This window comes from Stenella coeruleoalba (assembly GCF_951394435.1).
Source record: "Stenella coeruleoalba genome assembly, chromosome: 15".
NCBI classification, from domain to species: Eukaryota; Metazoa; Chordata; class Mammalia; order Artiodactyla; family Delphinidae; genus Stenella; species Stenella coeruleoalba.
In genome coordinates, this window is record NC_137161.1 from 43,999,451 (window position 1) to 44,062,077 (window position 62,627).

Here is a 62,627-nt window from a genome sequence, read left to right on the forward strand (position 1 = left end):
CTAATAATAATTTTTGTCTCCCTAATTCACTGTGTTCTCTTGGAAGTTTTAAATGCATGTGGGCAGCCATTGACCAGGCGATAGTTGGTCTCTTGCGGACTAAAAGACGAAAGAGAACAGGGGACGTGACCGGCTCCAAGAATACGAGCTTGACATCCTCTCCTGTGAGCACCACACTGAGACCCAAGGAGGCAATGGTAACTGAGTCACACTAAGGCCAGTGGGGTTTTTTTTGTTTTGTTTTTTTTTGTGGTACGCTGGCCTCTCCCTGTTGTGGCCTCTCCCGTTGCGGAGCACAGGCTCCGGACGTGCAGGCTCAGCAGCCATGGCTCACGGGTCCAGCCGCTCCTCGGCATGTGGGATCTTCCCGGACCGGGGCACGAAACTGCGTCCCCTGCATCGGCAGGCGGACTCTCAACCACTGCGCCACCAGGGAAGCCCAGGCCAGTGGTTTTGATCAAACCTCTGGAGTGGCCAAGAGGATGACCGGTGGCGGGGGGGGGGGGGGGGGGGGACTGTGGAAATAAATATCTAGGCCCAAGACAGGGCTGTTCCTGCTGAAGATGCCACATCAGCAAACTGAACTTCAGGGTTCTTGTAAGTGCTTCACTTGACCAGAAACGCAGAATATCCAGTCAGCCAATCCGCAAATTCCAAGCCAACTCTGGCTCCACGTTTATTTCCTTGTTCCTTGATCTTTCTAAACAAGATCAGATATGCAGCCCTCGCCAATCATGCCCTGTCTCCACGTTGCTGCTTCCGACGCTCTATAAACTCGCTCTTGACCAAAATCCCTTGAGAAGAATGTGCCACTGTATTCCCCCAACCCATGGATTATTTTCCCCTGAATAAAGGGCATCAAACTTGTTCCTAAATTGTTTTAATTTTGTCATTTGACAATCTTGTCAAGAAATAGGAAAGACAACCCAAAGAATGGAAGAAAACATTTGGAAATCATCTATCTGATATGGAACGTGTATCCAGAATTCATAAGGAACTCTTACAACTCAATAAGAAGACAACTAACCCATTGTTAAATAAACAAATAAACCCCAATTTTAAAAATTAAAAAATAACACAATGAAATTTTTACTAAAACAAATAACTCAATTTAAAGATCCCAGAGGATCTGAACAGACATGTCTCCAAAGAAGACATGCAAATGGCCAATAAGCACATGAAAAATGCTCATCGTTAGCCACTAGGGAAACGCAAATCAAAATCAAACTGAGAGACCACTTCATACCCACTACATGGTTATAAGAAGAAAGACAAACAATAACAAATTAGAATCCTCACATATTGCTGGTGGGGATTAAAATGGTGCAACTGCAAAAGGTTAAATGTAGAGTTACCACATCACCCAGCAATTCTACTTCTCTGTTGATACTGATATAAATGAAAACGTGACCATAAAAAACTTATACATGAATTCTTATAGCAGCATTATTCACAGTTTTAAAAAATAGAAATAAAACCCCCAAATGTCTGTCAATTGATGAACGAGTAAACAAAATGTAATATATCTACACAACAGAACATGTTGGGCAATAAAAAGAAGGATGTACTGATCCATGCTACCACATGGATGAACCCTGAAAACATTATGCTATTTGAAAAAACTCAGCAAAAAAAAGACCACATATTGTATCATTCTGTTTATGTTAAACGGCCAAAAGAGGCAAATTTATGGAGACAGAATGTAGACTAGTGGTTGCCCAGGGTTGGGGGTGGCAGAGGGGTGGGAAGTGACTGTTACAGGTAGGGCGCGGCGTTGGGGGAATAATGAAAATGTTCTAAAATTAGATTGTGGAGATAGTCGCACAATTCTGTGACTATACTAAGAACCACTAAACTGTACACATTAAATGGCTGAATTGTGTGGTTTGTGAATTATGCTTGAATAAAGTTGTTTTTAGAAAATTCATCCCAAAGCTACAATTGACCCAAACCGAATGTTTTCTGCCCGTTCTCTTTCCCATCCCAAATAATTTCCGGCCACACTTCCAAGCCTCCACAAAATTAAATGAGTACAGTCAAACAACTGTACTCTAATGACCGGTCAACATAGACATTTCCAGCCCACCTGACCCCCATTATCTCATTCCCAGGAAAAATCATATTCAAGATTAACTCCTCTTGCAAGATGAAGTCCTAAGAAATTAGAGTCCAAAGGGTTTAAAACCCCAACTAGAATGCCCTTGTTCTTGTGTGAGTTAGAGACCCAAATTCTTAAGTTAAAGTTCACCAAGGATCCTCCCCAAATTTTTATTTGGTTCAGGCTCAGCCGGGATCTCAGCCATGGAGGCTCCTGGTCTTGGTGCCTGGGTGAAGTCCAATTTCCTGAGCAACTAGAGCCCATTTCTCACTCTGATTGGGTGTAGGGGTTTTAAAGCAGCAATTCCCAACATGTAGTCCTTGCACCAGTAGCAGTAGCAACGCCAGCCGGGAATCTGTTAGGAATAAACATTCCTGGGCTCCAGCCCAGCCCTGCTGAGTCAGAGTCTGGGGTGGAGCCCAATAATCCATGTTAAGAAACTGTGGCAGGGCTTCCCTGGTGGCGCAGTGGTTGAGAGTCCGCCTGCCGATGCAGGGGACGCGGGTTCGTGCCCTGGTCTGGGAAGATCCCACATGCCACGGAACGGCTGGGCCCGTGAGCCATGGCCGCTGAGCCTGCGCATCCGGAGCCTGTGCTCCGCAACGGGAGAGGCCACAACAGTGAGAGGCCCGCATACCGCAAAAAAAAAAAAAAAAAGAAACTGTGGCAGGCAGCCCCCTGGCTGGTCCCCCTGATCTCCGTCTCCTGGGATTCATGCCCTTGTGTAATCCCTTTCCCCTGAGTATGGGCTGGACTCAGTGACTAGTTTTTAATGAAAGGACCACAGCAGAAGTGATGAGGCATCACTGACCAATCTTTCCATAACATCTGTAGACTGTGGCTTCCGCCTCGGGCACTCGATGGCTCACTGTGACCACGGGACACTCAGGCAGCCCCTGGAGAGACTCACAGACGAGGAACCAAGACATGCCAGCAGCCACATGGAGGGGCTTGGAATCAGCCCCCCACCAGCCAAAGCAGTCAAGCCTCCATCTGAGACACATCTATGCTGACGGCCTGATGTAACCTCATGGTACCTTGGGCTGGAGGCAACCAGTTTGGCTGCACCTGGATTCCTGGGGCACAGAAACTGTGAGACAATCAATGCTCACTGTTTGAAGTTGCTAATTTGTTGCACAGCAACGGGTAACTAACTCACCAGCCCTGAGGGGATTCTGAAGCAGGCTAAAGTTGAGAACCACTGCTTCCCTGAAGGAATTGTCAGAGACCAACTGAATCAGATTTCTCACTCCTCCCCTTGCCCTTCAGCAAGGATCAGGAAAGTTGTTTTATTTTTCTTTGTTTTTTTTTTTTTTTGTGGTATGTGGGCCTCTCACTGTTGTGGCCTCTCCCGTGTGCTCCGGACGCGCAGGCTCAGCGGCCATGGCTCATGGGCCCAGCCGCTCCGCGGCATGTGGGATCTTCCCGGACCAGGGCACGAACCCGTGTCCCCTGCATCGGCAAGCGGACTCTCAACCACTGCGCCACCAGGGAAGCCCAGGAAAGTTTTTGATGGTCTTCTGCCCTTTCATTAAGGAGTCCTCTGGTTGCTTGTGGTTTTTTGTTTGGTTGGTTGCGCTTTTTAGTGCCAGAATAAGTCAACACGGCTGTGAATTTAGTTTTTCCCAAGCAATCTTGCAATCTCATGAGGTGCAAACTATGAGGAGGGATGTCGGGGAAAAAGGGCGGGGCACAGAGAAAAGAGGGCGGGGCACAGAGGCGGGGCACAGAGAAAAGAGGGCGGGGCACAGAGACGGGGTCGGTGGGAAGCCTGAGGGCAAGGCAACCACTTTAGGATTGGACTGCTAGGGATCTGAGCTCTCTCCCGTGCTTATCTTAGACCGTTCAGACTGAAAGTCTAAAGGCAAGTACCACAGATCACTCCCCAAGTGAGCCCTGGCTATTGCTGGCTCCGTCCCCCTGCCCCGTCCCCATACTCACATCACTCTGTGGGGTCTCACAGCTTCTTTGCATTCCCAGGGATGCAAAAAGCTGAGAACCATTCTTTTCTTTTTTCAAATTAACGTCAACACACGAGCAACCCCTTCACGCTCCCTGCCACTGTCCAGGCCCCAGGAGCAGGTCACTGTGTCCCAGTTTTCCCAGGGCCTCCCTGTGGCTGGTCTGGTCACAGGTTTACATCACTGCCCTGAACCGGCCAATATCAGGCTACCTGTCTGATCTCTGATGTGACAGGGGCAGCGGACACACGCAGGCATTGCCCCACCTCTGGTATCTGATGCTCGCTGCTCGCGTTTCACTACTGCTAGAGGTCACCTTTTGACTTGAACCACTGTGCATGGATGCTGGACAGGTAGAGCCAAGTCTAATTCTTTAGCCTGTGTTCACGTGGGTGGTGGGAGGCTTAAGAAAGAGGTTCACTTAGTTGAGAACAGCTGACCGGCCTGAAAATGTAAAGGTGGAAAATGGATGGGATCAGTTTTCTGTTCCCCCAAAGGGAATGTTATCTCTGCACTGACTTTCCTGTGTGATGTTTCCAAAGTGCCAGTGCTGGGCATCTGTGGTTGATCCCCGAACAACACGAATTAAAGAAGTGGAAATTTGGCCGAGTTGACGGAACTGCCGCAGGAGACCCCAAACCGACTCTGAATGGACTCGTTTCAAGGAAAAGCAGCTGGCGTCTCCACCAGGGTAGCCGTGAAGGCAAAAAAGACACACTTGTCAGATTGGCAGCGTCTAAAGAGACTGTTTTGAAAAGAGCAGCGGTAAACACTGCCCAGAGCTGTCAAAATGAAAAGTCTGCAGGTTTCCACACAGCGTGAGAAAGTGGCCCGGGGGGGACAGCCCCAAAGGCCCAGGCAGAGGGGTTCCGGCCACGAGGGAGAAAGGGAGGCGCTTGGCTGGCGGACGATCACACGGATCTTCTCCCTGATTTCATCCCAGGATAGAACAAGAGCCCAGGGCTGCTGACTTGGGCGTGGAGCGGGGACGGTGGGGTTCCGGGAGCCCCAGTTCAGCGGGGCTGAGAGGTCACACAGCACAGCTGCCCACGCCCCTCATGGGAACCTGACCCCAAGCCACGTGCAGGAAGAGGGGAGGGGCTGGGAAAGCTGAGTACCTGCTGCGGGGTCAGAACACAGGGACTGTATCCCCCGAGCTCCCCAACACGTGGAATTGGAAGCTGGGAGGGCGAGTTTGGCTGTCAAAGCCTTTCAAAGAGGCAACCATCCTACTCGATTCTCCAGGATGAGTTTTCTTGAGCTCTGATCCCAGCGTGAATCAGACCAAGGCCAAGTAGCAACACCCCTAACCTGCGTCCACCCCATCCCAGGGACCTGACAGGCAGTGACGGAGCCTGCAAAGCCCTCCTAGATAATAGTATTGGATGCACATTTCCCGAGTTGTTTTGCAGATGTAACCCCCTGTCCCGCAACAAATGGAAGATGTTCACTGCTTGATGACCAAGAGCACATAGCCCTAGGCCTCCTGGAGCCTAAGGACTGATCATGTTAACCCCTGTGACACCGCCCTGCTACCTCACCATCAGCCAATCAGAGAACTGCGCACAAGCTGATCACAGACCTGCAAGCCCCCTCCCTCACCCGGCTTTTAAAAGTGCTTTGCTGAAACCCTTCCGGGGAGCTCGAGGCTTTTTTAGGGTGTGAGCCACCTGGTCTCCTTGCCTGGCCCTGCAGTAAACCTTTCTCTGCTCCAAATTCTGACATTTCGGTTTGTTTGGCCTCACTGTGCGTAGGGCACACGAACGTGCATTGACAACCTTATACCCCGTCGCACAGCCCAGAACCCCAGTGCTCACAGCTGGTGACGAGGGTGGTCAGGACCATGCCTGGCTCCCAAGGGACTCTTGTCCCATGACCAGGGAGAAGCATGGGCGGCACAGAATAGCTTGTCAGCGCCTGGCTCTGCCAGGGTCTCTGCGGTGTCATCCACACATTACCTTGTTCATCTCATAACCAGCCTCCAGGCGGGTGCCCGGTGATTCGAAATCTGTGGTCATGGAAACAGAAGCTGACTTGAATCAGAAATGTGTCCCCGGGCGGCAAGTAGGAAGAAGTGTAAATGAGGCCCCAGCTCAGAGGTGTCAGCCCCAGGGCCTCCACCAACCCCCCCCCCCCCACCGGCCCCGGTCCTGTGCGTGGCCTCCACCTCCCCCTGCCGGCTGGACCAGTGGAGGAGGCCTCACATCCTTTGTGGTAACATTTGTATTTTTCTTTCTTTTTGTCATTTTCAGATGCTGTTGTAGCTGTTCCTTTTCAGTTTAAATTTGCTGGAAGTCTAAATGGCATTCCTTAAGTGAACAAAACTCAGTCACGTGATACCTGCGCTAAGCAGGGCAGGGTGGGGCTGGGCCCCTGCAGAGGGGCTGTCCTGGCCCTGCTCCAGCTCATCCTGATACCGTCAAGGGCTCTTGGCCTTCCCCAATCAAAAGAAAGTGATCAGAGGCCAGAGAAGACATTCAGGCTGGCTTTGTTGGGGCCCCCGCTGCAGCAGGGGGGAGTGAAGACAAACAGGTTCCCTTGCTTGCCTGCTCCCTGAGCGGGGCGAGCTTGTTCCTTATATGGCGTGAGGGTACGGGTGTGTCCAGGGGTCGGGCTGGAGGAGGTGTGGCCCGGGTGGTATGCCCACCCCTTAGGTGGTGGTGTGTGCTGGGGGCATGCGCAGTACCCTGCTTGTGCTCCAGGCTCTTCAAAAGTGGCAGTTGGGTTTTTTGGTCTCTGTATCTTTTGTCCAGAATTTGTCCCAAGTTCACAAGCATGCAGTTATTTTTAGTCCCATACAGTTTCTTTGTATTTTGTTGCTGGAGGACAGGTGTGTCCAGGTGCAAGCGCTGCAGCACTGCAGCGAAGGGTCCCGGGACCCAGCCTGTCTCATTCTCTCCTGAGAGACCCTACACCCTTATTCTTAAGGGTAAGGGGCTAACGGCTTCTTCTTCTGAAACTTCTTCGTGCTGGGCAGGGGCCGCAGACCCTAGCCTACCCAGAGGTGTAGAAGTCCCTTGCTGACTCTTCCAAGGACCTGTAGGGACCTGAGCCACTTTCCACTGCAATGGGCTGAACTCCTCGAGCCATCATGAGCCTTACTTCAAACTGCTGCAGCCTAGAAGACACAACTCAAACGAAAGGTTAAATAAGGGCCATAAAGGAGAAGAACGACAGCCGCCATTAAAGGGCCTAGAAAGGGAAGGAACCCGGTTAACTCCGGGAGGGCTTCCTTAACTGTTGACCAGACAGGGGAGATGTCACCCCTGCCAAGAAGCCATTCTGCTTGGGTGTATGTTTTTGTTAATCTCAGGGTTAATGTTTAACATGTTTCTCTATTTTTAGAACGGAAGGTCTGGACCTGTTGGTCCCAGGTCTCCTTCTTGGACTGTAAAGTCTGAGTCACAGGTTTACAACAGTAGGGAAGACAACTGAGCACTAGACGAAATACAGCATAAATAGTACGACTGAAAGGAAAAGGTTATAAGAAAAGGAAAATCTCCTGCCAGAAGGTTTTTAAACCTTGTGGGATCCAAGAGAACAAACTAGAGAACCCGTTTTTAACTTCCCCACCCATATTGAAGAGCGAGGATTGGTGGTTAATTGTCTGCTGAAGCCAGGTGGCTTTTTGTCGAATTTTCTCAATGTTCTTTGCTACATGGTATGGGCCTCAGGGCTGCTTTCTTTGCCTCCCGATCTGCCCTGTGGTTCCCTTGGGTAATCTGAGAATTTTCCTTTTGATGCCCATGGAGGTGAATGACTGCTACTAGTTTTGGTTTCTTTGAGCCGCTTCTGTGAGATGTAAAATCTTAGCCCCATCTTCTACAGGGGAATTTTTTGCGTTTAAAAGTCCTCTTTCTTTCCAGATAGCTGCGTGGGCATGTAAAACAAGGAAGGCATATTCTGAGTCTGTATATATATTTATAATTTCTTTCCCCTAAGTTTAAGCCTCGAGTTAGGGCTATTAGCTCAGCCTTATGGGCTGAAGTGGTAGGTGGCAAAGGTTTTGCTTCTGTAACACTATAAGCACTCACAAGGGCACACCCTGCCCTCCTGACTCCATTGTTAATGCAACTATTGCCATCAGTAAACCATTCTTCCTCAAGGTTTTCTATGTCCTGGTCTGTTAGATCAAGCCTACAGGCATAAACCTGGTCAAAGATTTCAAGGCAAGAATGTGTTAGCTCTGGGCTTTCCGCAGGCATAGTATAGCTGGGTCGAGGGTGTCACAAGTTTTGAGGGTTACCTCTGGGGAGTCAAGGAGTGAAGCCTGGTTCTTAGTTAGGTGGCCTCCAGTTAGCCAGTGGTGGCCTTTAATTTCCAGAATCCCTTGTACTTGATGAGGGGTCTGGACTTCCAGAGGCGGTCCAAAGGTAAGCTTACTAGCTTCTTCCACGAATAAAGCAATGGCAGCTACCGCCCAGAGGCAGCCAGGCCAACCTCAGCTCACAGAATCTAGTTGTTTGGAAAAATAACCTATAGAAGCCAAGGAACTTCTAGCTTTTGCACAAGGACCCCCCCAGAGCTGTCCCCTGTTTTTCAGCTACGTACAAGATAAATGTTTTTTTTTTTTTTTTTTTTTTAAATTAGGGACACCCAGAACAGGAGCTCTGGTGAGGGCCTGTTTGATATTATTAGAAGCTTTTCCTCGTTCCCCAGTCCAAAGTAATGGTTCTGTATCTGGGCCTTTAGTGGCTTCATATAGAGGCTTAGCCATCAGTCTGAATCCTGGAATCCAAATTCTGCAAAATCCTGCCATGCCCAAGTCAGAAGATTCTTTTTGTCTTTGGGGCGCTTAGGCATAATATAGCTTCTTTTCTAAGCTTCTTTTCTATCTGGAGCTAACTGCCTACTTCCAGGGTTTATAATATATCCCAGATATTTAACTTGTTGTTTTGAGATTTGTGCTTTTTTCTGGGAGATTTTGTAGCCCCGGGGCCACAAGGAAATGAATAACTTCAATGATATTCTGCTCTGAGGCCTCCATGGTGGGACTACCTGTTCCTATGTCACCTACATACTACAGAATGGCCCCTTCTTTTAGGTGTTATTTCCCTTGGTTCTTTTCCTAGGGCCTAGGAGAACAGGTATGGGCTGTCCTGAAGCCCCTGAGGCAATACTGTCCAGGTATATTGTTGCATTTGGCCTGAGTGGAGGTTAGTCCACTCAAAGGCAAACAGAGACTGTGATGAGGGATGAACTGGGATGCAAAAGAAGGCATCCTTGAGGTCAAACACTGTAAACCATGCGGCAACTCCAGGAATCGGGACTAGTATATTAAAAGGATCGGCCACAAGGGAGTGTATAGGGACCACTGCCTCATTTACTGCTCTAAGGTCTTGCACCCTTCAATATTCCCCACTTGGCTTTACAATTGGCAGAATAGGGGTATTGCATGGAGGCTGACAGCTCATCAGGAGGCCATGTGTTAAGAATCTATCTACGAGGGGTTGCAAACCTTTTTGCTTCCAGCTTTATGGGATATTGTCTCTTGTTAGGATAAGTGTCTTCTGGCTTAAGTCTCATTTTTACAGGTTGGGCATTTATAGCCTTCCCAGGGATTCCTTTGTCCTAAACTACAGGGTTTACTGCATGTGGGATATGGCTGGGACTAGGCCCTTGTTCTTCCAGCTGGTTTGTCTCAGTCAGAGTCAAGAAAAGGGGCTGCTCGGGGCCTCCTAACCAGAGTATGGCTCTAAGGGAGCCCAGAAGGTCTGTTCCAATGGTGGGGTAGGACACTCAGGCACAACTAAAAAGCCAAGTGAGATCAAATGCTGTTCAAATTGGCAAGTGAGAGGCCCAGTGAAGTAACAGGTGCAAGGCTTTCCGTTGGCACCAGTCACAGTAGAGCTTTTGAAGAGGCCCAGAATGAGAGATCAGGACAGAGTAAGTGGCGCCCGCATCAATTAAAAAATTGATTTCCTTACCTGCCATGTCAAGGACCACCTGGGGCTCCTCGATAAAGATGGACATCTCACTGCGGGGGAGCCGCCAGAATCCCTGGACCACCTCAGGCGTCTATCATGGCCGTCTCGGGAGTGGGAGCCCCCCTTCCCCTTTGGGACTGGGGACAGTCCCACTTCTGATGACCTATTCTTTTGCAGACTAGGGATGGACCAGGAGGTTCTTTCTGGCACTTTTGGGCCCAGTGGCTGGTTGACTTACATTTGAAGCATTCCCCCTTGCTGGTTTTACCTCCAGGCAGATGGTCAAACTTCCTTGGCCCCCTTGGGTTGTCCTGCGGTTGTAAGACATGGCTGAAAGCTATGGCCATCAGTTTAGCTTGAGCCCTGGCCTGCCTGTTTTCACATCAGTTTCTCTCTTCCTCCTCTGCTTGATCTCGTTTATCAAATACCTCAAAGGCCACCTCTAGGAGTTGGGGCATGGGGTTTGTGGGCCTAATTGTAACTTTTGGAGTTTCTGCCTAATATCAGGGGTGGACTGGCTGATAAAATGTTTTCCCAGCAGAGATTGACCCTTAGGAGTAGATGGATCAATGTTAGCAAATTTTCTAAAATGCTTCACAAGCCGTCCCTGAAAGAGGGCTGAATTTTCTTTTTCTTCTTGGGTCACTCCTTTAACCTTTTCATAATTAACTGGCTTTTTGATACACTTTCTCATCCCTTCTAATACACATTGGATCATGCGGTTCCTAGCTTCTGTTTCCTCCTGGGAATTATAATTCCAATGGGGCTCCTGATTTGGGACTGCGTCTCCACCCATAACAAAGTGTTCCTGTTGGTCCCTGGCAAGCTGGTCGCTGTGCCTTTGGGCTGCTGACCAAATTCTCTGTTTTTCCTCAGGGGTACAGCAAGTAGATAGAACAGTTTGGACACCCTTCCAAGTTAAAGGCCAGAGTTAGGGCTGAAACCCTTCAGCAAACTTACTGTCATCTTCAGAAAATCGGCACAGTCTCTGTTTGCATTGGGCTAAGTCAGTTGAAGAGAAGGACACGTGTACTCTGTCCCTTTGCCATTTCCCTAAGAGGGCACATTTTCCTGATCCTGGGTGACAGGAAGTTTCACTACGAGTTACCCTGGAGGGACCAGTCTCTCCCTCCTGGGGTAGTGGAGGGTATAAAGGGACATAGGGAGGCGGAGCACGGGATTGGTCAGAAGGATCTGAAGAAGTAGGTGGCTCTGGAGAAGCAGGGGAAACTTGGTTTCCTCCCTGAGAATTGGGAAAGGTTAGAAGGGGATCATCTAAAATGGTAAGAGTGCTTTCTGATTCCCCAGGCTTTTGATTACACGAGCTGCTTAGAGCGGGATTTTGGTAAAGGACCATGAACATACCCTTGAACATAAGGAACCTCAGTTCATTTTCTCATCTTGTGACAGTAAAGATCCAATTGCAAGATGGTATTGTAACTTAGAGACCCATTTTCAGCCCATTTTTTTCCATTCCCTCCAACTTGTGTAAAGGCCAGGCAGTGTTCCAGTAGAATTTAAGTTTTTCCCTTTCCAGCCTATTTTTTTTTAATTTCCAATTTTTAAGAATACATTCCAGAGGTGTCTCTTCTGGCTTAGAAGAGGATCCTCCCATGTTGAGTAAACTGCAACCGAGAGCGCTCCTGGAGATAAAGTCCAGCGTCCCAGAGACATATACTAGGAGGCTTCTGTCGGAAGGGTATCAGAGTGTCCTCTGAATTCCCTTCTTACCTAATAGGATGTTGAGTATCCTCTACTCTCCCATCAATTCCTAACCAGACGTCTCTCCGGTCGACCCAGTCCCTCGTGCGAGGGGTCCCCAATAGGGGCCATTTGAACCAATGCCAGTGCGTTTCCAGGTCTCCTTGAGGGGGATCTGTTGTCTATAAAGCTTGTGTCCTATAACAATTTTCCCTATGTTGGGGTGTATTCCTCGAGATTGAGCATCTATAAAGCCTAGGCTGTGGGCTGCTTGGACCAGCCCAGTAGGTAGTCTGTAACAGTGTATGGAGGTCCTAGAGGTGCAAAAAGGAACTCCTAGAGGAACTGGAGTTGGGTACAATGGAAAATGCCACAGGGTGTCAGGACCTGAGGGCCTAGAGGTGGGAGTATTCCCACAGGGGATTTTTTTGGACATAGAGTAAGGTGCGAGACTAGACAGCAGAAGAACCCAAAACCCTTTCCCCTATCTGTTTAGCAGCTGTGATAAAATTGGGGAGAGCCTGATGATTCCATCTGACATAGGCAACAGCGAGTTTGGACAATGTTTCCCATGTAATTTAACATACAAAACGGACCCAATTAGTTTAGGATCTCTCTATATATATTTTAAAATATTTACTTATTTATTTATTTTGGCTGCACTGGGTCTTAGTCGTGGCATGCAGGGTCTTTGTTGCGGCATGCGGACTTCTTAGTTGCAGCATGCTGACTCTTAGTTGCAGCATGTGGACTTCTTAGTCATGGCATGCAAACCCTTAGTTGTGGCATGCATGCAGGATCTAGTTCCCCAACCAGGGGTCGAACCTGGGTCCCCTGCATTGGGAGCGCAGAGTCTTACCCACTGGACCAGCAGGGAAGTCCCAGGATCTCTCTTTAGGATCTGTCTCAAAGGGCTCCAGGGGCCCTTTGAAGCACCCCAAAGTTAGTTGGAGGTCAAAGGAACTTTAGTTAGAATTTGATATTTGGGAAGTCTGTCAAAAATCTCAAAAAGTTTTAAAACACCTGGTCAGATAGAATCAGAAATCTCTGTGAAACAATTATTCCTTGAGCTAAGGTGAAAAAGAAGATTTCAAAAATAAATACAGATCACTTAGAGGCACAGAGACTCACAAAACCTGGTATCAAAAGCAGCATTCCAGGAAAACTTTGTTCTCTTATGAGAGAGAGACCAAATCCAGTCTTGCGTCAGCCTACTCTTAATAAAATCCATTTACTAATTAAATTTAATCCAACCTTAGAAAACCCTGACCACATACAAAATTCTTCTCTCAATGTTCCTCTTCTGCAAACGTTCTCCAAGTTTCTGTAGCCATACTTCATCGCTTATTCTTTCCATCTAGAAATAACCAGCTTTAGGACAAAAATCACGCTGTTTCCTTTAACAAAATAATTTCCATTCCTCATACTTTCTTTTCTGAAAACACACATCCTACTTTCCTTAAGCAACTATGAACTGTCTTTTTCATTAGCATGCTATAGATCGGTAGAGAACATCTCAAGGTGGCACAAAACAGCTTTAGTTTCTCTCTCAAAAGAAGACAAAAGTAGGCAAATTTATACCTGTTTAGCAAGTAATGTTCCAATATTTTACCTTATTTGAAATGGCCCAAATACTCAATGAATTCTTATCATTTAACTTAATTTAGTTTCAGTTTACCAAGATTTGGAGAGACTGTTTTAGATGGAAGCTTCCAAGACATAATTATTCCTATAGAGTTTACCAAAAAGCTCTCATCCCAGTTACATTTACTTAAAAATTTAATCACATCAGCTTATTTCCCTGTTGACAGATTTTATAACAGGAACAATACGTACTTATGGACTTCCAGTAACCCTAGATACAATGAAAGTATTGTACTTAATGCTGATGACTCTAAAGATGGGTCTGTATTAATTAAATCCACAAACTTAAGCTAGACAAGTTAATTTCTAGAGAACCAGAGATCTCACAGTTTTTCCGCTTGAATTTAAAATGGCCCTTTTTTCCCCTCAGTCTGGGGGACTACAGATGAATCTGGTAATTCCTGAGAGCCCAGGCAGAATAGTTACATTGCAAGAACAGAGAGAGATGCAAGCCCTTCCAGCTCAGGTAGAAAGAATAGTTACATTGCAAAGGAACAGGAGAGAGATGCAAGCCTCTTGAGTCCAGGTAGAACAGTTACGTTGCAAGAGCAGAGGAGGGAAAATGCAAGCTCCTTTCTTTTCTTTTTGTTCTCTAAAATCCCGCTAAGTAACCCAAGGCTGGAGTCTCAGGCAATGTGGGCTGCGTTTGTATTTCAAGGCTTAAATGCTCCACTGTGCCCACAATTTTGGCAGAGAGTTGCAGGAGCAGCTGGACAGACAAAACTGAGACAGGCTTGGACCTGGGACCCTTCGCTGCAGTGCTGCAGTGCTTGCACCTGGACACACCTGTCCTCCAGCAACAAAATACAAAGAAACGGCATGGGGCTAAAAGTAACTATGTGCATGCGCAGTTGGGGCAAATTCTGGACAACGATACAAAGAGACCAAAAAACCCAACTGCCCCATTTGAAGAGAACAAACAGGGTACTGTGCATGCCCCCTGCACACACCACCACCTAAGGGGTGGGCAGATCACCTAAGCCATGCCTCCAGCCCCACCCCTGGACACAACCGTACCCTCACCCCATGTAAGGAACAAGCTCGCCCCCCTTCTGGGAGCGAGCGAGCAGGAGGACCTGTTGTTTGTTCTCCCTCCTCCTTGCTGCAGCAGGGGCCCTAATAAAGCCTTGCCTGAACTTCTTGTCTGGCCTCTGATCAGTTTCTACTGATTGAGGACATGAACCCTGGTCAGTAACGTAGTTTGTGGCGCCCAATGTGGGGCACTTGTCCCCTTCTGGGAGAGGATCTGGGCACCTCCAGGACCAGCGAACATTGCTTCCCCGTGGGTGACACGTGGCCGCCTGAACCTCTTGTTTCAGCATCACTGCCTTTGGCAAGTCTGACTTCCTGGCCCCTGGGGGCCTCAGTAGCCTCATTCAGGCAATGCTTTCCCTCCCCTCCCCCTTTTCCTTTTCCCTCTTCTGAAATCTCTCTACTTGTCTCTCTATGTCCCATCCTTCCAAGAGAGTGGACGTCAGGCAGCTATAGTATCACTCGTCTCAGGTTGTGAGACCTGCTCCCTCCGGCTGGCAGCAGCTCACCTTGATGGGTGACAGGCAGAGGTGGGAGAGGCTCGCCTCACACTGTGCAGACTTTGGTCCAGTGGGCTCTCCCTGACGGCAGATTTATGAGAGTGATAGAGGTTCAAACCTCATATGGCAGAGTGGCTGGAAGTCCTATCATCCCAACGTTCTCACCTTTACTTTCCTGCCGCCAAGAGAAGTCCCACTGGGAACAGGCTGATTTCTATATACTGGTGTATGCGGGGTTGAGAGTCCCACCTGTGGCTTGCTGTCCCACGGACGGGGTACAACTGGCTGGTTTCCGGGTTTGATCACCCCAGTGGGCATTGAACAGGTCCTCCCTCCTTCACTGGCCCTTCCGGAAGCGTGCAGGTTGGTGTCTGAATACAGACCCACAGAGGGGCGGGTTGAAATGGCAATCTCTCTCTTTCTGTCTCTTTCTCTTTTTTCAGTCTTTTCTGTCCCTCCTCCCTTTACCTCTCCCTTGGTCCTAATACCTGCATTCTCATCTCCTTCATCCTAAAAACTTCTTGTTTGTGTCTTTAAGTTTTGTGATTGGCATCTTTGTTTGTGATGTAGTTCTGTCTGTCCAGCTGCTCCTGCAAGTCTCTGCCAACATTGTGGGCAGTGGAACATTTAAGCCTTGAAATACGAACAGCCCACATTGCCTGAGACTCCAGCCTTGGGTTACTTAGTGGGATTTTAAAGAACAAAAAGAAAAGATAGGAGCTTGCACTTTCCCTCCTCTGTTCTTGCAACGTAACTGTTCTACCTGGGCTCAGGGGTCTTACACCTCTCTCCTGTTCCTTTGCAATGTAACTATTCTTTCTACCTGAGCTGGAAGGGCTTGCATCTCTCTCTGCTTTTGCAGTGTAGCTGTTCTACCTGGGCTCTCAGGAACTACCTGATTCATCTGTAGTCCCCCAGACTGAGGGGAAAAAAAAAGGGGGCCATTTTAAATTCAAGCAGGAAAACTATGAGATCTCTGGTTCCGTAGAAATTAACTTGTTTAGCTTAAGCTCGTGGATTTAATTAATACAGACCCATCTTTAGAGTCATCAGCATTAAGTACAATACTTTCATTGTATCTAGGGTTACTGGAAGTCAGTAAGTGCATATCTTTCCTGTTACAAAATCTGTCAGCAGGGAAAATAACCTGATATGATTGAAATTTTAAGTAATGTAACTGGGATAAGAGCTTTTTGGTAAAGTCTAGGAATAATTATGTTTTGGAAATGTCAATCTAAAACAAAACCGTCTCTCCAAATTTTGGTAAATTTAAAACTAAATTAAATTAAATGATAGGAATTAATCGAATATCCAGGTCATTTCAAATGAGATAAAATATCGGAACATTGATTGCTAAACAGGTCTAAATTTGCCTACTCTTGTCTTCTTGTGAGAGAGAAGTTAAGCTGTGAGTTGCCACCTTGAGATGTTCTCTACCAATTTATGGAATGCTAATGAAAAAGACAGTTCATAGTTGCTTAAGGAAAGTAGGATGTGTGTTTTCAGAAAAGAAGGTATGAGGAATGGAAACACATTCTGTTAAAGGAAAAAGGGTGATTTTGTCCTAGAGCTGCCTATTTCTGAATGGGAAAAGAATAAGGGACGAAGTATGGCTACAGAAAGTTGCTGAAGGTTTGCAGAAGAGGAACATTGCGAAAGAATTTTGTATGTGGTCAGGGTTTTCTAAGGTTGGATTAAATTTAATTAGGTAAATGGATTTTATTTACAGTAGGCTGATGCAAGATTTAGTTTCTCTCTCTCTCTTATGAGAATATAGTTTTCCTAGGAATAGGTTCAAGGTTAGCCTCCACCTCTGCCCCACAAGGCATTTACCCCCTTCGGGAAGTAGCTGACGGAAATGGAGGGATTACTAGAGTGCATGTCCCCTTCTCGAAGGGAGACTTAGCAATCTGTAAGGAGAAGTTTGGCAGGTTCTCAGAGAACCCTGACAAGTTTAGGGATGAATTTATCAGGCTGGGATTGACATTCTTTCTCACCTGGCAGGACATCATGGTCATTCTGGCCCACTGTTGCACCCCAGATGAAAAGGAGCATATACTGAGAAAGGCCAGGGGACACACAGATGACCTACTGGCCACCCATCCACATCACTAAATGTATCAGGTGGGTGGGGATGCAATCCAGGAACATGGCCCACACTGGGCCTATGAAGATCGTAGGCCAGGCTAGGATGAGACATTATATTACTTGTCTCTCAGAAGGCATGAAAAGGTGTGTGGTGAAGCCTGTACATGATGATAAGGTCTGAGAAGTTACACAGGAAAAAGGTGAAAACCCGGCAATCTTCTTGAGCTGGTGACAGGCATTCAGGAGATACACCAATACAGACCCGAGGCCACAGAAGGGAGGACGCTATTGGCCGTGCATGTTGTCACCCAGGCTACTCCTGATATCAGGAGAAAATTACAGAAGCTTGAGGCTGGGCCCCAAACCCCGTTGTCAGCCTTGGTAGAGGAGACCTTCAAGGTCGGTAACAACTGAGACTTAACGGAGGATAAGGATAATCTTTATCCAATAAGGATAAGAGGCTGATGAAGAAAAGGGAGCTTTTGGCTGCTCTGATTCGTCCACCACCTCGAGGGGCCCGAGCCAGTGTGCCTTCTGTCGGAAAAGGGGGGCACTGGAAGGGGAAATGTCCTGAGCGTCCTCCTGTGGGAGGCCCAAGGGGCAACCCCGACCTGCCCCAGGTCCTTGTGAATCTCCCAGATGAGAGATTCCCGCACACCAGCTGAAGGGGCCTGAGTGCCCGCCCAGCTCCAGATCCCACCGGATCCATCCTCGTTACGCCAGCGACACTCCAGGTCACCCTCCACGTGGCAGTTAGGAGAACCGAACTTCTTGTAGACACTGGAGCCGCCTGCTCTGTGCTGACTTGGGCAGCTGGCCCCCTCTGCCACCGTGACTGTACTGTGACGGGCGTTGATGGACGGCCAAAGGTAAGGCGATTTATATCTCCGCTCGCCTGTGGAATCGGCTCCATTACTATTACTCACTCCTTTTTGTATATGTCAGAATACCCTGTCGCTCTCCTCAAGAGAGATTTGCTCAATAAGTTGGGAGCTGGTGTATTCTTAGGACAGGGTGAAGTCCAAGGAGGTAAAGAATTCAAACAGAGAATGCATGTGTTAGTAGCCCCAGATGACCCACCTGCTGGGCATCAAAATATTCCCCAAGAAATCAGAGAACAGGTAGATCCTGCAGCTTGGGATACCTCGGTGCCAGGAAGGGCAAAATGTGTTCCCCCCGTAAAAATAAGCTTAAGGCCTGGGGGAAAATACCCCTGGAAGAGGTAATATCCTTTAAAGCCCAAGGCCCTGAGGGGAATCTAACTGCTGCTCAGCAAATTACTAAAACATGAATTCCTAAAACATGAACTGCTGCTCAGCAAATTCCTAAAACATGAACTCATTCCTAAAACTGCAATCCCCTTGCAGCATCTGATCCTCCTAGTACAGAAGCCTAACGGGGAGCAGAGCGGGGAGCGTCGGTTTGTGCAAGACTTATGAGCAGTGAATGAGGCCATCATTCCTGTTCATTCACTGGTGCCAAACCCATAGACCCTCCTCACCCAGGTGCCAGGGAGCGCTCAGTATTTCTCTGTGTTGGACCTCAAGGACGCATTTTCCTGTATTCCCCTACATCCAGACTCTCATTACCTTTTTGCCTTTGAGGGGAGGGACCCTGACCCCCTGAAGGCTGCCCAATATACATGGACGTTGCTTCCGCAGGGTTTTCGGAACAGCCCCTATCTTTTTGGAAGTGCGTTAGCAAGGGAACTGAGGGAACTGAGCCTTGAGAAGGGAACTCTGTTACAATATGTTGATGATTTATTAAGGAGTGAAACCAAACAAGATTCATATCAAAATACTGTTAGGGTCCTAAATTTTCTGGCAAAAAGGGGATCTATAGTCTCTCCAATCAAGGCTCATTTATGGAACAAGCTTGACCCTCGCCCCCTTGGGGAGTGGCAAGCAAGGCAACCTGTTGTTTGCTCTCCCCCCACCCCCCACTGCTGCAGCAGGGGCCCCAGCAAAGCCTTGCCTGAGTTTCTTGTCTGCCCTCTGATCAATTTCTATTGATTAAGGAGACCAAGAGCCCTGGTCGATAACAAAACTACATAAAACAGAGATACCAGTGACAAAAACCTAAAGACACAAGAAGTTTTCAGGATAAAGGGGATGGGAGTGAAGGTATAAGGACCAAGGGAGAGGTAAAGGGAGGAGGGACAAAAAAGACTGAAAAAGAGAAAGAGACAGCAAGAAAATAAAGGTGAGAATACTGGGATGATAGGACTTCCAGCCACTCCACGATATGAAGTTTGAACATGTACCACGCTCATAAATCTCCCATCAGGAAGAGCCCGCTTGACCAAGGTCTGCACGGTGTGAGGCGAGCCTCTCCCACCTCTACCTGTCACCCGTCAAGGTGAGCCGCTGCTGGCCAGAGGGAGCAGGTCTCACAATCTGAGAGGAGCGATGCTGTAGCTGCCTGACGTCCAATCTCTCAGAAGGATAGGACAGAGAGAGAAGCAGAGAGATTTCAGGAGAGGGAAAGGGACAAAGGGGAGGCGGAAGGCCTTGCCTGAAAATGAGGGTACTGAGGCCCCCAGGAGCCAGGAAGGCAGACTTACCAAACATGGTGACGCTGAAACAAGAGGTTCAGGTGGCCACGTGTCACCCATGGGGAAGCTGAATTCACTGGTCCTGGAGGTGTCCAGATCCTCGCCCCAGAAGGGGACAAGTGCCCCATGTTGGGCACCGTAAATCTAATACCAGTCAGTGTTCTTGGCCTTCCCCGATCAATAGAAATTGATCAGAGTCCAGACAAGAAATTCAGGCAAGGCTTTATTGGGGCCCCTGCTGCAGCAAGGAGGAGGGAGAACAAACAACAGGTTCTCCTGCGTGCTCGCTCGGGGAGGTGGGGCGAGCTTGTTCCTTACATGGGGTGAGGGTAGGGGTGTGTCCAGGGGTTGGGCTGGAGGTGTGGCTTAGGTGGTCTGCCCACCCCTTAGGTGGTGGGGTGGGCAGGGGGCATGCGCAGTACCCTGCTTGTGCTCCAGGCTCTCCAAAAGTGGCAGTTGGATTTTTTGGTCTCTTTTGTCCAGAATTTGCCCTAACTGCATGCATGCAGTTATTTTTAGTCCCATGCCATTTCTTTGTATTTTGTTGCTGGAGGAGAGGTGTGTCCAGGTGCAAGCATCGCAGAACTGCAGCAAAGGGTCCCAGGTCCCAGCCTGTCTCAATTTCTCTGGCAGACGGTGGTCACGCAGCTCGGTCCTGGGGTTCTCTCTGCCCAGTTCTTCCTCTGACCACGTGGACCCTAGGCACATCCTTGTTTCCCAGCTCCTGGGGAGCCTGGGGAATCTTGGGCTATTTGGGTGGGGTCCCGAGGGGAGTGTTAAGCAGGAGGTGGTCTGGAAGCCAAGCATGTGATCCTGGGCAAGGAGGCGCAGACAGGAGGGGCCGGTCAGTCTGGGCAGTGAGTTCAGGGCACCAGATCCCCCGGAAGGACGGCTTTGAGCTGTGAGTTTGGGGGCGTTTGTCCGGAAGGATCATCGTGTGTCCCGTGTAGAGATGACCGACTGCTCACCCCTGCTCCCCAGAGAAGGGCTGGTGGTTGGTCCTGGCCATGGCCCAGACTCTCTGATCCTTGAAAGGGATGCTTCTGGCACACAGAGCTGGGCTTCACGGAATCAGGCCCATTTCAGTGAGTACTTCTGGAGAACTCCCTGTGAGACGCCCAGGGGGTGCTTGGTACCAGCAGCACGAACGTGGACATGACAGAAGCCCTGCCTCCCCTGGGAGACAGGCCAACCGGTGCCCATGATCCAGTCCAAGGAGACAGAGTTCTTCCGATGGGAGTCAGGACAGCTTTGGAAAAGAAGTGACACTTGGCCTGGGCCCTGAGGGATGAGTAGGAGTCTTGAGAGCAAAGGTAGCCCAATCCCAGGTAGAGGCAGGGCCAGGCAGAGGGCCCCCAGCAGGGATTGCACACCTTCTGGGTTTCCTGGGCCCCAGCTCTGTCTGTGCCCACGTCTCAGGGCCTCCCAGCCTAAGGCCCACATTCACCCTTCTTCCCTGGGCTCTTGTCTGGATGTGTCCGTAGCTCTCAGTCTGGGAAGGGAGACCACCAGACCACCAAGGACTCGGGGGCTCTGTACACATTTGTAAGGGCCAGTCGTGTCCACGTGCTGTGTCCCGGGCTGGCTGTGGCCATGCCGTCCTCTCCTGGGCTGCACTGAGAGGAGAGATGCTGTGCACAGGGGTCCACACCGTCCCTCGTATGAGAGTGTGTGTGGACACCCGCTTTGAATGCACAGGTCTGCTTGCCCTCAGGACATGCACAGGACAGACCCGTGTTTTTCAGGCTCCTCTGGTGACAAAGTGTGAGCGGCCACTGTGGGCATTGCTGGCCTCTGTCGAGATACTTGCTATCCATCCAGGTGTGTGTCAGGACTCACTCACGTCTCCACAGCCTGTTCCCCCCGAAAATCCACTGAGACGTTCCTACAATTGCTGAAAACCTCATCTCACTCCTACACCTGGATATTCACTCTCCGGCAAAAAAAGCCACGTCACTTCTGTTTCCTTTGCAGCTTTAGTGAACTTACAGTCATCTGAGAAAATGGACAACCTGTTGTGGATTTTTTTGGTTACATCACTTTATGGAAAATATGACTGACAGACAAAAGCTGCACACATCCAATGTGTACACTTAAGAGTTTGGAGGTTGGGATCCACGTGAGAAAGCTCCCGCTGTCCAGGCTATACACGGATCACCTTCACGTTTTTGTTTAATGTTTTTCTTTTCCGGTGTTGAGAGCACTTATTCAACATCTGACCTGTCAGCCCAGGTGCAAGTCCACGGCAGTGTCAGCTCCAGGCCCTATGTCGTAGAGTACACATCCAGAAATTGTCCATCTTGTAAGTAAGATTTATATCCTCTGACCAACATCCCCTCCAGTTGCCTCCTTCCAGCCCTGGGAGCCAGCATTCCACTTTCTGCTTTGAGTACTTTGGAGTCCTCATGAAAGTGGAATCAAGCAGTGTTTTGTCCTCTGTCTGGCTTCCGTCACTAAAATTTCCTCCTGGTCCATCCACATGAATGCAACATCCTTCTGCTTCGAGGTTGAATGGTGGTCCAGAGACACAACCTCTCTCGGGTTTTCCTGCACGTCTGGTTGCTTCTCACACCTGATCATATTGCCTTGCTTCTTTGTTGCAAACACCAAATGGCAAAACGACATCTTCCAGCCAGGACTGAGTCCTGTGCTTGGACACCAGGGAATGGTGACCATGGAACCTGCTTGGAAAAAAAAAAAAAAATCACAGGGAATTCTCAGGCAGTCCAGTGGTTAGGGCTCTGAGCTTTCACTGCCGAGGGCCAGGCCAAGATCTCAGGGAGGAGTGGGGGGAGGATGAGATGTGAGCTGGTCTCGGGCACCTGGGCACCCCGAGGAGGGGAGGCCTGGGCAGGGTTCAGAGCCCCTGCTCCCGGGAAGACAGCAGCTCTAAGCAAGTCGGGCGGGGGTGGGGTGGGGGGACAGAAAGTCAGGGTCAAAGCCCCTTCTCTCCCCCCATAGGCACCATCTACTCACTGATGCCGGGCTTCTAGAAACCCACCTTTTTCTCTGTCCCCAGGCGTGGTATCCTTACTCCTTCTCTGATCCAGTGTGGCCACCAGAAACCATTCTCAAGCCCCCAGCCCACACAAGTGAGTGACTTCCCATTGTGACTCTGCTGTGGCCACTCCCGGGGACCCTGAACTGTGCTACTCAACGTGTGGACCAGAGGCAGGGACAGCACCGTCCCCTGGGAACCGACTAAGAGGCACATTCTCCGGGCCTGAACAGACCTGCTGGGTCAGGATCCTGGAGGAGGGCAAGGCCCAGGGTAGGGGGCATCCACAGGCCTCTGGGGGATGCTGGGCCCCTCGGAAGTGCTCCAGTAGCTGCGGACAGAGGATAAAGGCCTGTTTTGGGGGCACAGAGGCAAAGTCTTGTCTGGAAAGAGTGTGCTGTGTCATCGTCCCAGAGCTAGTTTGTGCCCCAGCTGGAGGCTGTGACGGTCTCTTCCTCGGACGCAAACCCAGCACACAGGAGTCGTGTGCCCTCTGAGCTGTGGCCCCGAGGCGCCGAGACACTGGCGTCTCCTGCGGGCTCAGCTCAGCCTCCTGAGCGCCTTGGCTTCCTCCCCTCTCTCTGCTTCCCCCTCACTCACTCTGCCTCCTCCGGTGACAGCCCCCGACAAGGGGGCACCCAGGCCCAGGGTGTGTCAGTGGCCACCCTCTGGTCACACCTCTGGAGGGAGGGCGTGTCCATCAGCTAGCCAGGCCCCAGGCTGAGAACCCAGGGCGGAGTGATTGTGTCATGGGAGACGCAGGGATTTGGCGGGAAGCTCCTGCTTCTAGGACCTGCAAGTCTTCTCCCCCAGCACCCGTCCAGGGGCTGGGGCGTCTGTGTTCCAGAACTCGAGGGGGCTGGGGGCCACGGGGGACAAGGACACACCTGCACTTGTCCAGACCTCGGCCCTCTGCTGCTTTCTTAGCGTGAATACACTTCCCCTCTGGGCAGGCCGCCTTCTGTCACCCACAAGCTGGCTCTGGGCCACTCATCCTCTTTGGCTCTGTCCCTCCTCTTCTCGCTGACCCGCACCTACTGCTGCGTCCAGAGACCCCCTTCCAATTCACCCCTTTGCAATTGTGTCCTTGATTCAGCGTCCGAAACTGGGACACACAACTCAGCCTCCCCTCCCACTGAGGTGCCGAGGTGGGTGTATGGCTGGGCTTCAGCTGCAGGGGTCCCTCCTCCACGGCTGGTCCTTCTCCACCCACCCTGCCTGGGTCTCGCTTCTCTTTCCTCAACAGGAGGCAATTTTATCAGTTTTGGATGGAGGAGGCAGGGTCACAAGAGGGAAGGGACAGGGTGTGATGCCAGAGGGGAGGACCAGGGCCAGGAGTATGTCCCGGAGCAGATGAACTGGCCCAATGCCCAGGGAGGCTGGGTGGGAGCCGGCGCAGGGAAGGGCGAAGCCTGGGTGTCCAGGCACCCACAGCCATGCTGTGTGAGCAGTGGACGTGCAGGTGGGCTCAGCCCTGGGCCCTGCTCCTGCTTCTCTTAGGTCCCCAGCTCGTGGTGACTCATGGCTGGCAGCCCCAAGGGGAAGGGAATGGTGAAGACCAGGCAACCTTGGAGCTTTACTTCCCTGCCACCGTGGAGTACGCCGTACATGTGTTCAACCAGAGGAGCCAGGACAGCAATGCCTACAAGGTGGTGCGAATCCTGAGGTCGTGGAAGGAGCCGGTAGGTACCACATCCTCCCCCCTCCTGCACGGGCCCACACCTGCTGCTAATGAGGGTCAGGAGGGGGTTGTCATCAAGGGATCTCTATCACCATTTGAAACCCATAATATAGAGGGATAAACTCTATTTGGTTAGTTTCAGCTTTTATAAAAAAAATAACTTGGGAATTTTTTAAACTGTCAGTCTACTCACAGGTAAGGTGTGTTTTCAGTTTTCATCATTTCTGACCTTGTTTAATGAAGAATGACCAAATATGGAGTAAGAGGGGATGAAACCATTTAGTAAAAATAAAGAGCCAGACAGAAGATACTGGATTAGAGAGATTTAGACAAGATTTCATGGAAATAACATTAAAATAGGTTAGTTTAGGAAAAACAGAGAGAGAGAGATACACAGAGATGCCCACAGAGGGAGGGGGAGAGCGGCTCGGGAGTCACAGGCCCCGCTGGTCCTGAGGAGCCTCTGGGAGCTCACAGCCTCTCCTCTGACTCCACGTGTTCTGGGCTCCCTCTGGGTCCCCACCTACGTGGACCGAGTGTGATTTACACTCTTCCCAGATGGCATTCTTAACCCTAAAATGTTCCCCTAGCAATGCAGTCTCTACAGAATGCAACCAGGGGTGTGATTTTCACGTGGGCTGCAGACACGAACACCGAGAACACTCCGGAGGAGGGGCACTTCTGGTCCTGTGTGTGGCTGTGTGCGCGTGTGTGGTTGTGTGCGCGTGTGTGGTTGTGTGTGTGTGCTTTGTCTGAATGCTTGTGTGTGGTGGGGCGCTGGGGCGTCACTCCCTCTGCACCTCTGGGTTGAGTGATAGAAGGAAGGCAGAGGGCCCTCCACGCTGCTGGGCTTAACTCCGTGGACACTGGAGCTGGTCCTGGCTGGTCCTGCTGCCCTGCACCCTCCAGCTGGGCCTCTGTCTATGGTCTTTGGCCTGGAGTCCAAGACTGACTCTGGGTGTTGGAAATAAAGGCCGGATGGAGCCAGAAGACACTGTAAGGCTGAAGGACCAGGGAGCGGAGAAGAGGACAGAAACCTTCAGAGTGCACTTCGTGAGAGGGGTGGTGTTTCATAGAGCCATCGTCCCAATCCTGTGAGTGCGCCTGTGTGCTTGTATTCTCGTGTGTGTGTGTGTGTGTGTGTGAATGTGTGTGTGGGGGGGTGGTGGTGCAGGGAATGGGTCCACTTCAAGGTCTGTACAAACGCAGGCAAATGGCATCGTGTTCTCCAGGGAGCTGCAGCTCGGCCCAACCAGGTGTGGGAAATTTGACGAAGACATTGACAACTGTCTGTTTCAAGCAAGTCCAGACGTGAACAATGTAAGATAGGCGACAGCAGCCCTCAGGTTACAAGGCTGTGGACGCTGCCTCGGGGCAGGGGGTGTGGGGAGTGATGACAATGTCGTTCCAAGGGACACGGAGGGGCATTTGCAGGACGGAGCCCAGCCAGGCAGGCCAGCCCCGGTCACTTGTACGCCCCTGGCCTGTCTAGCCGCTGCACCCCAGGTCACACTGGGGTCAGGTTGCTCCTGACCACTTGGGACCGGGTCACCTGGGCCAGAGACGGGAATGTGCCCTCCCTGGTGTTCACCCACCTCCCTTCCCTGCCTTCAGGAGAAGTGCGGAAGGGGGCGGCAACAACATCACCTGGGCTGAGTAGCCCCCCTCTCGGGTCCCCCTGCCACTGACCCAGAGCCCGAGGGGTGGAAGCTGAGGAGCCCCACTGCCCTCCCTCCCAGGCCCTGCCCTGGTGATAAGGCGGGTAAACCCCACCCCAGGACAAACCCGAGTTGGATCAGAGGCCCTGCTGGGACGCTGGGGTCATGGGTCACACTGGGACATCCTGGGGGACGGGTCCCTGGAGACCACAGAGCTGGAGAGGGGAGAATGACCCAGGTGCCTCTGGGGTTAGGAGAGAGTCCCAGGTCGGGAACATCCAGGACTGAGGGCCAGAGCCTGCGCCCCCAGCTGCCCACCCCAGGAAGGCAAGTTTGGGGGGGATTCTGGCTTTACAGCTGGAGCTACACGCTTCCCAAGGCCCCTCCCGCCACTCTCTGTCCCTGTGCTTTGTCCCGTAGACCATCACCTGCTTCTTTACAATCGACACTGAACCCTGGAGAACGAAGTTTCAACTCCTGAACAACACCTGCTCGGAGGGCTCTGCTGAATGAGACCACACCCTGCCGTGGCCCTTCAGTGGCTGAGCAGCTCTGGTTCTGTCCTCTGTATGAGCAGGTGTCTGGGTGTCACATCCGGGCAATGTGGACATTCCTCCCTGTCATTTCCTCCTGTAGAATTGGTCATTAAACGTCAGCACTGCAAGCAGCTTTGTGCCACCTGGTTCCAGAGGTTGGGTGCTGGGCAGCTGAGGCTGTCCTGCCAGCAGGGCAGCCGGCTGAGCCCAGGGGCTGGGTCTCTCCTCCGTGGACACCTGAGCCAGCCGCAGGTGCCACAAGGTAGGAGCACAGGTGCGTCTGAGCAGTGTCTCCAGGCTCAGCATCCCTGCCCCAGGGCGGCCATTCAGAGGTGGCTGTGCAGAAGCCCATGGCTGCCCTGGGACTCTTGGTAGCAGCCACGTGGACCTTCTCCCTCCTTGCCTCCTCTCCTTGTGCTGCCCGCGATCACCTCCTGAATCAAAACCTGTTCTCAAGTGTGTGTCGCAGGGTCTCCTGGAGAGGGGACCCTTTGTGTGGTGTGAGGACTTCTTCAGGATGCGTCCTCCACACACACCTGGCTGGCTTCCCAGGCCCTGACTCCGGCAGAGCCAAGGGGAGCCCAGACACGGGCATCCGCGCTGTTGGTGGGCGTTGCTCAGCATAGGCAGAGCTGTGCTCTTGTCCCCCTGCCACCTGGACCTGGACCAGGCAAGTTGCTCTCCAAGACACTCCCCCACCCCTCCTCCTTCTCCCTCTGAGGCCTTTCCTGACTCCCGGCTGTTTCCGCCAAAGGAAGCTTAAAGGATCCTTTACGCACTGTGCTTCCCATCATGTTTCCAAGGAATCGACGCCACAATTCTCCTTAAGCAACTCCTGGGAAAGGGTCTCCTCTGAGGTCACCCCAATGTGGGGAAGCTGCCCGGCCCTTCATGAGTTCACCCCTTTCCTGGGGCTGTGGAGGGACCCTGGGAGGGGCGTCAAACCCGGCTTCTGCCAGGGATGGTGTGCTGCCTGTCAGCCCACACGCGTGGGGCTTTGCCAGTGCATCTGCCCCTGGAGGGGAGCTGCAGGGCCTGGGTTTGTCCCGACACCACTATCCCTCACTAGTCCAGAAGGTAGGACACCTGCACTGCTTAGCTTGGTGAGCGCAGGTGTGGACTGAGGGACCTGTCCTGGTGGGAGGAGCCTCCTCCCTGACCCTGAGCACCTCTGCCTGGAATGGTGTGTGCTGGACCCCTTCCTCCCACTGGAATCTGTGCACTGAAGAATCAGGGAAGTGGGTTTCTGGCCCTGTTGTCCATCCCTGGGCAACACCTCGCCGGAGGCAGAGGCAGGATTGCTGGGCTCCAAGCGCAGCCCACAGCTAAGGCAGGCACCCCCCTCTCCTGAAACGAGAGACTAGTGGGGACTCTGCCCTCCCAGCTGCTGACCTGTCGGCCACAGGCTCTGGGTCACCAAGGCTTGCAGCTGGGCATCGAGAGGGCCATGAAAGGAAATGCAGCATCAGTGACCAAATGCCTTGCCTCCAAGTGTTCTGCTCTGTGCCCACTTTCCCATCTGCCAGGGGCACATTCGGACACTTTCCTCAGCTTTCCCATGTGTCAGGGTCCAGGCACAGCCCTGGGGCTCAATAAATAAGGACTCAACACAAAGGAATAAGCAGGTGGAGACTTTGCGAGGACTTTGCAGTTGCCCGGGCCTCTCCGGTGGACAGGAAGGGGCGGGGCTGTCTGGTTATGGACACAGGGTCACACCCAGAAGCTGGCCGTCCCTTCCCTATGTACTCCTTAGCCCGCTCCCCCCGTCTGCACCTCCCCCAGCCCTGGTCCCCAGACTCCCAGGGAGCTAGAACGGCCGTGGGATTTGGACCCTAGTTTCCTCGTGGCGGTGGTCAGCCCGGGAAGCAACATGACCTGCTGGAAGGTGCAGTTGTGACTCTTTCTCTTTTTTCCCCCCCCAAATTCTTGATGATCTATGCTGGGGGGAGAGGGGTGAATGAAAAGGGCGAGGGAGATTAAGAGGTACAAAAGTCTAGTTATAAATGAGGTACAGGATGGAAGGTCCAGCATGGGGGCAGTCAATAACATTGTAATAACTCTGTATCAATAGGGGGACAGATAGTAACTAGACTTATCTTCGGGATCACTTTGTACAATAGAGGACTATTGTTGTGCAGTTGGAACTCACAGTGTTGTAGGTCAATTACACTGTAATTTATAAAAAAGAACTGAGGTATTTCTCCCCCAAGTCCTGCATTGGCGGAGGGCTCCTCTCAGGAGCGTCAGGCACCCTGCTGTCCAGCCCACCCCTCACAGATGCTCACCGCAGGCAAGTTCTGCCAGAGGAGGAGTCCCAGGGAGGGTTCACCTGTCAGCCAGGTGGGCTCCGACCTGCTCCTGTGTGGTTGTTGACACTTACCTGGCTGGCTGGCCCTCACCTGCACACCAGTGCTGTAGTTTCCACACCTACGTTTTGGAACGTACTTCCTTCTTGTCATGTTGACCCGCTTCACCATCTCAGCCCAGCCCTACACATACACACACACACAGACACACACACAGCGAGAGCCTGCCTCTTCCACGGCCTCTGCCAAACCGTATCTCCTGGTCATCACACCTTTAAGCCTCCCCTCCCACACTGAACCAGAGCTGATGTAGGTGACCAACAACACAAAGAGTTGATGGTGTGTCACATCTGAAGCTGGGTCACCGAGGGCGCTGTGGCTTCCCTCCCCGTCTCTTGGACACTCTGTCCAGAGGAACCGATCTCCCTTACCCAGCGCAGAGAGGCCAAGTGGAGAGGCCCACACCGAGGATAGCAGAGACCACCTGCCGACAGCCAACGCCAGCCAGCAGCCGGGAGGGCAAGCCGCCTGGAGAGTGGGTTCTCCGGGGCCAAACTCACCTTCAGACGAGGGCAGTGCCGTCAGAGCCTGAGTGTGACCTCAGGATAGCTGACATCAGCCAAGCTACCCCAGACCCTTGGTGCACAGACACCACGGAGACATAAACACGTTGCTTAAGCACCAAGGGCGGGGTGATCAGTCAGGCGGCATTGGATTATACCTCTCACCCTGTGCGAGCGCACACACGCATGCACACACACACACACGTGCACAAATGCAGCCTCCTCTCCATGGACCGTCACTCTTGCATTTTTCTGCCTCAATTCAAAACCCAAAGTAAAACACTAATCTCCAAATGATACCGCTAGCTCCCGGGTTGGATCGGGGTGGGGGGGGTAAAACTGTTTCTAAAGCCATTTTGCTGTGTTTTCCAGAGCCCTGGGCAGGGAGATTTCTGTGGAAATCCATGGATGGACATTCTCAACGCATCTTCAGAGCCTTGCAGAAACTACCTACCAGCCTGAAGCGGTGGAGGGGTGGGTCTTCCTATTAGTTCCACACAAAGAGCTGTCAGCGAAAAGTAACTTGTGCCGAGTTTGGTGAAATACGGAAACAGGTTCGTGTTCTCTTCCATTCATTGGGAGCAGACTGCTCCTGCTGGTAAATGAGTTGACCGAGCAGAAGACACTACACAGCCCGGAACCACATCCTCAGCCTCCACGCCTGAAGAATGCACAAAAAAGCAAGAAGGCTACAAAATGAAGTCGATAGGTCAGATGTGTTATTTAAATGTTTTGGGAGTGTCTTTGCTTCTTTAAATGCTCATGAGAGCGGCAGAATGTGCTAGAAGACCATTAGACAGGCTGGCATTCTTTCTTCAGCATATTGAGTTCAAAGTTCCAGGGTTTGGATGCCACAATAAAGGTGCAATGAAACATCTAAAAGAGACAAAAACAATAACCAGCTTGTAAGAACAATTGCAAAAAGCAAAAGTCAAAAAGCCCCAGAAGTTCCTATTTCCAGGTGCCAGGATTTGGCTTCAAGAGGGACAAAAGGCCGCCTGAGCCAGCCACGCCTCTACAGATCCCCAAGCTGTTCGCCCAATGGCAGAGCAGCCAGCCTCATGACTGGGATGGACCCCCATCGGTTCACCTCCCTGAGAGCTGAAGCCATCACGGTTGTGGCTTCGTTTGCTCCATGTGGGCAAGAGTTGGAGCCCAGGACCAATTATCCTCAAGAAACCCTAGTGTCCAGCTCTGGCCCTTCTCCAGACACGCCAACTTCCTGCGGCCCATGGAGACCCCACGCGGCGTGGAGGGCCCAGTGGGTCCTTCCCAGGGTATACAGCACCACAAGAATAGCCAGGGTCCTGCATGCCTTGGAAAGCGGTGTCAGAGTCTGGCCAGATTCCACCAGGGAAAGCTTGCAGCTGGGGAGCTGGGAGGAGACACAGGGCCTGCAGAGGGAGCGGGGCTCCAGGCTCCTGGGGTGGATGAGGTCACTGTGTCCCTCCTCTCACCTAAAATCTTTATTCAGTTAGAAGAAAAATATAAAGTACAAATAGCTCTTTATGGCAACACCCAGTAGAAGTGAAGTTGCATAAGATACACAGACTGAGGGGTCAAGTTGAGGGGGAAATAGGACCAAGTGACCAGTAACCCAGACAGACCATGGAGGAACTGAGGCCAGGTCAGCGGGGTGTCCAGGCTGGAGGGGCATCAGGATGGGTGGAGCTGGTTCCTGGCAATGGCAGGGAGGGCAGGGAGGGCAGGCAGTACGCTTACCAGAGGGTTAACTAATTGCTTAACTTGTGATCGCCAGGGTAACAGGAAACAATCGCAAAATAAAGGGATTGAAAACCCAATTATTAAAATCAACCATAGAGGATACTTTAGCACTGTATTAACATATTAAAAACCTTTAAGAGGTGAAAAAATATTGGACAAGGAATTCAACTTCTTGGAACTCTGCCCACAAGGCAACAACAATCAGATATACACACAAACAGAAATAAAGAAGAATATTCATTATGGCACTGTTCATAATAGCTAAAAATTAGAAAAACTTAAATAATAAATTCTCAGGGGGTGACTAAATAATATGTGGAAACACCATTAAACGAAGTCAAATAGTTTCATTACATAATGCCCTCAAATAATTTTACGGTTTTGGAAATCCTTAGATTTTATTATTAAATAAAAATCTAAATTGTGGAACAGTGTACAGTGTGATCCCCACTACACAAAAATACAAATGTAAAATATAGAAGAAACTAGGATGTATAAAACTAAGTTGACAGCAGTAAGCTTTCCATAAAGGTATTTTTAGTTGATTGTTTTTTTCTTCTGTAGTTGATTTTAAGCTACTTAATACTTTGGAAAATTTCTAAACTTTCTACCTTAAGTGAATAGGGCCTTTTACTATTTAAAACAGTATCAGGTTTTAAAATTTATTTTCCACGGAGCTCAGGTAGTTACCCTTTCCTCCTTTCTAAGTCTCAATAAATAAAGAAAACAGATAAGCTCGAATCTATAGGAGGTCAGAAATGGGGAATCTCTAGGAGTTCCATGATCCATGCAAGGGCAGAGACTGGGAGGAATCCTTGGAGGGTAACAGGTGATGTTGAGCAAGACGATCCAAGGCTGTTGAACTCTATCTTAGCACCTACCTTCTGCATTTTGGGATCCCGTTGTACTAAGCAGTTTTCATTTCCCCCTGAAGCTTTCTTGCACATTGTCCGGGCAATTTTGACTTCAAGAAGGTAATCCAAACTATCTGTGACCTGTCCATGAGTAATTTAAAGTTAGAGATCATAAAAGAATATGTGGTATCAATTGTCATTTCTGATAAACAAACATGTCATTGACTGCTTAGGGCAAAAGATGTCTTCTCACCTCCTTCCCTCCTACAGTTTTTTTTTTTTTTTGGCCAGAGTTTTGGGGTAACGTGGAGGTGGTTCTTACCTTGCTCTCTCTCTCTCTCTCTCTCTCTCTCTCTCTCTCTCTCTGTGTGTGTGTTTCTCAGTCACTCTCATTATGGTATTTAATTTTAAAGTAATGACAACTGTCACCAAAATAAAGTAAGTAAACTATTCCCTAAAGACCATTTTTCCTGGGAAAACTAATGGTTTGCTCATTGGAGCTCTAGAAATAAACAGCATTTTCATCGAAATCCACTGAGAGTGTATCGATTCCCTTTAAAGTTTTGGTATTTTTAGTCATCCTTGCCTTATTCCACGTCATATACCCTCCCAAATCCCTGACTTTCTGGGCATCTCCCCTCCCCTCCCCTCCCCATGCAGAGCTCCAGTCAGCGCTGTACTCAAGAAGGGTCTCACAGGGAAATGCAGATGAACAATGGCAAATGTCCACTCTCACGATTAAAGAACGAACAGGAAAACAAAGTTTACAAGACGTCAGGGAATCAACATGTGAATGAGAATGACCAAGTTAGTTAAACACCATAACTGAGCACAGAAAAATAAGAGATAATTTGGAAAATGCAGTAAACATTTTGGAAGTTCTAGAAAAGTCACCTGGGCATTAAACAAAATGGATGTAGGCAGAATTCTAAGTACAGTTTCATGAATATAAAGTATACTTAAAATTTTTCAGTTATGCATCTAAGTGTCTGAAAGGACACTTGTGGGGTGCCCCCAGGATTGACGAGTCCATGGGGGATGCAAGAAATCAGTGGTCACTTTCACTTTTTACTTCAACTACTTCCAAATGTACCCCTAGCACATTTTTCATGACTGGATATTAAGTTTCTCTGCCTCAGCGCTGTTGGCATTTGGAGCTGGGTCCTTCTTGGCCATGGGGAGCCATGCTGTGCCCAGAGGGTGGTGACCCACATCCCTGGCCTCCACCCCCCCAACCTCAGTAGCAGCCCCTTCAGTTGTGATGACCAGAAACATCTCTGGGTTTTGCCCAAAATGCCTTGTGGAGCAAAATCCATGCTCAGTTGAGAAGGAGTGCTTTAGCTTTGAGTTATATTTCCAAGTAAAAATTATCAAGAAAACAGATTTTCCCAAATCACACTCAACAACCACTGACCGACCACCAGCCCCATCTTGATCCCCAATTGCCCAGGAAGGGAGGCAGATGGGGATCCAGCTTCAGAGGCAGCCCCTCCCTCCTTTCATGGCCAGGCCTCTCTGACTCTCCTAGCCTCCTGTGACACCATACCCTCCTGGCTGGCTGCAATGTCCCATCACCTTCATCCCATCCAGCATCACTCAGAGGCAGTAGCATGTGTGGATTAAGAGCAGGCAGCCTGGGTTTAAATCTTGGCTCTTCTACTTAGTAGCTGTGTGACCCTGGGCAAGTTACTAAACCTCTCTGTGCCTGTTTCCTCCTATGTGAACTTGAAAACCTGAGTGCGCATGCAGAAAGCCGCTGGATCTAGCACAAAGTAAACATGGCTCCAGGCTGCCATTGGCAGTCTTTCCTACCAGTCTTCACCGTGTGTGAAATCGGCAGCAGAACCCCAGCCAGCTATGAACTGGAACAGGCGGCCACATGCTTTTTCTTCAAGGGCCAGAGAGGAAATATTCCAGGCTTTGCAGCACAAATACAGCCCAGAGGACCCTCAAAAAGTGTGTGTGGCTGTGTCTTAACAAAATTGTGTTTATGGACACTGAAGTTTCAATGTAAAGTAATTTTCATATGTCACAAAATAGTCTCCTTCTTTTGTTTCTTGTAATCATTTGTAGCTCACGGGATGTACAAATATGAGAAGTGGGCCAGATTTGACTTCAGGCTGTTAGTGGCCACTGCTGATAAAGATCTTTGCACTTTTAACTTAAATCATCCAATGGAATAGAGCAGTTTTCTTTCTATAGCACATGGGCATATGTTATTTTTATCCGAATTTTCACCCAGCATTTTTCTGTTTGCTTTCATTAGGAGTTACTTTTGTTTGGGGGGTGGTGCATTCTTCCTTACCCCCTTTCTTCAATATGTTTTCCAGCAGCTTGTAGCTGGAATGCCAAGGAGTTTTAAACACTTCTGTTCTAGCCTCTTTTGGAACCTGTTTCTACCTGATTCTTTTGCAACCTTACCTGCATTTGAGCTGACAGTCAACTAAGAAATAAAATGTACATTCCTGACCACTCCCTCCCATCAGGAAACTTGCACAAGCCTCTTAGATAGCCTCATCCACCAGAGGGAAGACAGCAGAAGCAAGAACTACAGTCCTGCAGCCTGTGGAACAAAAACCACATTCACAGAAAGATAGACAAGATGAAAAGGCAGAGAGCTATGTACCAGATGAAGGAACAAGATAAAATCCCAGAAAAACAACTAAATGAAGTGGAGATAGGCAACTTTCCAGAAAAAGAATTCAGAATAATGATAGTGAAGATGATCCAGGACCTCAGAAAAATAATGGAGGCAAAGATTGAGAAGATGCAAGAAATGCTTAACAAAGACCTAGAAGAATTGAAGAACAAACAGATGGAGATGAACAATACAATAACTGAAATGAAAAATACACTAGAAGGAATCAATAGCAGAATAACAGAGGCAGAAGAATGAATAAGTGACCTGGAAGACAGAATGGTGGAATTCACTGCTGCAGAACAGAATAAAGAAAAAAGAATGAAAAGAAATGAAGACAGCCTAAGAGACCTCTGGGACAACATTAAACACAACAACATTCACATTATAGGGGTCCCAGAAGGAGAAGAGAGAGAGAAATGACCTGAGAAAATATTTGAAGAGATTATAGTTGAAAACTTCCCTAACATGGGAAGGGAAAGAGCTACCCAAGTCCAGGAAGTGCAGAGAGTCCTGTACAGGATAAACCCAAGGAGAAACACACTGAGATACATAGTAATCAAACTGGCAAAAATTAAAGAAAAATTATTGAAAGCAGCAAGGGAAAAATGACAAATAACATACAAGGGAATTCCCATAAGCTTAACGCTGATTTCTCAGCAGAAATTCTACAAGCCAGAAGAGGGTGGTATGATATACTTAAAGTGATGAAAGGGAAGAACCTACAACCAAGATTACTCTACCTGGCAAGGATCTCATTCAGATTTGATGGAGAAATCAAAAGCTTTACAGACAAGCAAAAGATAAGAGAATTCAGCACCACCAAACCAGCTCTACAAGAAATGCTAAAGGAACTTCTCTAAGTGGGAAACACAAGAGAAGAAAATGACCTACAAAAACAAACCCAAAACAATTAAGAAAATGGTAATAGGAACATACATATCAGTAATTACCTTAAATGTGAATGGATTAAATGCTCCAACCAAAAGACACAGGCTTGCTGAATGGATACAAAAACAATACCCATATATTTGCTGTCTACAAGAGACCCACTTCAGACCTAGGGACACATACAGACTGAAGGTGAGGGGATAGAAAAAGATATTCCTTGCAAATGGAAATCAAATGAAAGCTGGAGTAGCAATACTCATATCAGGTAAAATAGACTTTTAAATAAAGAATGTTAAAGGAGACAAGGAAAGATACTACCTAATGATCAAGGGATCAATCCAAGAAGAAGATAAAACAATTATACATATATATGCACCCAACATAGGAGCACCTCAATACATAAGGCAACTGCTAACAGCTATAAAAAGGGAAAGCGACAGTAACACAGTAACAGTGGGGGACTTTAGCACCTCATTTACACCAATGGACAGATCATCCAAACAGAAAATTACTAAGGAAACACAAGCTTTAAATGACACAATAGACCAGGTAGATTTGATTGATATTTATAGGACATTCCATCCAATAAAAAACAGATTACACTTTCTTCTCAAGTGTGCACAAAACATTCTCCAGGAAAGATCACATCTTGGGTCACAAATCAAGCCTCAGTAAATTTAAAAAACTGAAATAATATCAAGCATCTTTTCTGACCAAAATGCTATTAGACTAGAAATCAAAGGAAAAAACAAAACACATGGAGGCTAAACAAGACGTTACTAAATAACCAAGAGATCACTGAAGAAATCAAAGAGGAAATCAAAAAATACCTAGAGACATATGACAATGAAAACACGATGATCCAAAACCTATGGGATGCAGCAAAAGCAGTTCTAAGAGGGAAGTTTATAGCAATACAAGCCTACCTCAAGAAACAAGAAAAATCTCAAATAAACAATCTAACCTTACACCTAAAGAAACTAGAGAAAGAAGAACAAACAAAACCCAAAGTTAGCATAAGGAAAGAAATCATAAAGATCAGAGCAGAAATAAATGAAATACAAACAAAGAAAATAATAACAAATATCAGTAAAACTAAAAGCTTTCTTGAGAAGACAGACAAAATTGATAAACCATTAGCCAGACTCATCAAGAAAAAGAGGGAGAAGACTCAAATCAATAAAATTAGAAATGAAAAACCATTAGCCAGACTCATCAAGAAAAAGAGGGAGAAGACTCAAATCAAATAAAATTAGAAATAAAATTAGTCAAGAAACAAGAAAAATCTCAAATAAACAATCTAACCTTACACCTAAAGAAACTAGAGAAAGAAGAACAAACAAAACCCAAAGTTAGCATAAGGAAAGAAATCATAAAGATCAGAGCAGAAATAAATGAAATACAAACAAAGAAAATAATAACAAATATCAGTAAAACTAAAAGCTTTCTTGAGAAGACAGACAAAATTGATAAACCATTAGCCAGACTCATCAAGAAAAAGAGGGAGAAGACTCAAATCAATAAAATTAGAAATGAAAAAGGAGAAGTTACAACAGACACTGCAGAAATACAAAGGATCCTAAGAGACTACTACAAGCAACTCTATGCCAATAAAATGGACAACCTGGAAGAAATGGACAAATTCCTAGAAAGGTATAACCTTCCAAGACTGAACCAGCAAGAAATAGAAAATATGAACAGGCAAATCACAAGTAATGAAATTGAAACTGTGATTAAAAATCTTCCAACAAACAAAAGCCCAGGACCATGTGGCTTCACAAGTGAATTCTATCAAACATTTAGAGAAGAGATAACACCCATCCTTCTCAAACTCTTCTAAAAAATTGCACAAGAAGGAACACTTCCAAACTCATTCTATGAGGCCACCATCACCCTGATACCAAAACCAGACAAAGATACTACAAAAAAAAGAAAATTACAGACCAATATCACTGATGAATATAGATGCAAAAATCCTCAACAAAATACTAGCAAACAGAATCCAACAACACATTAAAAGTATCAAACACCATGATCAAGTGGAATTTATCCCAGGGATGCGAGGATTCTTCAATATACACAAATCAATCAATGCAATACACCATATTAACAAATTGAAGAATAAAAACGATTTGATCATCTCAATAGATGTAGAAAAAGCTTTTGACAAAATTCAACATCCATTTGTGATAAAAACTCTCCAGAAAGTAGGCATAGAGGGAACCTACCTCAACATAATAAAGGCCATATATGACAAACCCACAGCAAACATCATCCTCAATGGTGAAAAACTGAAAGCATTTCATCTAAGATCAGGAACAAGAGAAGGATGTCCACTCTCACCACTATTATTCAACATAGGCTTGGAAGTCCTAGCCATGGCAATCAGAGAAGAAAAAGAAATAAAAGGAATCCAAATTGGAAAAGAAGTAAAACTGTCACTGTTTGCAGATGGCATGATACTATACATAGACAATCCTAAAGATGCCACCAGAAAACTGCTAGAGCTAATCAATGAATTTGGTAAAGTTGCAGGATACAAAATTAATGCACAGAAATCTCTTGCATTCCTATACACTAATGATGAAAAATCTGAAAGAGAAATTAAGGAAACACTCCCATTTATCACTGCAGCAAAAAGAATAAAATACCTAGGAATAAACCTACCTAGGGAGACAAAAGGCCTGTATGCAGAAAACTATAAGACACTGATGAAAGAAATTAAAGATGATACCAACAGATGGAGAGATATACCATGTTCTTGGATTGGAAGAATCAATATTGTGAAAATGACTATACTACCCAAAGCAATCTACAGATTCAATGCCATCCCTATCAAATTACCAATGGCATTCTTTTACTGAACTGAACAAAAAGTCTTAAAATTTGTATGGAGACACAAAAGATCCCGAATAACAAAAGCAGTCTTGAGGGAAAAAAACGGAGCTGGAGGAATCAGACTCCCTGACTTCAGACTATACTACAAAGACAATATGGTACTGGCACTAAAACAGAAATATAGATCAATGGAACAAGATAGAAAGCATAGAGATAAACTCACGCACCTATGGTCAACTAATATATGACAAAGGAGGCAAGGGTATACAATGGAGAAAGGACAGTCTCTTCAATAAGTGGTGCTGGGTAAACTGGACAGCTACATGTAAAAGAATGAAATTAGAACACTCCCTAACACCATACACAAAAATAAACTCAAAATGGATTAGAGACCTAAATGTAAGACTGGACACTATAAAACTCTTAGAGGAAGACATAGGAAGAACACTCTTTGACATAAATCAGGGCAAGATCTTTTTTGATCCACCTCCTAGAGTAACGGAAATAAAAACAAAAATAAACAAATGGGACATAATGAAACTTAAAAGCTTTTGAACAACAAAGGAAACCATAAGCAAGACGAAAAGACAGTCCTCAGAATGGGAAAAAATATTTGCAAATGAATCAATAGACAAAGGATGAATCTCCAAAATATATAAACAGCTCATGCAGCTCAATATTAACAAAACAACCCAATCCAAAAATGGGCAGAAAGCCTAAATAGACATTTCTCCAAAGAAGACATACAGATGGTCAAGATGCACATGAAAAGCTGCTCAACATCACTAATTATTAGAGAAATGCAAATCAAAACTACAATGAGGTTATCACCTCACACCAGTTAGAATGGGCATCATCAGAAAATCTACAAATAACAAACGCTGGAGAGGGTGTGGAGAAAAGGGAACCCTCTTGCACCATTGGTGGGAATGTAAATTGATACAGTCACTATGGAGAACAGTATGGAGGTTCCTTAAAAAACTAAAAATAGAATTACCCTATGACCCAGAAATCCCACTTCTGGGCATATACCCAGAGAAAACCATAATTCAAAAAGACACATGTTGCGCTTCCCTGGTGGCACAGTGGTTGAGAGTCCGCCTGCAGATGCAGGGGACACAGGTTCGTGCCCTGGTCTGGGAAGATCCCACATGCCACGGAGCAGCTGGACCCGTGAGCCATGGCCACTGAGCCTGTGCGTCCGGAGCCTGTGCTCTGCAATGGGAGAGGCCACAACAGTGAGAGGCCCCTGTACCGCAAAAACAAAAAAACAAAAAAACAGACACATGCACCCCAATGTTCATTGCAGCAGTATTTACAATAGCCAGGTCATGGAAGCAACCTAAATGCCCACTGACAGATGAATGGATAAAGAAGATGTGGTACATATACACAATGGAATATTACTCAGCCATAAAAAGGAACGAAATTGGGTAGAGACGTGGATGGATCTAGAGACTGTCATACAGAGTGAAGTAAGTCAGAAAGAGAAAAACAAATATTGTATACTAACACATATATGTGGAACCTAGAAAAATGGTACAGATGAACTGGTTTGCAGGGAAGAAATTGAGACACAGATGTAGAGAATGAACATACGGACACCAAGGGGGGAAAGCGGCAGGGGGGTGGTGGTGGTGGTGTGATGAATTGGGAGATTGGGATTGACATGTATACACTGATGTGTATAAAATTGATGACTAATAAGAACCTGCTGTATAAAATAATAAATAAAATAAAATTCAAAAATTAAAAACAAAATAGAATAGAAAAGAGTCCTACATCTGCAGAACTCCCTCATGCTTGGCAGGGGTGACACTGTGGTATAGTGTAGAAATAATGCCCTTTTTAATAATTGGTGCTATTTGGTTAAAATAAAAACAAAAAAAGAAAACCACACACACACAAAATGTACATTCGTGAAAAGAAGTAGCAAACACTATGAAATGATTCGTTAGTCTTGAGCTATGTGGGTCTTTGGTTTATTTTATTATTAAATACCTGCCTTTAAAGCAGAACCATCTATACCTATTTCTGTAAATGGAGAGCACAGATGAAAACATCCAAGAAAGTGGACTCATCGTGGGAAAGACGGGAACTTCACTAAGAACAGGTACCACATCTGAGCCCCCTGGGGCATTGACATCCATGAGGTCTTACTTCAGCCACCCATTGGGGACGCACATCCTGGACCTGGTGTCGTTGCCTGAAAACACAAACCACACAACTGGGGCCACACGGAGAACCAGCAGGAGCCCGGGGCCCTCAACTCGTGCAGGTGGCCAGGAGCCAGGGGTCCCGGCCTCTTAGGGGATCCAGACGCTGAGTGAAACTTCTGCCCACATAAGAAAACAGGAAACGGAGGCAGGTTGACGGTGGCTGGAGGGTGGGCAGCGCAGGTTAGAGGGCAGATGGGGCGAGTGGAGGAGGAAGAGGGGCAGAGGTGTAGGTCAGGCCGGCGTCACATGTAACCCGGGCCCAGTGGGGCCCCCTCACCCTCTGCCGACCCCTCTCATTGCTCACCCCTCCACCTCCCATCTCGGGCTCCTGCATAAACCTCAGGACAACCCTCTTTCTCAGGAAACACAGCGCTGGTTCAATGCACTCATCTTAGACATGGTCCGTGTTCAAAACCCTCCAACTGCCCTAAGAACATCCTTTACAGTATAATTTTAAATCCAAGAGACAATACAGGATCACATCTCGCATTTAACGTCATGTTTCTTAAGCCTCCTTTACTGAGAACCGTTTCCTTCTTCTTCCCCGTCTTTCACAGCACTGATTTTTTTTTTTTTTTTCGGTACGCGGGCCTCTCACTGTTGTGGCCTCTCCCGTTGCGGAGCACAGGCTCCGGACGCGCAGGCTCAGCGGCCATGGCTCACGGGCCCAGCCGCTCCGTGGCATGTGGGATCTTCCCGGACCGGGGCACGAACCCGTGTCCCCTGCATCGGCAGGTGGACTCTCAACCACTGTGCCACCACCAGGGAAGCCCAGCACTGATATTTTTAAGCAGTCTTAGAGAATGCCGCATAATATGGACTCGTCTAATTGTCCCTCGAGATCACCCTCAGGCCTTTGGAGCAGGAACGCCGTATATAGGCAACGCTGTGTCCTTGCAGTGATGTCACATCAGAGGTACACGGTGTCAATTTGTCCCATGTGTCCTGGTTGTAATTAATTAACAAGCAACCCCTATAGCGGTCCACCCCCCTCCCTCCTCCTCCCCTCCCCCTCTCCCCCCGCACCAGGTGGAGGATTCATTGCTGATCTTCGACCTGAGTTAGTTATCACCATGGTGGTTGCAAAAGGTGATTTTCTAGTTTCATATTCTTTCACATCTCTAAGTAGGCATTTTTCTGTAAAAAAAGAGCCTTCCCTTCTGCCCTGGTTCCTTTTTACAGTGAAAGCTGGATGTGGAGTTTGTTCATTTGTTAAATGTGTTATAATCCATCCCTGTAGCCGCTTAGGTTGATGATATCAGCTCAAACTGTCCCAAACTTGACCCCTTCAGGAGCCCTTCTGGACTCTTACCTGTGTTTTCTGATGTGACTATAACTAAATTTAAGTTATTTGAATGGATATATTATGTTTTACCCCAGAATGATAAAGGAGGAAGTTTCATTAACTTTCTTCCAAAAACCCCTAAAATAAAGTTCATAAATTTTGGCTCAGGTGTCTCTCAGCCGCTCTCCACGGACGACAGCCCTGCCACAAATGTGAGTGTGGGGACAGAGAACGGGGAGTGAAAGCCACCAACCTGCTCCTGGGACTTCAGAATCTGCAACACCTTGAAGGTGTACTCGTCCTTGCTGGCCTCGTTGTACTCCTTCATGGCGAACCACAGGGCCTGCTCCACGTATACGTAGGATTCGGAGATGTCTTGGAATTTCCTCACCACCTTCGATGAACCCCAGGCCTGGACACCTCTGGACGCGAGGGCCACCGTGGCCATCAGGAGCAGCAGGCCGGGGCGGAGCCTGGCCATGGTACCTCAGCCCAGGGGCGCGGCCGAGCCCCTCCTGTCCTCGCAAGGCTGGCCGGGCCCTGCTGCCTCTGCACCCGGCCCCTCCTAGCTCTGCTGCAGGCGGAGAGGGGAGAACAGCGGTTAACATCGCCTGCCTAAAAAAGAGGCTGCCTGCGAAATGTGCAATTCGGTCCATTTTCCCATCTTGGATGCTTCCTTTCTGGAAGGACACACACCTCTGTGCACTCACGTGTGGGAGGGATGCACACACACGTGTACACACACACACGCCTGTCCCTGCTGGCTGGGTTGGGCCCTGTGGTAGGCACTGCACGTGCTGGGTGGCCTTTCATCATCAGAGCCCCGTGGGGCTGCGAAACCCTTTACACAGGAGGAAACGGCCACGGGGCTGCGTGTCTGTTTCAGACCGGGGCTGCCCTGCCTCAGTGTTACCCCCGCGTAGGAGGGATCACGGCTTGTAAAGTGCAGTTGCTTTAGAGGAACCCCTTCTGCCACAGAAGGTCACCAGGATTTGGCTCACAGGGCAGAGGCAGTGGTTAATGTGTCAGGTGCAGACAAGGAGCGGCCCCTCGAGACAAAGCAGGGTCGGTGGGTTGTGTTCGCCACAGAGAAGTGGGGACAGAGTGTCCAAGCTGAACAGAGGACGTGATGGCCAAACCAAGAGATGCCTGGTGTCCGTCAGGCTCTAGATACAGACACCCAGCACTGAACACTCCTGGGGTCTTCGCTCGGTTGCCCACCCAGGACACCGCTCTGACCCACATGCCCTCTGCCAGGAATCGCCAACCAAACCCAGGCCGCGAGAGGAGACCTTCCCGTGTGCCTCCCAGAGACGGGCCTGTGGGGAGGCTGATGCGTGAGGACACCGGGTCCCCTCCGCCCGCCGGCCTGGCCCGTGGTAACCTACCCGCTCCTGCCCGGCCTCCGTGCGATGGCAGCATTGATGTGACACGCATGGGATTGGAGCGGTTCAGACCCGCTCCGTGGCCTCTGGAGCAGTTGCCCAGACACACGGGACGGTTGCCCTGGGCCGTCTCCCATCCAGCATGGCTAAACCTGGGACCCACCTGAGCACCAAGCTCCTTTCCACGATGCTGCGGCCGAGCCCTGAGCTGGCCGCCGGCCGCAGGCGGTCTCTCTCCTTCCTCAGGACCCGAGCTCGGTGGCTCCTGCCTGCGGCCCGCTTGTCTCTGGCATGCTCAGTTCACAGCCATGTGCCTGCTCAGGGTGTCTGCTGGCGTTAGGGTACGTCTGCCCTCAGCTGTCCTCCCTGCCAGTGGTCACCTCTGGCCCCTTTGTGACGTAAGCCCTGCCCCACTGATGCTGCCCAGGTGACCAGCCCCTCTGTCAGGGGACCCTCTGCCCTCAGAAGCCCACAGGCTCACCAGGAGCCCCCAGCATCTGCCCCAAGTGCTGAGTCCCAGCTCCTGTCCCTTGGCTCCTGACTTTCTAAATTTCTGTGCTTTGGATGGGCAGCTGGAAGTGAAGTCACCTCCAGGGCTCTTTCCATCAGTGTCTTGTCATGTGGCCCCTCTTTGGCATCTTAGAGACACCAGACAGCCAGGCTCAGGGGACCTGGGGCCAGAGGCCCCCAGGTCGGGAGGCCAGGGGTGGTGCCGAGGACACGAAGCCGAAGGCTGGCAGCAGACTCAGGCGTGATGAGCCTCTGTGGGATGAACAGAGGGCAGATCCCCCTTGGCCCGCCAGCCATTCCTCCCCATCTCCAGCCTTGTCCCGGGCAGGCTGCCCGCACGGTCGGGACTCCATCCCACTCTGCTTTTGGGGCCTGGCTCAGCCACAGAGAGGGGAGTCCCAAGAACTCAGAAGTTGGGAAATCACTACTTTTCTTTCCAGGATATTAAAAATACACATCAGCCCAAGGAGGCTCCTACCTGAGATCCGTAAGTAAACTCTAGACGGGGCCTGTGAGACCTGAGAGTCACCGGCTGGAGGGTCAAATGTGAGACAGAGTCCTGGGCTGGAAGTCAGGAGCCATTTCTGAGCTTGTAGGAAACACAGAAGCCAGATGGAGAAGAAGCATCGATCTGGCCACACACTTTGTACAGCACACACTCACACATGCTCTCGCCCCCCAAAGCCGACAGGTAAATGGGAACACGATATGTTATTTGGAAGATATTTGGCAAAGGGTTAAGTTCCCTTTTATGGGAAAAGCTCTTTTTTTTTAATTTTTATTTTTTTAACATCTTTATTGGAGTATAATTGCTTTACAATGGTGTGTTAGTTTCTGCTTTATAACAAAGTGAATCAGTTATACATATACATGTGTCCCCACATCTCTTCCCTCTTGCGTTTCCCTCCCTCCCACCCTCCCTAGCCCACCCCTCTATGTGGTCACAAAGCACCGAGCTGATCTCCCTGTGCTGTGCAGCTGCTTTTAAGATCCGAAAGAAAAAGACAATTTCCTCACTTGTCTCGGCTCAAAGGGAGCCAAAGATATGAGCATATAGTATGTCCAGAAGCGAGTCCATTTCCCCTCTTGGCCCCATGAATCGTTTGAAAACTGTGGCCTGGGCTGAGGCCTCTCTCAACAGAAGTAGAGACAGCCCACATCTCTCCCTGGGAGTAGGCTGGGGTCCACCCAGCTGGTCCGGGAAAACTTCAAGGGCGGGGCAGGGTGCTGACGCTGTGATGGCTGTGGACCCACGGGGCTGAGTCCTGGGCTGGTCCTCAGGCCTCCACTGACTGACGGAGTACGGAGGGGAGACAGCCCCTGGGTCCTCTGGGCATGGCCCCGCTCCCTTCCATCCCCCGCAGCCGGCTTACCCAGCTGCTTTGGGGTCATCGGCAATGGCAGATACTGACTGTTCCAGAAGCTATTGCCCCGAATGAAGCATCTCATTCTGCCCCTGATGGTGGGAACTGGGGTTCCAGGAGGGGCTGGCTGGTGCTTCTTACCCCGGCTGCCTTAAGGGGTGCGGCCAGAGGGCAGGTGGGACACATGGGGCGCACTGCAGGGGCAGGGTGGTTTTGACACAACTTTACTGAAATATAATTCTCATACCATACAATTCAACCATTTAAATGTGCGATTCAATGGCTTTTAGTATCTTCACAGTTTTATATCCAAAACCACAATCAGTTTTCCCAGCAAGGCTGAACCAATACCCTCCCAATCTCCCTGCCTCCTTCCAATCCTAGGCAACCTCGAATCTGCTTTCTCTATAGATGTACCTATTCTGGACATTTCCTATAACTGGAATCATTCTGTATATGTCTTGTGGTGTATGGCTTTCTCTTAGTATGTTTTCAAGGTTCACCCAAGTTACAGCATGAATTGCTACTTCATTTCTTTTTATCACTGAATAACTTTCCTTCATGCATGTGTGTCCTGTGTTTCATCTATCCATTCACCAATTAGTGGACATGGGGGTTTTGACTACTTTTTGGCTATTATGACTAACGCTGCTACAAACTTTCATATTTGGGCTTTTGTGTGGACCTATGCTTTTATTTCTCTTGGTACACAGGTCAGAGTGGAATTACTGGGTTACCTGAACTCTGTATTTAACTTTTTGAGGAACTGCTAGATGGTTTCCCAAAGGGGCTGCACCGTCTTACCTTCCCATCAGCGGTGTATGAAGGTTCCATTCCTCTACATCCTTGCCAGCACTGGTTACTATCTCTCTATTTATTTACTTACATTTTGGCTGCGTTGGTCTTAGTTGCAGCATGTGGGATCTTTTGCTGCGACGGATGGGTGGGATCTTCATCGCAGCACATGGACTTCTCTCTAGTTGTGGCGTGCAGGTTTTCTCTCCAGTTGCAGCACGCTGGCTCCAGAGCACGTGGACTCTGTAGTTTGCGGCAGGTGGGCTCTCTAGTTGAGGCGCTCGGGCTCAGTAGTTGTGGTGCGTGGACTTAGTTGCCCTGTGGCATGTGGGATCTTAGTTCCCTGACCAGGGATTGAACCCACGTCCCCTGCCTTGGAAGGCAGATTCTTTACCACTGGACCACCAGGGAAGTCCCATACTCTCTGTTTGTGATGATTGCCAGCCTAGTGGGTATGAAGGGAGACAAGTGGTTAGACTTTAACAAATGTGATGCAGAACATTTTAATTTCCATAATATCAAAGAGCTCTTGCAAGTAATTTTTAAAAAGACAAAAATCCAGTAGGAAACTTGGAGAAAAGTAATCAACACAGAAGTCACAGAAAAAGAAATATAAATGTCTTTAATACATGTGTGAAAATATGCTTAGCTTCCTTAACAACAGAAATTCAAATGAACCCAACCATGAAGTGTCACCATTCTCCTACACTTTGGAAAAAAGTTAAAAAACAATGACAGTGTCTGGTTGATAAGGCGCCTTCATCAGCATTGGTGGAGTAAGAATCCAGTGTCTTTGCTCAGGGTGATTTAGCCATCTCTGCTAAACATTTAAAAGTTACATAGTCCTCAACACATCCACACACAGGAGTTTGTCCCACAGAAGTATTTGCCTACATGCACAAAAGGGCATGGGGACACAGTTTTTTCTTGGCTGGAGTAGAGTAGTTATTACCTAATTTTTTCTGTCTTTATGGACTGCCCCTATCCTGGACCTTCAGCTGGAGAGAGCAGGCTTGGGTTGGACAGAGGAAAAACACAACTGTTTACAAAATGACATCTTCACCAACTTTGTCAGCACAGATCAGTTTCGACATCCTGGGCAGGGTTTAGGTGGAGGGGAGGGACTCCCCGTGGGTACTTGGTGTGGAGGGAGCTTCACAACCTGTATCAGAGGCTGTGCTTGGGGAGGGAGGGGGGGATCACACTGACACGGGTCCCGGTCAGAAGCTTGGGGGTGCTGAGGGGTCAGCCGAGGGCCTTGGCCCCTGTCGCTCCACAGTTCTGGCCAGCAGCACCTTCTCCACTTCTTCACGTGGACCATTGCGTCTTTGTCGATCTTGTATGAACCGTGGGAAGCAGATCAAGACAAGCCTTGGACTCCTACCCGGATCGATACAGGTGAACCCTCCTCGGCAGCAATTCTGGAGCCATTCGGGCTGCAGGGCCAGATAGCGTTACTGAAATAAGTTGTTTGGTGATTTATTTCCCCTTTCTGCAGGCCTCCATCCCTCCACTCTGAACCACCCCCCCAGAGCTCTCCACTGTCCACCTAAAGTCATTCTGCACCTGCAGGATTGAGGGTCTGCCGGAGGCGGGGAGGCTGAGATCTCTACCTGGGAGAGGCCCCCATGAAAGGCTGTGCAGCTGAGGCCCCATCTCCTCCATGAGGGAGCCCTGTTACGTTCAGGCCAACACCCTCGAAAGCAAAGAGCCTGGAAGGGAAAAGGCCCCATCACCTTTCTCCACATCCACATTAACTGGCTGCTTGCCAAGACAGGTGCCGAGCGATGGCAGCAGAAGCTAGGACGGCGCCCAGCCCACCTGGACTCACAAGAGGCACCGCCGAGGGCCAGACACCTGGCTCCAGTCCTATGCCCGTCCTCGCCCGCACTCAGCCCGGCTGCGTGACATAATTCCTGCCTGGTTCATCTCATTCGGCAGTTCTTCTTATAGCAATGCCCTTAAGTCTTGCTCCAGGGGTGGCTGAATGGGGAAAGATCCTGTAGAAATCACCCTCATTGCATCACAAATCCCCTTTCGTCAAGAGGAAGGCCACGGTCCAGTCCCCAGCACTTTGGAGCAATCCGCTGATCTGCGGCCTGGCTCTGGGCCTCTCTCATGCGTGAAGTTTGCTGTGACACTGAGCAAGGTGAAGCTAGGTCCACCACACAGCCGGTTCCATCTTGGCAATGGTCACAGTCCCACATTCTTGCTTTTTCCACGGGCAAGGTGAGGGTGAGAGAGTGATGGCAGAAGGGGCTTCTCTGCGTGTGCGCAGGGGGCTGGCCTTGAGGCCTTGAGGTTCCCGGCCAGGAGGTGCAGTCAGGGTTCTGGAAGCAGAGCAAGCTGGGCACTGGGCATGTGCACACCTTGGGTTGAGCCCATCAAGTCCGACAGCTCGGGGGCCTGTCCCTGCAGTGTCCGTGGTGGGAGCCCATGTAGAGCCGGAGACCAGCTCATTGCCGTTGGCAATTCTTTTCCTGAGAAAGGCCCCCAGGTTCACGTTCCTGTCCTCACGGGGGGATGGGTAAACGCTGCCGGCACGCCTAATGTCCAGATAAGAGCTGGGGACTCGCAGACCCAAGACCTCCCCATCCTCTATTCCAAGGACCCTCTGTTCTTTGGGCAAGAGCCTTGCAGTCTCTGTTTTGGCCCTGGCCTACTTTGATGTTGCAACAATTAAACTCTGTGTCAGCCGAAGAACAAAAGTGACTGTAGAACTAATGCCTTTTAACTCTTTGGTGGGACAAGGCTGACAGTGAAAAGTGGGAGGAGGCAACAGAGGCCAGGGCTCAGGTCTCTGCTGCCAACTGTCCCTAAGGCCGCTAGCCGGCCTGACCTCAGCAGAAACCTGCAAATGTGTCGGCACGTGGATAGCAGAACCGTCAGCCTCCCCCGCTGTAACGGACGTACACGCAGCTGACCCAGCACATCGCCTGGTCCTACCGAGCCAGCAGGCATTCTGTCCTCCAAGATGAAGGCTAGCAAACTGAGGGCCCAGTTACACCGTGAGGGCTTTGAACTGGAAGGTGGCAGCGTTGGGACAAGAACTCCATCTTCTGTGCTGGCCTGTGGCTGTACCCCTGCCCTCGAGGTGGAACAGCCTTCGGCTCAGACATGCTTGCGTCCGGGAGGTTGTCCCACAGCCGACCCTGCTCCTGGCCTCACTCCCCTGGCCGGGGGGCTCCGTGACTCAGCCAGGACTAGAGACTCGTTTCCTCGTGCTCAGACACGCTCATGCCCAAGAAGGGAGGCTGTTAGCTGGGACTGGTACCCAGGTAGCCAGGATCTGCCCGCAGGGACCGTAAAACGCTGTGGGGAGAGGGCCTGCCCCCTGCCAAGCCTGGCCCCGAGCTCCTCTGCAAGTGCCCTGTTGTCCTGAGCCCCTCTGTCCTCTGTTCCCCGTGGCTTCCTGGGCTCCCATCCTTCCACGGCCCAGCCTGGGTCCACACATGCAGCCAGGAGTCAGGAGGCTGCCCGTCACAGGGGACAGCCCCACCAAGGGTGGGGACATGGTGCGTGAGTGCCCATGTGGAGTCTCCACCGATGGGCAGGGGGCCCAGGGTGGGCCATGGGTGGGCAGAGCAGGTGGGCATAAAATGCTCGGGGCACAGTGGGCGCACAAAGGCACTGTCCGGTCCCCACCGGCATGGTCACCAGCCTGTAGAGGGGCCATCCAGGCCCTGCAAGTTGCCTCTCCTTCCAGATGATCCACACCAGTCTGCAGGAGGGGGTGGTTCCCCTGGGCGGGGGAGCTGAAGAGCCTCTGGCTGGCCCTAGGTGACATCCACGGCAGTGCGTTGACCTGGCCCTGCAGGCCCAGCAGTAGCCTGGTGATTGGGGCAGAGACGGGCTTCTGTGCCAGGTATGCTTAAGTGCACTTGATGGGCCGTTGACTATGGGAGGAGGGAAATGCCTGCTCAGTTTGGCTTTGGGACAGCACTTGCGGGGTGGTCCTGGCTGAGACTGGAGACGCCAGGAGGGCAGACAGGAGGGGTTTATGGCCAGGCCGGTGCAGCGGCCTGCCTCTGTCCAGGACCTGCCAATGAATCGGGGAGCCCTCCACAGTGGACGTGAGGAGAGCTGGCAGGAGTGCCCTTCACCAAGGAAAGCAGCCTGTGGGCAAGGGACCCCCGGACCGCAGACGGCCTGTGTCACCCCCTGGGCCTCTGCTCCGGCTGCAGCCCCACTTCTGCTTACTCTCCTCTCCCCTGGTTGAGCCCGTCGGTCTCGGGAGAGGACGCAAATCTTTATCCCATGTGCCTTGGAAACAGATCAGCCTTGTTATTTCATTCCCGGGGTCGGAGGGGAACAGCTACTTTGCTAGCCTGGGTCCATCCTAGAGCTCCCACGTGGCCACCCCACCATCCCCTATGCAGGGTGGACACTGGTGGCCGCTCTGAACACTTCCAGTGCCCAGGCCTTGACCCTTTGTCCCTGACTCCTCTGGAGACCCTAGAAATGCACCTACTGTGTCTGCATGTACCTACCACATGGAAAGGGGAACACACCCACTAGGCACGTGGGTGGTGAGTCTGTGCCCCTCCCCATGGGCTCTCAGTCCAGCAGGGCCTGGGAGCCAGGCGGTCCCCACGCTGGCCTGGGTCAAGGCGAGCAGACCTGGGGTGTGGTCAGTGGTGCGGCACCCAGTGGACATGGCAGAGCTGGGACAGTGCTTACATCTCTGAGACCAGGACCAGTCTGCACTCTCTCCACAGCCCACCTGACCCTTTCCCAGGTTGGAGTCCCTGAGCTCCCTGCTGCTGCTACCCAGGTGATCCCCGGAGCACCCACCCCTGGTCCTGGCAGCTCTGGCCTCGTTTCCCACTGGCCTGTGGGGTCTCCACAGCCCGGTCCAGGATGGGGCTAAATGGATTCCTTGTTCTCGCAGAGGATGGCCATGACTGGTCACCAGCTGGAAAGGCCTTGGGTCCCCGCAAGGATAGGGGCAGGGCAGAGGGCGGGACCCCCAGAGCAGTCCTGAGGTTGGGCAGCCTCCGAGGCCATGTGACCAGTCTTGTTGGGCGGCATTTCCTTGATCTCTGTGGCCTTCCAGGGCCCCTTTGCTCCTGCGTCCCAGACTGAGGCGGACAGTGTTGGGTCCAGGGTGCAGGGGGGCTTCAGCAGAATGGAGTAGAGGCTGTGGGTCTGACCTCCCACCAGGGAAGTGAGTGTGTGTGTGTGTGTGTGTGTGTGTGTGTGTGTGTGTGTGTGAGAGAGAGAGAGAGAGAGACACCAGTAACAACATCTCAGCAGAAAGGACATGAAACCCAGCAAGGGAAAGCAAGGCCTGCCTAGCATTTTATTTCATGTGAAGAAAAAGAAAATGAAAAGAAGAGACTTGGAGAGACAGGTTAAAAAGAGGTGAAGTTAGATTAAATTTTGATATAAGTTAACACAAACTTAGAAATAGGCCCGTACGGGGTATCTCTGTCCACGTGGGAGGAACACCTGTACCAGCGGGGTGGCAGTCACCCCGCCCCCAGCACGTCCGGCTAGCCCCGCACTGTGCCCTGCCCGCTTGCTGCAGACACTGGATTCCTGCGGTTCCCACCCAACTGTCCGGAAGAAAGGACCATCCCAAGAGGTTGGTCCCAAAAGGCTGTCTTTCCTAAGGCGCCTCCATGTGCCTCGCAAGCAGGGGGGGATGCGCAGCTGTGGTCCGACCTGAGCACCGGGGCTGGGCAGTGGGTCTGCTGCTCTGCAGGGAGCATCCCACCAGGGTATCTGGGGGGCACTTTTGGATGGAGCCCTACTGGCCTGAGGGGAAGAGTAGTTTTTAATCAGGATAAGTGTATTAGGTCCAAGTGATGTTAAGCCAGTTTCAGATCCAAATCCTGGGCCCTTACCTGGCAGAGGCTCCTGGGGTTGGGGGCAGAGCAGGAGTTGTGTCGGAGGAGAGCGGGGCACACATGGGTGGGCTGGGAAGAGAGACTAAGGGGGCTGACAGGGGGGAAGAGACAATCAGAGGAGAGGCAAGGGCTCTGCAAGGGGAATGCCACTTGTCCCCTGTCACCCCAGGTGGCATGGTGTCTCCAACCATGAGACCTTAATTTGGAGGAACCAGAGACGAAAGAAGTGGCCTTTGAGTCTTGAGGCCTCATTCTGTCTGGGGCAGGAATGCTGAATCCCTGCCACCCACCAGGCCCTGAGGTGAAGCCCTGAACGCTGGAAACACAGTTGGTCTCCCAAATTGTACCCAACACCACGTTTAAAACAGCCTATTTAGTTTTTAAAAATCTAATTGTGGTAAATACATATAACATCTCCCATCCAAACCATTTAAGTGTATAGTTCAGTAGTGTTGAGTATATTCACAGTGCTGTGCAACTGATCTCCACAAGCTTTTCATCCTGTGAAATTAAAACTCTATCCATTAAAGAATTCCCCCTCAGACACACCTTTTTTTGTTTTTGCGGTACGCGGGCCTCTCACTGTTGTGGCCCCTCCCGTTGCAGAGCACAGGCTCCGGACGCGCAGGCTCAGCGGCCATGGCTCACGGGCCCAGCCGCTCCGCGGCATGTGGGACCTTCCCGGACCGGGGCACGAACCCGTGTCCCCTGCATTGGCAGGCGGACTCTCAACCACTGCGCCACCAGGAAAGCCCCAGACACACCTATTTTTAATGATTGCTTTCTTTGAGGGAGTTTTGTCTCCTGTTATCATCTCTGTTTGTGTACTTCCTTCTCCACATACCCCCATCTCTCCTCCGTCTCTCTCCATACACACACCTGCATTCGCACACCAGTACACACCTGCACACACCAGCACACACCTGCACATATGTGCACCCACAGACTCATGTGAACACTGAAGCTTCCTTTGAAGGCCTTATTGTCCTCACCCCTCTAGATCTGTGACCACTGTTGACATTTACATAAAAAGAAACACAAATTCTCCCAATTCACAGAGCCCCGAAGGGGAAGACTGCTGCTTCTGCCAGGGGGTCTCCCAGCTGCGTCCCCCTCATCTCCCACCGGTGACCCATCCACTCGGGACCCAGGGAGAAAGGGGCCTCAGGCCAAAGGAGGCTTCCAGAAGGAAACTGTGAGTACCCACTGTGTTCAGCCCTCTGTGGGGCGGGAGTGGGGCGATTACCAGATCAAAATGAGATTCCTTCCCAGGGGTGTGGTGGGAAATGGAATCAGACAGCACCCCACCCTCTGTGCTCAGTGACAAATGTTCCTTATTCCTGGGGGCGGGCCATCATGCCTGCTAAAGGCAAGTGGCCTCCCATGAGGCCAGGAAGGAGGACTTGGTCCTGCCCATCTTTCGTTACCACCTAACCTGAATCTAGAAAGCAGAACAGCAAGCAGGGGGACATGTATGAGGAAAGCGGGCTGGTAATGGCTCACAGGCCATTGCTGTTTCACAGACAAAGGAAGGGATGGTGGTAGGAGCTCCAGAGCCCCTAGGCCTCCACACACTTCTGCTTCATCACGGTGAAATCGCTGTGCCACGGGAGTGCGCCCACCAGAAATGTGCACATTTGGCTCTGAAAAAGACAAATTCAGAAATTTGTCTCTGAAAAAGACCACCACCACAGCAAAGTCAGCAGTGTACCAAGAGGAAGAGAAAAAAAATGGCTCTGTTGCCAGGTGTCAGCTTAGGATACTACGTGTCAGCTTAGGAATATGTGGGAAGACGGGTCGTCACCCATCAAGGAATGCCCCCAGGAATCTGCCGGCTGGAGGCTGCAGACCTTTGTAGCCACCAGCAGGTACCTGGAGGGGTATCTGTCCCCGTCCCTCCCATGGATAGACAGCAAATATTAATCATCATCATATTCTGGTGGGAGATCAGATGTAACCTTGATTTTATTTTGAATTCTCTTTAATGTTTTCTACAGTGTAGATTGTATGCAATTCTATGCCAGGTATAAACTAATGTAGGTAATCTTAATAATCAAACAATGCCTTTTGTTCTAACAACAATGTCAGGATAAGAGCAATTTAGAGGGTTCTAGGACCTAACATATCTTTTATTCCAAAGACCCCTTCTCTCCCTTTCAAAATGTCATTGAGGGCTTCTCTGGTGGCACAGTGGTTAAGAATCCACCTGCCAATGCAGGGGACACGGGTTCGAGCCCTGGTCCGGGAAGATCCCACATGCCACGGAGCAACTAAACCCGTGCACCACAACTACTGAGCCTGTGCACCTAGAGCCTGAGCTCCACAACAAGAGAAGCCACGCAATGAGAAGCCTGCGCACCGCAACGGAAGAGTAACCCCTGCTCGCTGCAACTAGAGAAAGCCCGTGCACAGCAATGAAGATCCAACGCAGCCAAAAATAAATAAATAAATTTTTAGAAAACCACTGAAATGACAAATGAAATATTCTATGTGTGGGTGATAGACGGATGAGTGAGGGGAGAGATGGAGAGAGAGATGAACAGATCGGTAGCAACCCTGGAAAAACAGCAAAGGGCATCTTCAATAATTGGCTGGAAACACTGGGGCATTTCAGGAGCTAAGAGGCAAACGGTGTCAGAGAGAATGGCGTTAGGTCTCCACTGAGTTCTGGACACATGCAAAGGAGTATTATGGGGGCCTCATTGCCCACAAACCAACAAAATACCAAGTCAAAATGTTTTTATAGGCAAATTACATCAAGCCTTGAGAACCCAAAGCTCTTTTGGTCTTTAAACTGATCTAGATCACAGGAAAAAAGGAAAGCCCCCATTCTCATTACACCAGACCACAGAAATCCTGAAACCAAAATATAGCTGAGAAATAAATTATAATCCAAACTTACCTACAAAATAGCCTTAAAAAAATACCAGCAAATTAAAAGCAGCTGCATAGTAAACAGTTACTGTCCCTAGTGCAGTGCTTTTCAGCATTCCTGTGACATGAAGTGTGTGGATGTCAGTACCCGGACATTCTGATTCAGTGGGTTTGGGGTCAGACCATGGAACGTGTGTGTGCCCGTGTGTGCGTGTGTGCACCACACGCTCCAAGCCATTCTCTAGGGAAGTTTGACTGTTTAATATATAAAAGCAAAATTCCTAAATGAAAAGTGGCGCATCGATCCCTCTGTATTCTAAGAGACAAGTGCGGACACCACCCATGCCACTGCTCCCTTCCAGCCGGGGCCCCACGGAGTGTCTCCACGAAGGGAGGAGGCAAGAAGAAGGGGCTGTCCTGCCATCAACGAGGTGGTGACTGGAGAACACCCCCCCCCCCCACATGCACAAGCATGTCCACAATTGGCCTTCAGGAATCACACTCCGCACTCAGAGAGACCCAGAAATATGCCATAAAAGAGACGGGGATGCCAGGTATGCATGTCCACAGCAGGTTCAACAAAGCTAATCGTGTCAGAGGAATAAGGATAGTCCCCTGCCGTGTCCTTGTGCAGAAATCGTCCAGAAACCTTGCTGAAGATGCAGATTCACCCAACAAGCCTGCACACTGGTGACCTGTGTATCTGTCACCACCTTCAGTCAGTGTGGATGAGAACTAACCACGCCATTCAAAGAAAGTTATATTTATAGAAAACCAAAAGACACGTGCTCCATATTCCAGACACGTAAGGATGACTCAATATTATTTGAATTTATTATAGTAATGGATCAAAGAAGAAAAAATTATTCAATACACTTGGTAGATACTGAAAGAATAATTGATAGAAGAAAACATTCTTAATTTAAAAACTAACTCTTGGGGCTTCCCTGGTGGCGCAGTGGTTGAGAGTCCGTCTGCCGATGCAGGGGACGCGGGTTCGTGCCCCGGTCCGGGAAGATCCCACATGCCGTGGAGCGGCTGGGCCCGTGAGCCATGGCCGCTGAGCCTGTGCGTCCGTAGCCTGTGCTCCGCAACAGGAGAGGCCACAACAGTGAGAGAGGCCTGTGTACCGCAAAAACAAAAAGCAAAACACACACACACACAAAAAAAACTAACTCTTGGTAAAGAGAGAGTTGGAGGAGCTTCAGAAATCAATACTTGATACAATATTTAGTAATAAGGTATAAATACTGAAGAGAATCCCATTAATTCCCCAGGAATAAGAGAGAATGCCCAGCATTACTCCTCTTCAGCATTATTCCAAACACTTGGAAAGAAAAGAACAAAGTTTTCATTATCGATAAATGTGGGCTTTAAAACGTGTGCTTTAAAACAGAGATGGGCCATGGAAACCTTACAGAGAATAAAAGAGCTTCCTGAAGACAAGTTTCCTTAATTCTCTTTAATATTTTCTACAAACAGGTAAAAAGCAACAACTTTCCCTTATCCACAATGCTCCCAGTAGAAAATATAAACTTCAACCAACCATACTTGTACTACCAGGAAAAGATAAATAAAACTAACATAAAAGATAAGATGGCATCAGACACGCTCCCTGCTTGACTGTTTGTCCTTGAAGGGCCTCTATTGTGCTGGAAATGATGGAAATTGTTCATGGTGAGCTCACAGAGGCCGTTTTAGGCTCCTGTCGATGGGCCCTTGCAGTGCCCGTGCAGTGGGTGCCTGAAGCAGCGGTTCTGAGCATGGTCCCAAGGCCAGAGCAGCAGCCCCGGATCCCAGCCTGGGGAGCTCGTGAGGATTGCCAGTTCTTGGATTCCTCTCCAGACCTACTGAATCAGACTCTTCAGGGGGAAACCACGCCATCCAGGTGTGTCAAGGCCGCCAGGTGATTCTGACATGGCTCACGTGAAGGACCACGGGGGTGAAGGAAGGAGCCCACCTTCAGGGAGCCCGGGGCCTTCACCAACCTCAGAGGAAGCCCTTGGATGAGGCCCGGGCACTCCCACCCTGAGTCAGAAATACAGGCTTGAGGCCAAAAGCCCCCAGGCTATGTCAGCCCTCTGCTGAGAACCTGGGACTCTTCCCTGACATTTGTGGAAACCATGGCTGAGCCTGGGAGGGTGGGGACACCACTTGGTGTGGTCACTGCTTGATCTCCCGCACCCAGAATAGCGCCAAGTGCCAGGTAAGCTTTGATGAGCGGCTGAGTGAACGGACTCCCTTTTGTGCCTTCACAAGGATGAACGACCGTGGGGCTGGCAACAGCTGGGTGGAGCATCAGGGTCCAAGAGGGCAGACTCCCAGTGAATGTGTGTTAGCGGGTTTTCCTGCACCAGGAGCCTGGAGGGATGGAGTCCTTGCAATAAGAGTGACCTTGACAGCATCCTGTCCCTAGGACAAGGGGTCCTCCACATCCTGCTGCCCTGCACCCTCTGCTCTGAAGGCCACAGGGCTGACCACTCCTGGGGCGAAACACTGGGACTGATGCCGACCTCAAGGAGAGGGTCTGTGTACCCCAAGTTCTGCCTGGGGCTCAGAGCAGCCAAGACCATCGCAGGTAGTTGGTTTGTCACCTACCTTTTCCAGTTTGAAGTTTTCCTTAACCGTGCAGTTTTCATTACCATCTGGAAGCTTTCTGCAGCTGGGCTATTTCAGCATCAATAAAGTATTCCAGACGATCTGTGACCTGCGGATTAGCAATCATGCAGTTTGTTCCAAAAAGCTTTTTCTACTTTTTAAGTTTCAGCTAACCCTTAACAAACTGCTCTCACTCTCATTCTCTCTCCCTATCACCTCCTCCCCTCTCCCCCTCTCCAAACCTATCTTTAGGGGATGGCCTATAACACCCACCACACGCTGATACCACCACCTGGAGCTGGATGCCCTAGGGAAGGCGCCGTCCAGCCTGGGGCCTTCTTGAAGGCAACACCTTCTAGTTCCAGAACCTGGGCTCTCCTGGGCCCGGGATATTACCAGTTCACGTGTGCCCCATGGGAACAGGCCCCTCGACCACATAGGACCCCCTCCCTGAGTCCCTTCCCACACATAACCCCCTCAGATTCTGTCATCTGAAATCACCTGCCCTTTGGGACTTCCCCACCCAAGGCCCCTCCCACCACCCCAGGGGCCCATGTGGCCGGGGGTTTGTCTTCCTGTTCTCTAAGTGTTTAGGAAGCAGAACAGCTGTGATGGACAGGATTTGCTAACAGTTGAGTGAGGTAAAGGCTGCCCATATGTCCGTGGAAATCTGCTCCCATCTGGTTTTAAAAGATTACAGCAGGATTTAGAGATGGCCAAGCCTGCCATCCGGAAAATCCTTCTCCTACCAGCTCTTGGAGTCACAGAAGGAATAAGGGCCGTCCTTCTGCAGTGACGTTCCAGGCTTCGCAGGTGGGGCCCCTAGACTGGCAGCATCAGCATCACCAGGGAACTTGATGGAAATGCAGGACCTCGACCTACTGAATCAGAAACTCCAGGGGTGGGCCCCGCAGTCTGTGTTGGAACAAACCTCCAGGTGATTCTGATGAACAGTGAGGTCAAAAAAAGATGACAGGGCTTCCCTGGTGGCGCAGTGGTTGAGAGTCCGCCTGTCGATGCAGGGGACGCGGGTTCGTGCCCCGGTCTGGGAAGATCCCACATGCCGTGGAGCGGCTGGGCCCGTGAGCCATGGCCGCTGAGCCTGCGCGTCCGGAGCCTGTGCTCCGCAACGGGAGAGGCCACAGCACTGAGAGGCCCGTGTACTGCAAAAAAAAAAAAAAAAAAAGATGACAGCAGGAGATGAAAGGTGTGTCTGCAGCTTGGGTCCAGGTTTACCTGGACTCATGCTTTTCTGCCAGGCCTTCCCTCACTGCCAACTCCAGCCTTTAACGAGGTCATATGACCTCTTAGTTTCTTTCCAAAGAACTAACAAGGGTGACCGGACTGTAGTGGGAGAAGCTGGTTAGCCAGCTGGCGGCCGACCCAGGGCTGAGACGGGGGCGTCGGGCACTAGAACGCGCACCCCTAACAGCCGTCCCCACTCCTCCTACCTCCCAGAGGTCCCAGACTCTCTGCTCATCCGGCCACAGGAAGGAAGTGGATGGCTGTGTGCTGATTCCAGGGAAACGGGAACCTGAGAACTCACATCCCTTTCTGGAGGTGGGTTAACCAGAGTGACAGATTCAAAGCCCGTATCTGATTGCACGGATCCCAAGAACTGCATGACCTAATGTTTCTCTGGCTTTTCATCCTCCTAAGGAGGCCTGAAAGTCTTGCCCACAGCCTACGAGGCCTGGCTTGGCCTGGTCACTGCCCACCTGTCTGGCTGCTCACACTGGCTCCTTAGGGTTGCTGAAATGGGCCATGCTCCTTCTTCCCCTCCCCCACACCCCTAAACCCTCCCCACTCCCCTCCTGCAGCAGATGTTATGGGTGAGGCCCCAGGCACCGACCCACACTGTCACTTCCCAGGGTTCTCTGTTGCCAGCAGAAGCCAAGGGCTCCTGGAGCAGCTCTTAGCCTGAGAGTTTGTGGATGAGGAACCCAGCTCCTCTCCTGCAGGTGGCCCAGCTCTGCAGTGCTGCCCCCTCTCCCCAAGGCCCCAGGGACCCTGAGCTCAGATGCCCTTGGTGATCACCTGCTTAGTGGCTCCCCTGCACTGGTCCCTTCCCTGCCCCCTCTCAATCCTCTCCAGGCTGCCTGCTGCTTCCTGGATGGCCTCTCAAATAAACCACTTCACTGGAACACTAGCACTAGGGTCTGCTTCTGGGGACCCCCCCAAGAACCACTGCCCACCAGCCTCCTTCCCCTGTAGCCCATCTCCCTCGGGCTGCACTTTCATCTGTCCCTGGGGAGCTGGTGCGCAACCATGATTGTGTAGGGGACCCAGGTCCCACACAGGGATCCTCACTTAATGGTGAGGGTGCGGCCAGTGCAGGAGGGGACGCACCAGCTGTCTAAGGAAGCCCATGGACGCCTGGCCCCGAGCACCACGCCACAGACAGCATCCCAGCTCTCAGGTCTGGCTTAGCGGTTTGTCTTCTAATTGACCCCCTGACTCCCTAAAGGCTGTGATCACCTGTGTCCATCTCAGCCCCACCTAGAGCGGCTGGCACGGAAGGGCTGCATGCCCGTGACGCATGGGTACCAAAGGGGAGAACTGTGAAGGGGGTGTGGAAGTTACAGGACCCGGGAGCCTTAACTTCAAAGGGCGGCAGGGCTGCCCCTGACGGAGTATGCAGCCATCAGCCTCGTGCGCTGGGAACACCGTGTGGATGGCTCACTTGTGCCGGGAGGCGGGGTCACGTGTAGACTGGCCCCTCTCCTGCCAAGGCAGGCAGTGTGGAGTCCAACACCCGGGGTAAGTCTTTCTCAATGGCCTGCCTGCCGACTCTCTTTACAACTCATCCCTGTAAGCCTCCTGTGCAATTATGCCCCAACCACCCGACTGAGGCTGGAAGTCAGCGGAATTTCAACGCCGAGGGCTTCTTCTTGGACTCGGCAGGCGGGGCCGTGTGGAGCATCACCCACATGGGAATCAAGCGAGCAAGGTCTCCCAGCCTTGGGCCACCTGAGGCCCTGCGAGGAGGGGTTCTGTGGACAGAATGTCTCCACTGCCACTAAAGAAATGTAGGACTGTCAGAATGAAGGAATCTGGGAGGAGGCACTATATGAGACTATCTATTCGATATCAATCCACATTCCACAGGATGTGGATAGATTGAATGTTGCCTGGGGCCGTATTATTACAAAATATTCATGGCGCTCAACTTGTCTCCCAGCCTTAGCAAACACGGATCACAGACGTGTGATTTGCAGTTTGGGAATTAACTGAGTTCACAGGTTGGGGCCCCTCGGACAGAGGTCGCAGCACGTGGAGAAAAGACACTGGGCGTGGAGTCCGGCGCTCGAGTGTCCAGAACCGCTGGGTCCCAGTGATGTTTACACACCCTCTCTCTCAGCCTGGTCAATCTGTGCTGATGGGAACAAATATGCAAATTGGGAGGAAGCACCCTTACCTGCAGCTGGACCTGCAGCACCTTGACCACCTGGAAGAGGATTTCTCCTTACTCTCCTTATTGTATCCTGCACAGCGAACCACAGACACTGCTTCACGTTGCCACTTGAGGTGCTGATGGTCAATTCCCTCAACACCTTGCCTGTGTTCTTGGATAGGAATGTGCTATCCACCAGGACCCCCAGAGTCTGGTCATGGTCCCTTCTTCCGGGGGCACAAGTGAACGTCCTCGTCCTCCCAGGGCTGGAGCTGTGGGTAGGGTGGGGTGACCGCGGATGCCACTACAGGTCCAGAGATCTTACCCTGAGAACATCAGCCCAGCTGGATGAAGACAGAACTGTCAGCGTCACCTGGTGGGGCTCCCCCTGTCTTCCAAGGAACCCTGCCCACGAGAAGCCAGTTCAGGAGTGCCCCCCCCCCACCAGCATCCTACTCTTCTCCTCCTGGGTGGCTCTGTGGCTCCAGGCAGAGCGCTTAGAGCTGGCGGGCCCGCACCTACCCTGTGAGCCTCTCCTCCCACTCCGGTCTCTGTGTCTCAGGCCTGTAAGATGTGGCTGTGAAGGGTTTGGCTGCCCTGAGGTCTCCTGCCCTGGCCCTGTTTCCAGTCTGCTCCCCCTCCTGTGGAGTTGGGTGCCCCAGCCCGGGGTTCTCCCACAAACCCAGCACTTTCAGCTGCATCTAAGCCCTGCTCTGGGGCCTCCTCGTTCCTGAGCCCTGGTGTGTGGTCACCTTCTGAGTCCATGCCCTGCAGGGAGGTCCCACGTTGTGATGTAATCCCACACCAGTGACCGTATCTCGGTGCGGGTACCTCTCCCCTGCTGGCCACTGGCCCGTGGTCCTGGCAGCTCACACAGCAGGCACGCCCCTCATGCTTCTGCCCTCGGGGCAGAGGGCCCACCCACACCGTGATCCTGGCTTCCTAAGTGCCTGGCCTCTGACTCCCTCCTCTGGAGCCCCAGCACTGCCCTCTGCTGTCCCGTCCTCCGGGGAGCAGTGGCCACAGCCCACCCTGCGGCTCAGGCGTGCACCTTAGTGGGAGGGGGCGTGGGCACCCCTGGGCTCTTGGACATTCCTGGAGGGACAGAGAGGTGGGCATTGGTCCCAGGATGTTAAGGTTGATGGGCTCCTGACACTGGGCTATGTATGGGAAACCACTGCATACATCTGGCTGCTGGAACCATTGCTGGGTGGGAACCCTTCCTCCACATTGTACTTAAACTGTCAGAGGTTTGGTTGTTTCTCATTTTCAGCTGCTACAAACAGTGCTGTAGTGGACAACACTTTTCCAATATCTTTGAAAAATTATGCAAGTATTTCTGTATAATAAAAGGCAGAGAGAGAATTGATGCAAAAACTTCACATGAATGTATATTTAGTATAAACGGCCGATTGCTGGTCACTTACTAGTACAGTTGACTCTTGAACAACGCAGGGGTGAGGGGCGCCGAGCCCCAGTGCAGTCGAAAATCCACGTGTAACATTTGACTCCCCCGAAACTTAAATGCTAATAGCCTACGTTCGACCAGAAGCCTTACCAGTAATCTAAACAGGTGATTGACACATGTTTTTCATATTCGATGTATCATATAGTGTATTCTTGCAGTAAAGTAAGCCAGAGAAAAGAAAATGTTATTCAGAAAATCATGAAAAAGAGGAAATTCATTTACAGTCCATATATGTATTTATTGAAAAAATCCATTTATAAGTGGACCCGCCCAGTTCAAGTCCGTGTTGTTCTGAGGTCAACTCTAATGTATTCATGATTTTTGAATTTTGCTGCATATTAAAAGCACCAGGGAAGTTTAAGAGGTTCCCACCTTTAGTAAATATACAAATGCACTATGATATGAATAGAAGAAGCCTATGACGTTGACTTAAAAACTAAAGAACTCTCAGCCATGTTGGAAAATGCTTATTAAAAGAAGTGATGCGCAGGATGCAAAACACTAAATACTGGTGAATATCTTTATTGCCTGTCTTTCCCCACGAGAAATAAAACGGACTTTCTAAGGGTAGGGAATCCTTCCTGTCACGCATCATGACACCCCCAGAGCCTGCAGCCAGGCTGAACACAGAGAGAACATGTCAGTATTTGTGGACTGAGTGAGAAATGCTTTTGCTTTGATGAAAAAAAC

At 50.2% G+C, this 62,627-nt stretch overlaps 2 protein-coding genes and 1 long non-coding RNA gene across 3 annotated transcripts; 2 read left to right on the forward strand and 1 right to left on the reverse strand.

Moving 5' to 3' along the window:
- Positions 1 to 17,087: 17,087 nt before the first annotated feature.
- Positions 17,088 to 26,623, forward strand: LOC307198467 (cystatin-9-like; the record flags this gene model as incomplete). The annotated part of the gene is made up of 6 exons (XM_079945439.1): positions 17,088 to 17,095; positions 17,619 to 17,820; positions 22,525 to 22,597; positions 24,004 to 24,185; positions 25,394 to 25,504; positions 26,263 to 26,623. The coding sequence occupies 6 exons, from the start codon at positions 17,088 to 17,090 to the stop codon at positions 26,353 to 26,355; spliced, it is 669 nt and encodes a 222-aa protein (XP_079801565.1). The 3' UTR covers positions 26,356 to 26,623.
- A 3,416-nt stretch (positions 26,624 to 30,039) lies between these two features.
- CST8 (cystatin 8) lies at positions 30,040 to 42,178 on the reverse strand (the record flags this gene model as incomplete). The annotated part of the gene is made up of 3 exons (XM_079944410.1): positions 30,040 to 30,123; positions 31,854 to 31,967; positions 41,951 to 42,178. 3 exons carry the CDS (start codon positions 42,176 to 42,178, stop codon positions 30,040 to 30,042), a joined length of 426 nt encoding a protein of 141 aa, XP_079800536.1.
- A 6,485-nt stretch (positions 42,179 to 48,663) lies between these two features.
- LOC307198950 lies at positions 48,664 to 59,365 on the forward strand. The gene is made up of 3 exons (XR_013831722.1): positions 48,664 to 49,097; positions 52,772 to 52,798; positions 58,534 to 59,365. It is a non-coding gene; the product is annotated as an uncharacterized lncRNA (long non-coding RNA).
- Positions 59,366 to 62,627: the final 3,262 nt, after the last annotated feature.